The following is a 72,089-nucleotide window of genomic DNA, read 5'->3' as shown; positions in this document are numbered from 1 at the left end:
ATATGCATTACATGGCTCTGTGCACCTGAACTGCACGGACCGTGTTGGGTGAGCATTCAATTTATTCATCTCAGTGTTGACATGAAACAAAAGAGAAATGTAATTACATACAGGAATAACTAACAGTGAGACAGAGTCTAAAGCGATTACATGTTCATTAAGGGAGAGGCGTTCAGTGTGGATTTATTACAGAAATTGCTCACATCAGTATGCAGACTTCAGACAGAACTACAGATGTAAGCTGTATTCAGAAGTTACACAAGAGTTACAAATGCCAGGTGGAGTTTTAGTAGAAACAGCGCAGCACCAGCGTTTGATGTAACCCCAAAATGTCAAGCTAAAAGGAATGTTTTTTGCTGTAAATGCACTAAAATATAGCATCATCCCTATAATGTACATTTAATAGGTTTTTTTTTTTTTTTTACATAGACGAGACAAATCTTAAATCCAAGGTGCTGCTTATCTCAGTGACCAGAATTTCTTCTTATGAATTAACATAAAGTGAGCTGCAGGATGAGTGTGTGGCCACATTATCCTTCAGAGCATCATCACGTTTTTCTCTACATCCACGCAGGTGACATGTACAGCTGTACGTTGAAATTAAAGCTCTCTCAATTAAAGGTGCACTCACTGACACACACAAACAATACATTGTAAACGGAGGATACAAAAAGTAAGTATGAATAGATACAAATGCAGATGTAAACAGATATTGATATAAACAAATATAATGATGACGTAAACGGATATAATGCAGAGGAAAACAGATATAATGAAGATGTAAAAGGACGTAATGTAGATGTAAACAGATATAAAGAAGATGTTAACAGATATATTGACGATGTAAACAGATACTGATGTAAACACATATACTGAAGATGTAAACAGAAATAATGTAGATGGAAACAGATATAATGATGATATAAACATAATATAGATATAAACAGATGTAATGTAGCTGTAAACAAACATTGATGTAAACAGATATAATGTAAATGTAAACAGATATAATGCAGATGTAAGCAGATATAATGTAGATGTAAACAGATACTGATGTAAACACATATACTGAAGATGTAAACAGGTATAATGATGATGTAAACATATAATATAGATATAAACAGATGTAATGTAAGCAGATATAATGTAGATGTAAGCAGAAATAATGAAGATGTAAACAGATATACTGAAGATGTAAACAGATATAATGTAGACATAAACAGATATAATGAAGATGTAAACAAATATAATGTAGAAGTAAACAGAAATACTGAAGATGTTAACAGATATGATGTAGATTTAAGCAGAAATAATGTAGATGTAAACAGATATAATGAAGATGAATACAGATATAATGTAGATGTAAACAGATATGAAATAGATGTAAAGAGATATAATATAAATGTAAACAGATATAATGAAGATGTAAACAGGTATAATGTAAATGTAAATAGATATAATGTAGATGTAAACAGAAATAATAAAGATGTAAACAAATATAATGTAGATGTAAACAGAAATAATGATGTTAACAGATATGATATAGATGTAAGCAGATATAATGTAGATGTAAACAGATGTAAAGTAGATGTAAACAAATATAATGTACATGTAAAGAGATATAATGTAGATGTAATCAGATATAATGTAGATGTAAACAGATATTGATGTAAACAGATATTGATGTAAACAGACATAAAGTAGATGTAAACATATGTAAAGTAGATGTGAACTGATATAAAGTGGATAGAAACAGATGTAAACGTATACAGTTATAAAATAGATGTTAATAGATGTAAAGTAGAGCTAAGCATATATAAAGTAGATGTTAACAGATATAATGCAGATGTAAAAATATATTGATATTGATATTGATATTGTAAAGATATTGTAAACAGATGTAGGTGATATAGAGGTAGAAGCAGATCTAAAACTGAAGACAAAGTAGATGTAAAGGGATATAAAGTAGATGTAAAGTAGACGTAAACAAATACAATGTAGATGTAAACAGATGTAATGTAGATCTAAATAGATATAATGAAGATGTAAACAGATATAATGGAAATGGAAATGGAAATGGAAATAATGATGATGTAAACAGATATAATGAGAGTGTAAACAAATATAATGTAGATGTAAACATATAATATAGATATAAACAGATGTAATGTAGATCTAAACAGACATTGATGTAAACAGATATACTGAATATGTAAAGATATAATGTATATATAAACAGAAATAATGAAGGTGCAAACAAATATAATGTAGATTTAAACAGATATTGATGCAAACAGTTAAACTGAAGATGTAAACAGATATAAGGTAGATGTAAACCAATCTAATAAAGATGTTAAAAGATATAATGTAGATGTAGGCAGATATAATAAAGATATGAAGTGCATGTCAGTGTGCAGGGTGAAGGGGAGGCTGAAGTCAGGATTTCAGAGCACCGGGTGGCTTGTGAGCACTGTCTTCAGCTGCTGGAAGGCCTGCTCGGTTTCTTCCGTCCAGAGCACTTGCTGCGGTTGGCCCTGTTTATGAGGTCTGACAGGGGAGAGGCTACAGCGGAGAAGTTAGGGACAAAACGTCTGTAATAACTCACCAAACCCAAAAAAGCACATACCTGCTTCTACCCCCACCCCCGTCCGCCTCGCTATTCTTCGTACCTGGGCGATACATGACAGTAAACTGGAACCTGGTAAAGAACAGTGCCCACCGGGCTTGCCGTGGTTTCAAACACTTAGCATTGCGAAGATATTCCAGATCGCAATGATCCGTCAGAACCAGGAACGGGTGTCATACTCCCTACAGCCAGTGTCTCCACTTAACGGATAGGAGCTCTCAGTTCCCCACATCATAGTTCACCTCTGCCGGGGTTAGTTTGCACAAGAAGCACGGGGTAGACCTTCCCTGGATTCCCATGGCGCTGTGACCACACAGCACTGATCCCGTAGCTGGAGGCTCCCTCTACCTCTACTTATGCATTAAACAGGAGATTGAATTTACTCACCTCACAGAGAGTATATTAAAACATAAATACACTTTACATATACTTTGTTTTACAGGAAATTTAATGTACCAGGAAATTTTGAGTACAAATCTGTAAAATCAGATACAAATTTCTGCAACCAAATTCTGAAAAAATAAAAATAAAAAATAAAAGTTAAGAAGCCCAGAGCATTATTTCGTCATCTCCTGTTCATTATGAGAGACAGAGCCTTGTTCTTTTAATGGTCTTAAACTACCTAAGCTTCCCATTTAGAACCTCATAAAAATGTTATGAATGTATAACAGTTTTTTCATCTAATATATAATCATTTTCATGATACCAGGTTGCCTTGTAAATACGTCTGTCTAATAAAGTGTTACCTTGAACCTCTATATATTATGTTGACCTCAGGTGCAATTAATATAATAGAAATTTTAATGTACTGGATCTGGAGGTGTCTAAAGTGTGTAAATGTTTTGTCATGGGAATTCCAGGAATTATAGTCAATGTCTGTAGCATGGGTGAAGTAGGAAATGTTTAAAAAAAATAATAATAATAATAAAAAATCCATGATCAAAAGTAAAAAAAGAATAAAAAAAAACTTGAGGAAAAAAAATGTAAACAAACAGGACAACTTATATTTATTAAAATGCATAATAGAAATTATACATAGACAAACTTATTAAGTGTCTAACAAAGTACACCAGTGATAACAAAGGGCTGCAATCACAAGCATCATGACCATAGGAAACAAAAGCATGTGACATGAGTCAAGCAGAGGTTAATTCTTGACAGGTTTTATTACCATTAACACTCTCACATTAACATCATATTATTTGTTCAGTTAGTATATATATCTAGTATTTATGTTAATGACCACTTTGAAAATGAAAATCAGTAACCTGTAAATAAGTGATACACCTTCGGCAGTAAAAGATGGACAAATTGATCTCTTCAGTTCAACATGACTGAAGTTTCATTGCATAAACACACAGGAAGAAGTGATTTCTCCTCCTCGACATGGAGGGAAATGAAAAATCCTGGTGCAGGAGATGAAAGGACTCCTGTTGTCCCAATGAGTTTGCACAGTGAGATATGGAGAAATGAAGAGAGAGATTATATTGACTCTGCTTGTGGCTGTGTAAAATACGTCAACAGTAAAACATAAACTAAGTCCCGCGAGTCTGTTCTCTTTGCAGTTACTTCGGATTATGAACTTCTTAATATATGCAGATGGAAAAATGGCTCAAACGGCACGCTAGTGGGAGTCTTCCGACTTGCTGGAATGTTTTTTAAGAAGTTTATAAGCCATTCTATACTGCTTTTTTTTTTTTTTTTTTTTTTTTTAAATGGTAACTTTGCCATTTTGACGCAAATAGATATCCTGAGTTTGAAGTGAATTTCCTAAGAGCACAGAAGGAGAGATAAATTCCCATGAGAGAGAGAGAGAGAGAGAGAGAGAAGTAAAGGGTAAATTATAAACTATAGACTTGTCTGGACGGTTGGTCAATACCCAGACCCAGAAGTCAGACTGGCTTTTAAAGTTCTCTCTGTTCTTTCACCGTCTGAAGAAATAGTCCCTGAATGATAACAAGAATTTTACTGTAAATTAAAACTCATTATTTATCACCCATAGAAACAAGAAACCATTGATTGTGTGTGTGTGTGTGTGTGTGTGTGTGTGTGTTTAAGAGTTTGTGAATTTGCTGTACTTTTATGATTTATATCTAAAGAAAAAATCATTTAGAAATATTTGCTACATTACATTTGGGTCGTTTTTAAGTAATGAGAAGATGCAAAATATTCTGCCACTAACGTAGATATCATGTCCAAAATGTCCTTATTTTTTGTTCAGAATCAATCCTTTGCTTGCACCACTATAGGTAAAAGCTTTTGTGATGCTTTCCCTTTATATATTAAAAGGTTCTTGACTCGCTAATGGGCTTCTGATTGAAAACCGCTCAAAGGGAAGCTTGTGTTTTAGGGTTGGATTTCACCAGATGGACAGATCGTGTTTAGGGCTCTAGAGTTAATCTGTTGAGAGTGTAGTAATCGGGGATGAGAGGATGTTTTTGATTAGAAGATTGTAAGCAAAACATCACTTAGAAAACCTCTGCTGAGTTTTCCATTTTTATACAAATGGTGAAAACAAGATGCTATAATAGTATCCCAATTCACCACTATTTAAGAAAATATGGGACATATTCAGAAATTTCCCACAGGTTCCATGAGGTTATATATATATATATATATATTTAGTTACAGGGTTTGTGGCTTTCTAAAATACTCTAAAAAAAACTCTCTGGTTGGTGGCCTGGACTGCTTGGACATTTCCCTGCCTGACCACTAGCAGGGCCTTTTTATGTCACTGTTGTGTTGTTGTGCCATGTTGTTTGTTTGTTGTGTGTTTGCCCTGCCCAATCCTCTGCCCTGTTTCCCTACCTTTGCACACCTGTTCCTCATGTTCCCCTATATATATCTGTTGTTTTGCAGTAGTCTTGGCTGAGTCTTTGTTAATTGGTAACCTTTTTGTGCTTGTGGCCACAGTATGGTTTGTATGTCCAGTTATGAGGTTCCGTGATTGGGTTTACCAAGTGTTCTCTGTATTTTCTGTTTAGTTTTTGCTCAATGTTTTTTCTGTGTTTGTTAGTTTTTTGTTATTTGCTTAATAAAACATTTAGTCTGGCTTTATATCCTGTATTTGGGTCTGGACTCTGTACCCTAGGAGAACTGTGAGTTTTTCCACCAGATACCAGGGTTCGAACCCTGCCTCTGGTGGTGTCAGGATAGTTGAACAGATGGGATGAAGGATTTTTTAGAGTTTTAAAAGTTCACTTTAAAAGTTCTAACGGATAGTGAACCGTTTGGACTGGAAGAAAACATTTCTGAAAACATTTGCTACCTGTAGGTTTTTTTTTATTTTTCAGTATGGATAGAAATAGTGAAAACATCTATTGGTTCTGTATGCAAACTCTTCCTCAAGGATTCTTGGGATAGTTTAAGCTTCTGCACAGAAATGGAACTTTTCAGATAAACAGACTAAGCTGTTTAGGGTTTGAGGTTTCACCTCGTTTTTTGAGTAGTGATACAGATGAAAACGTAGCCGTACCCTACATACTTTCAGCATTTAAGGGTTTTCTCAGGACATAAGTGCTAGAAACACTAGGCTTCATTTCTCCGTCTTTTAGTAAGTTTCATGGAAATGTTTGCGTAACGGAAACCGAAATGGAAAGTACTGTTACTCACAACTTTCCCAATAAACATATTCAATAACACAATATATTAATTATAAAAATCCACTTGTTTAAGGTTAACAGTTATATGCAGACTAACTGGCCCATCCTCCATACTTTTACTCTCTGACCTATTAAACTAGCATGAGGTTCTGTTTCGGAAGGTGCGTCCCAAATCGAACACTTCATACACAAGAGTACATTAGTATGTTGTATAAATAGTGTGAGTAGTGTGTTCACACTGAATATTACAAGAAAAAGTGCACTACAAGCACCTTGAAGCTTGTTTAAGTTGTCGAAGAGAGGCAGGGCTATCAGGCGTTCATGCTGGATTGCTCATGCTTTATTTTTCAAAATGTAAAAAATTCACTGTATCCTGTTAAAGCTAGCAAAACATTGTGTGTTTGCCATTATTTACCGGGACACGGCTTATACTTCTGGTTAGTAAGAAAAATACATTTAAAATTCAATTCCAGACCCTAGAGTACGTAGTGCATAGCGTACAGTATGTATTTGGGATGCAGCTATAGAGTCTCCATAGCACTTCGGGATGAGGGCATCTGCTAAATGCTGTAAATGTAATAAAAATCAGCTATTTCAAAATATAAAAGATATAAAAGTGAAGTAATCCATGCAAAGGATATGATTTTAAATCGAGTGAAATTGCAGGAGTTTGATAAGTACCAAATTTCTTGTCTAAACATCAAGTTTGTATCCAGAGGCACAAAAATGAGTAAACAAAAGAGTAAATTTAGAACACTAAGGAAGAAGCTAGAGGTAACCGTGGAAAGATACAAATCTGCAGTATTCAGGTAAGATGATCCACTGCAGCGAGGGGACGTCCGGGGTGTAAACTGTTTGGGGAATTGGGAATAAATGGTGTATCTACAGAGAGTGGTACCATTCACAGCAGCAGAAGGTGAATCACAAGCGTAGATGTAGAGTATCAGGATAAATCCGGCAGGTCCGGAGGGCTGGAGGAAGTACAGCGGTTTAAGTGTGTCAGAATCTGATATGTTCTTTATTTTTCTACCAGGGTTCAAGGGAGAACAGTTTTTCAGTTAAGACACAGAGATGATATATTTCGATTTGGCAGCAAGGTCTTTTTTCTTACTAGTACAAATAACCAGGAAGATGCTAATATGAATAAAAATCAAAGAAAATTTTGGGCTTAGCAAAAATGAATGTAGTCACTGAAGGAACCTGGTTGGAAAATGAACTTGTGGTACATTTAGTACCTCATATGATTCAGTACCTACTGCATATGATTAAATACCTGCTGCATTTGAGTCAGTACCAACTCCATGCAATTCAGTACTTACTGCATTTTTTTCAGTAGTTACTGCATTTTATCCAGTACCTACTGCATAAGATTCTATATCTGCTGCATATGATTCAGTACCTACTACACTTTATTTAGTAGTTGCCGTATTTTCCCAGTACCTACTGCTTTCGTTTCAGTACATACTGCATAAGATACTATACCTGCTGAATATGATTCAGAACTTACTGCATACAATTCAGTACTTGCTGCATTTTATTCAGTAGCTGTTGCATTTCATCCGGTATCTACTGCATTTGATTCAGTGCCTACTGCATAAGATTCTATGCATGCTGCATATGATTCGGTACTTGCTGCATTTTATTCAGTAGTTGCGGCATTTTATCCATTATCTATTCCATTTGATTCAGTACCTACTGCATAAGATTCTATGCCAGCTGCATATTATTCAGAAGCAACTGCATACAATTCAGTACGTGCTGCATTTTATTCAGTAGTTGTTGCATTTTATTCAGCACCTACTGCATAAGATTCTATGCCTGCTGCATATGATTCAGTACCAATTGCATACAATTCAGTACTTGCATTTTATTCAGTAGTTGCTGCATTTTATCCAGTATCTACTGCATTTGATTCAGTCCGTACTGCATAAGATTCTATGCCTACTGCATATGATTCAGTACCTGCAGCATTTTATTCATTAGTTGCTGCATTTAATTCAGTAGCAATTGCACTTCCCCCCCAAAATTAAAGGTTTAACATTTAATCTTATACGGTAAATACATGTGTTCACAAATGATTTTTTGTTGTTTTGTCTGCTTGCAGCTACACAGACATTACACTGAAATGTTTTTCAGAACAGATTGAAAATCTCTGGTCATGCTGATAAAAGCAACATGCTGGAAATAAACAAAGGGAAAGTTGGATGTTGAAAATGTTCGAATGGTTAGAAAATCAGATTGTGTAGTTAGTCAGAGGACAAAGAGTTTGCCAAGCTGAGGAGAGACACTCTTGACATAAGAGGGCTCTAAAGAGTCGTCTATGGGCAGAAGAGAAAGAGAGAGAGAGAGAGAGAGAGAGAGAGAGAAAGAGAGAGAGGGGAGAGGGAGCACTGAGGTCGAACTGGTGTGAGAAGCCAGTGGAATGATAAGAGGGCAAGGGGCTTCACTACACCCAAAGAGACAAAGAGGAAACACAGGCATGCTGAACAGCTGAACAGAAACCACAGTCTGGGGAAGTACTGACAGCATGAGCACTGCTCAGGGCATGGAGGGAGAGAGAGAGAGAGAGAGAGAGAGAGAGAGAGAGAGAGAGAGAGAGAGAGAGAGAGAGAGAGAGAGAGAGAGAGAGAGAGAGAGAGAGAGAGAGAGAGAGAAGACCTTATGCTTGTAGCCTATGCACCGGTCTGGAACGTGATACGCCTTCCTGGCAGGAGGAGGAAAACAAGAAAACGAAACAAGAGGAAGAGAAAAACTGGAGCTAGGAGCAGGCAGCACCAGTTTTACTTATTCATTTCTAGGGCAGACTTTGATCCGACACTCTTTAATGAATGCATGAGAAAGACATTTCTTATTTCTTTTCCACCATAGCACACAGTGTGAGTCTCTCGATTCACTTCGAACAATCTTCCTATTTCTTCTCCTGCTGAGTTGCACACATGACATGCAGGCTTTTCAGTGTGTCACCCAGGGATGACAGAGCAGGGAAACCCAGAAGAGTATGGTGGGGGGAAAAAATGCTCCTAAAACCCATTTTCCTTTATTTTTTTTTTAGCTTTATGTAACAACAAAAACATCTGAAAGAATCAATTCATCACTCAAAGAATACTTTCATCACTCAGTTATCATTCATTTTTAAATACACATTAGAAATGAATTATAGATACACATATACAGCTAGATTATGCTCTTGAAAGCAAATTAAGAGGAAGAAATTTTAGAACAGAATCGTGTTTGTACTTTCGTAACTTGCAAAACTCATGACTCGAAAATTAGAAAAAGTTATAAAGGTTTAAAATTGTATGTATTTATTTCAGTTCAATTAAAAATAAAAATCTAACCACAGTGTTGGGAATTGTGAATGAGGAAGTTGAGGATGAAAGTGAGGATTAATAAAAAATTTCAAATAAAAAGAGTTATTTTGAGATTTTTTTATTATTATTATTATTATTATTATTTGTGGTCATCCAAGCAGCTTCTTCAGTCTGAGGGAAGTTGTCAGGATTTGATGAATTTGTATCCTCCATGGTCAAGGATCCTCCCCTTCCTGGATAACCTCGTTAAGGGAACAAAGGGATGGTGAGAGTAAGGGGGAGGTGTTTGGATTAAGGGGCGTCGTTAGGATGTAACGACCCCTGAGAAGAAGAGTAAAAAAAGAGTGTATAGATGTATTAGCGGTAACGATCAGAGAATGTGAGAGTGGATGGTGGAGTCCTTAGTGGTGCCTTTCCTGGTGGACATGTGAAGGGGTCTTGATCTTCTTGGGGATAGATGAAAGAGCTACATGAAAAATAGAAGACAGGTTGTGCCTAACACCTCCACCTCTGTTGAGAGAAAGATTTTCCACCTGCACATAGATGGCCTCCTTCAGTTCTCTCTCAAACCATCTGTCTCTCTTAACTCCCCTCGCTCCTAACACCTCCCCCATTCTCACCTTCCCCTTGTTCCCTTAACGAGGCTATTCAGGGATGGGAGGATCCTTGACCCTGGAGGATACAACTTTGTGACATTCTGCCAACTTCCCTTATGCCGAGTTACTGTAACACTGCACGATTTTGAAAGTCATCGGATCACTGTTGCTTTCACACTAGGCAATCTAGGGTAGCATTCAGTCTCTGCTGTGTTCACATTGCATGATGGATCGGTGACAGGAGCTTCCACACTGCATGACTTCACAATAGGAGGAATCGCCCACAACTCTGTCTGGTCCACAAACTGTGTTTCACAACCAAACGTACCTGAGAAATAATAAGGAAATAACACAAGATCACAAATGAGATCAGAGTTCTCATGCCAGAGTGGAAATGGTACCACACAAAAAGTTTGCGATCCAAATGGTCTGTGCAGGGAACAAGGATTGTGCGTTCTGTATAACTGAACAAATGAATAATTCTGCAATGTGCTGCTGCTGCTGATGCGGCTGGTCAAGCAAATATTTCTGCTTTATTTCTGTTTGATGCTATTGTACAGCTTATTTATTCTGTTATAAGTATATTTAAGACATTTTCTTCTGATAAAAACAAACTCTATTAAACTATAATACTGTGCTCCAGCTGAAGCCATGCTTGCTGATATTGTGGTCTATAACTCCTCCCAGACCTGCCCACTGCCCTGTATCTCGCTCTCTCATTGGCTGTAGGTCATCGCCAAGGCAATGACTTTGAGTTGCCGACAGGTCCAGATATTTAGCATGCCAAATATTTCACAGGAGTTGGTGATAGATAGATAGATAGATAGATAGATAGATAGATAGATAGATAGATAGATAGATAGATAGATAGATAGATAGATAGATAGATCCTGTGAAAATCAACCAAAAAACTTTAATCCTAGATTTAATTCTATACATGTAGGCGAAAACAATAAAATAAAACACTGTTTTATCAGTAAATTCATGCATTTACTAATTATTTTCCCATTGTTTTGTCTGCAGGCAGCTACACAGACATTATACAGAAAATATTTACAGAACAGATTTAAAAAATCTCTGGTTGCGCTGATAAAAGCAACACACATTCGAAGTAAACAAAGGGAACATCGGATGTGGAAAATGTTCAGATGGTTGGAAAATCAGATTGGGTAGTTACTCAGAGGACAAAGAGGAGTCTATTCTGCACTAGACTGTACTATGACCTGTAGGGGACGTCGTATATTACGTCACTCATAAGCTATATGAAACATGCACAAATGGAGAAAAAGCACCTGAAAATAATGGGATGTGTTTAAAATAGTGCACTATAGTGTATATTATAGACACAACCCCACAAGGTCCTTTTACTCCAGCTACATTTATACAATTCAGAAGTAGCAACATTTCTGATTTCTAATATTTTCCAAGATGGAGGAAAGTTAGACCCTGAATTTGCTATAGGTGTCTATTATTACACAGTATGTGGTAACATGTCTTCATCAGTGTTCACAGAAACATTTATTTTTGGTTTGGAAAGTCTAAGATACTGTATATAATCTGCAAAGCACTCCTTATTCATCTTGGAGACATTTTCAGTAGAAGTCCTCATACAGTTTATGTTCATCTCCTATAGCTTCAGAAGTGACGAAGAACACCCTAAATACTTTGTCTTCCTTGAATCTTTGTGTATTTCTGTGTAATTTAATAACCTTTATATATATTCCTGATGTAAAGTGCTGTATTTTTCTGGATTTTATTTTCATTACCTTATTATACCAGGTGTCCTGGAGGTAATGGTGTGCAATCAAAGATTTCATATTTAACCAGGAAAGCGCTGAACCAGTGGCTTTAAAATGAAACCTCATCTCATTTTATTGCTTATTGAAATTTCTCTTTTAAAAAAGGGTCTCTAAAAGTTTCCTTCAAGTTTCCTCACTGTCATGAGATGTGTCAAGTAACTGCTCTGACAGCTTATGCTCATTTTTTTCCACAGTATATTCTAAGTAGCATAAATGCTGTGACTTTATTTATGTTAAATGTCATACTGCATCATGACGACCGTCATTGTCTAAGAAACGGAACCTTACAAAGATCTTGTACGTATTTTGCTTCATCATGGCTAAAACAGCACTGTTGATTTCTTTAGCTAGTTTTCTCAAAGGTTGTTATCTCTTTGTCTATTCATTTTTTGTTTTCATTTTTCCTATTATGTCAAATTTTCTTCCTTGAAAAGAACTTTTAAACTAGAAAAGAAAAAATATATATTTTTTCTATTTATTCTAAGTCTTGTACTACACACAACGCCTCAGGAACCATTAAGCTAAGATATTAAGCTAATTTGCATAATATGCCAGGCTGTTTTCACTCCCATTTTCCACCTAAACCTTTGATTAAATCCTTATTGCCTCAAAACATTTTCAGACTTTGTGCTGCAGTGATTGTGCAGAGATAACGGATTCTCAAAATAGCCCACGACAGTCTGCCATAACTGAATGCTGCATAATTGTGACGACGGCAAACAGGAAGTGAGCTCTAATACACCTTCCATATGTGACAACTGTGTTAGAAATGTACAGTGTATGATTTTAGGTGAGGTAGCTTTTAGGTAGGTTTTGACACAAACATTTATACAGGGGGAACCCTAACCTTCGAATAGCTGTCGATCTCTGACCGTTTGTTTGTACACGTTGAAATTTTGCGAGTGCTATCCATCTGTTTCTCTGTAACTGACTTGGATTATTTAACGGACACCAACTGTTTACTTTCAACAATCAACTGAAATTGGATAGGTATCAGAAAGCCAGAATGGTATGTTCATCTACCATGTAACCTCGGTCTGATGATCGCTGCTTTTGGATATAATTGTACTTTTGTTATTGAAAGCAGTAGTGCAGATTTAAACTAAAACTTAAGCTAATTTTTATTTTGTCAAGTTAATATTCCAGCATGGTTACTCTAGTATAAAGGGCATTGGTTATTATATAGTTCCTCAGGAGCTCTTGGTTGCACAACTGCATGTAAATATAAACTGTTGAAGAAAGGACATTATCACCATTGACATTATTTACTGTCCAGTGTCACCCAAATGAGGATGAAGTTCCTTTCAAGGTTTCGCTTCTCATTCTTTTCACTGTCTGTACCGCTTATCCGATCTATACTCGGGTCACCTCTCAGGAGCCATCTAGGTAAGATACACCCTGGACGGAGTGCCAACCCATCGCAGTGCACACACACACTCATTCACACACTACAGGCAATTTAGAGACTCCAATCAGCCTAGAAGCATATCTTTTGGACTGTGGGAGGAAACCCACCAAGCACGGTGAGACATGCAAACTCCACACACACAGTGAGCGGGAGCATTCTGTTCTTTTATTCTATGTTTCTATACTTCTGTAAAGCTGCTTTGAGACAATGTCCATTGTTAAAAGCGCTCTACAAATAAATAGAATAAAAATACATTCAAAATGGTTAGACCTGGGATTAAATTTTCAGCCGAATCTACAGTACTATGGCACCTTAAGGTTTTATATCAATATGACCTTACATGGTTATTTTATACGTATTGCATTAGTGTTAGATTTAAACCTGAGGAGACAGAAGCAAGTGAGAATTAAAGACTGCAGAAGAAATGCGGTAAGTTCCCCAAGATTCTTGGAAGAACCTACCAGCCAATTTATAAGAGGAATTGAAGGGGTTTTAAAGGGAGGACATGATCTGATTACCTTTTTTATTGGTTGTTTGATTTTAAACTGATTCAAGTTTTATGTTTATATATTTTCAACTAGATTTCAATGATGATTAAAGGGATTTTGCTTTGCAGTGTTTCTTTCGACAATATGAGAAAATGGGAAGTTTGTGTTTCTTAGTTACAGTGAAATCTCTGTATAGGCATGCCCTTACGTATTTTGCCTTTAAGAATTTAAATTTTGCAAGAATTTTGCACCAGCATATGAAGCATTTTCTGCATACGAACAAACCGAACCCAACCAAACCCCGGCTAAGTTACATGTATGTCCGGAAGGCATTCAAAACTTGTTTGCGTCAATGGAAAGCCGAATGAAGCCAACCGAAGTGAGTTTATGAATCTTACGTTTTTTTTTTTAGTCAGTGAAAGCTGTTCCAAAAAAGTAAACCCACGATGCTAACGTTGCTGTCAGCATGCGTTAAAAAGCTAGGTGATTTTTCCAGCGTTTTTTTGTTGACAGACTGGTGGTGTGGGTGGTCTGTTCCATTTTTAGCTCAAGCTTGTCAGCATGACTTCCTGTGAAGACTCCTGACTTGGAATGCTTGGCTTGGGCGAGTTCTTTGTAAGCAGCCATACAGTTTACATCTTAAAGTAATATAGGTAATATTTTTGTATGGCTGGAATGGATTATCTGCACTGTATTTTGTTTCAGGTATACAGGAGCTCATTTTTTACTCATAACATCTGTCTATGATATAAATATCATGAAATGTATTTAACATGGTATAAGCCAGCATGAAATCAAACATTATGGCAACAATCATGGCATCATAGCATGATCTGCTTATATTACGGCGACTCATGTTGAGTTTGTAACTGCATTTCTCTACAGGTATTACTGTTTAACTCTGAAATCTGTGGCTCCTGAAAAGCTTTTGCCCTTTGTTCTGTCATTACGAGAGCATAAGGCCAGCTCTCCGTAAAGCATGGGTAGAAGCACAAAAAAGTACAAACACAACAAAGTGTAAGGTTTGTCTAGGAGGGAGAGATGATAGTCCTTATTAAAAGTAGCAAACAAAAATTAGCCAATCGTGATGTACATAATTTAGTAACAAAACTACATCAATTTTAACTGTGGCGATTAATAATAGGTCTACTAATTCATCCACATAGTACAAAGCAATTTTTGCATTGATTTATTACCTTATTATGTTAATGTATGTATAAAATTGAGATAAAAGTCAACATTCTAAATAAAGATGAGTGTGTGGCCACTTGCTTTCTCTCTCTGGATCAGACATGCCTCAGCTGTTGCAGTGAAAGCAATTTTCAGTCCGGCTGAACGCAAATAAGGAAGAGCAAGACAAAAGGGTATCTCACGACTGGACGGACAAAAAAAAAAAACAACAAAAAAAAAAAACATGTGGTACAAAAAAAACCAATTACCCTCGGCGCCCTGTGAAGCTAAGCAAATCATCTCCTAAAGCAGAAAGCGTCTGAGAGTTACTGCTTCTCCACAATGACTTTTACACTTTAGATGAATAACCTTCATGTCATAACACAAGTCTCCGTCTAAACATGTTCTAATAGAATTCACACCACGTCTAAATTGCTTAACTACTCTGGGAACGTCTGGCTAAGCTTTGTCCCCTACGTATTATGGACAGCCATAAAAGATTGATGGTGCTTGTTATGATACTAGATGCCCCTACAGGGCAAACCGACAACGTTGGCAAGGGGCTTTTACAAGCACATAATAGTAAACATGGCATGGTAGGCTTTAAGATGTATCACCGTTCTATCGTTTTCCTGTTCGTTGTGGCTGAGCGCACACAAACAGCTTAACAGAGCAAAACAAAGACTGTCAAATGCTGCTGCTGCTGCAGGGTATGAGAAATATATTGAGTACACATAGGAAAACGTCTTAAGGTGACTTCCTGTCTAAGCAGCACTTATTACAAGAAAAATGTTACATGCAACTAAATGATAGACTACGGCTAACTTCAGAACAGGGAAACGTTGCTGCATAATTATAACTTGTACTTCCAATTTGCATATTTGAGTACTGGACATTTCTTTATTTTATTTTATGTTAACTAGCTAGCTAGCTAAAACCAGTGATTTGCAAACATTAGCCATTGCTGATGAAATGACTTGTCAAGAGTGACAACAGACATGGATTCATTAAAATTTTGGATGATCAAAAGGTCAAATCCCTTGACTGGGAGCCAAGAGGTCAAAAAATGGCCACGCTCCCTGGGTGGAAGGTGTGGTGGCATTCAAGCTCTCCTCTGTCAACAGTGTTCTATCCCTGGCCATAGATTCCAGTATTTCTGATGGGATCCACAAACATTCCCAAGCCAACTGTGATGACATGTAGTCTTTTCAGTGGGTGCTGGGGTGTTTCCCCAGAGTCTCCGTCCAGTGGGATATGATTGATAGACTTCTACCAAGGTGCCATCTGGCAGACATCCTTGTTTGTTGCCAACAATATATTAAAATTGGCTCAAACAGTGGCCATAAAAAAGGTGTGGCCAAAGCTCTTCAAGCAAATCATGTAAAAAAATACAGAACAGTAAGTGCAGTTATACAAAAAGATAGTACACATGTTTTGGTTAATTGTGTTAGTTTATTAGGAAGCTAATAATGCTAATATTGCTAATCTACCACTGACTTCCCAGGGCCAAATACTTAGAACAGACCAGTATTTGCTTCTTACAAATAAGCCCATCATTATATATAGTCTTGTAATTAATGTAAAATTATGGGTCACATTAGTAGTACCATGTGATACAAGTTTCCCTTGCCCATTTCAATTCTCCCACCTTCTTCATCTTCCTTCTTTCTTCTGTCCCATCCCTCCCAGGAATTAATCATGTAGTCCTCTTAGCTGCCTCCTCCCCTTGCTCTTTTATCTCATATCTATTTCTGTGCCTAGGTTACACCATTGAGGACACTGGGATAACCTAAAGCTCATAAGTGTGCCAAATCAAATGTGCCCTGTAGTATTGTCATCTAAATCTCAGGATTAATTGCGACTATGCATCCTCAAGGCCTAATTACACACATTTTATGGACCATTACAGTTCTACAGGCTGGAGTATATGCTCATGATGAAACACATTTACGTTGTCAGTATTTTTCTGAGCCACGGTAGTTGTAGTTTGTTGACATGCAGTTGTGAAACCACAGCTTCTGAAGCCAGTCCTCAGGGATTCAGATCTACTCCAATATCTGCCACATCTAAGCCAACTGGCCATTTAGAGCATTTAATTACCTGGCACGGGTGTGTATGGAAATGGAATAGGAGAAAAAGCAGGACCAGTGCACAGTCCCCAAAGAGTAGATTGAGAAATTCTATTTAGACAAATCGTATGCTGCCAGCCGTCACTTGGGATTTGGAATCCAATTAAAGTGTAATTGGTTACATGGTGAGTTTTTCCATATTTTTAAGAGTGGATTTTAAGAAATCTTGGTACCCCAATGGGGATAAAATCTATATTTCACTAGAAGGGATTTATTCACATTAGACTCATTAGGATTTTTCTTTTTTACTCATCTGGCAGGCACATTTTTCCAAAATAAATGTCTGGCAGTGGATTCTGGCAGTTGCAGGGTTTGAACTTACAACCCTCTAGTAATGAGGGTAGAACCATGATCTTCGGCTGTTGATTTACCATTTTCATCGCTTACAAGCTAGATTTCTACACTGTTAAAAAAAGAGTTTCTTAAAGGCTTACTGGCTGGTCGATAGTATGGAAACAGGGAAATACTCTGCTGAAGCACTCTACTAAGAACCTTCTAGAAAAATCTAGAAGAAGAGGCCTTTACTTTGTTACATATGCATTACAGTCAAATTCTTTCTTCGCATATCCCAGCTTTGGAAGTTGGGGTCAGAGTGCAGGGTCAGCCATGATACAGCACCCCTGGAGCAGAGAGGGTTAAAGGCCTTGCTCAAGGGCCCAACAGTGGAAACTTGACAGTGCTGTGGCTTGAACCACAGCATTCCCATCAACAGCCCAGTGCCTTAACTACCACTAAATTATGTTATAATATTATAGAGCATTCCCAGCCTTGGTCCTGGAGAACCTGGTCCTGCATATTTTAGTGCCCTAAGACACGAATATCAGGGCTGTTATTTGGTTGATTAGTTGAATCAGGTGTGTTAAAGCAGAGAAAACACTAAAATCAGTAGGACAGGAGATCCTCCAGACCAGGGTTGGGAACCTATGCCTTAGACAGTGTGGTCATTTCCATTACTTTATTTGGCCAAAAAATCTTTTGCATGAAATAGCCATTTGACTGATATTCCAGTCAACTAACTATGGTTTAGAAATGAAATTATTGTAAATGAAATTATTATATAATTTTTGTACACATTTTAAGGGCTCTATTGATGAATTAGTTCATAGCTTACTACAGAGATTTGGGTTAGAAAACACTCCATTTTGTGGTTTTACCCCAGAGGTACAAACTAAAAAACCCTTGACTGTTTCAGATTTTAAAAATTCATTCCACTTTTTTTTTTTTTTTGGAAAGAGTACTCTGTAAAAGTCAGAGGTAGACTTGTCTTCCTGTCTTCAGGACAGATGAGTGCTTTGAGTTTGACTGCTGGGGAAACTCACAATAGTTAGTATAACAAAAGACAACAGGAAGTCTCTTACTTGCTGGACGTTACACAACAATAAATACAACTATAAAAAACATCTTTCTTTCTAATAAATTATACAATTCTTGTCATTGACAAATTCATATGGTATTGGAGAAAATACTTACTGTAGGGAAATATTGCTGACAGAAAATATGAAACCTTGGAATGGTAACAGTAACTCAGTGTCAAAAATTTGCAACAAAATTTTTGAAATTGTGTCAAAATTTGTACATGGAGCTGAATAATCAATGAGACTCTGACTGTAGTTGTGACAGTTGTAGCCTGTAAGTGTATGGTATTCAATTGAGACTACCCCCCGGTTAGCTTTCCACAATCCTCCAAAGCTCATGACACAAATCTGACCTCAGGCACCTAGTTTTGCCTCGACAGAGAATGGCAAAAAGTCAAATAACCACTTTTTAATTGCCACGTTTTAGTAAGATTAAACAAACATCTCCTAAAGGGCTTACACCATGGGGGTGCCTGAAGCACAGACTCTTTCAGCTCTTTTATAGAGGTAGAGATGGGACAAGCATTTGTGAAGGATGCTTGAGGATCACCACAGTACTAGGAGAGAAAGGAAGGATTAGATCTGTGAACTGTATCTTCACACATCTAACTGAGTCCCCAGAAAGCTGCTCTTTACTATTAATATAAAACTAATAGGGAATATGGAAAGACTTTACCTCGAGCACTGCAGCACAGCTCCTGTGAAACCACAGGCCAGATCTTGCATCAGCATACCTGGAGTCCTGCTTTTTTTAATAATAAAGCAGTGATAAAGCATGTGACAGTCCACCTGGAGTTAGAAATGCATTTTATTAAGCAACTGGAATTAAAGCTCATTAAAATTCATTGTGATAAAATAAAAGTTCATCTTCACAAAGCATTCATTTATCATTTCCCTTATGCTTTTCATGGTGAAGGTCACAAAGGCTGAAGGATATGAAGATCAGCCAAGGGTTTTTGCACTCACCTGCCACATATTTCAACTCCTCCTAGGGCAGATGTGTCCAGTCTTATCAAAAAAAGGGCCAGCAAGGGTGCAAGTTTTATTCCAACCAAGCAGAAGTTACACCTGAGTCTATCGAAAGCCAAGATCAACTGATTTAACAGGTGCAATCAGTTGTGTCTCCTGCTTGACTGGTATGAAAATCTGCACCCACACCGGCCCTTGGCAGATAAGATTGTTCTAGGGCAGGGGTAGGCAAGTTCGGTCATAGAGAGCCGCAGTCCTGCAGATTTCAGCTGCAGCCCTGAAAAAAAAACTCACCTGCCTGTAGCCTTAGTAATCCTGAAGATCTTGATTAGCTTGTTCACGTGTGTTTGATTAGGGTTGGAGCTGAAATCTGCAGGACTGCGGCTCTCTAGGACCGAACTTGCCTACCCCTCTTCTAGGGGAATGTCTCCAAGCCAAGGTTTGGGTCCTGCAGCAGTGGCTTTTTAGCATTCATGTGATTTGAACTCACACATTTCCTGTCATGGTTGTAGAATCTTGACGTTGGCTGTCGCTTTACCACTGACAAACTTTTGCAAGGCAAAAATGTTCTTCAATGGTTTGTTGGATATTTTTTTTACTTTTAAAGGAGTTTGATGTGGAACCTTGTTGCTCTAGCTTCCTTCTAAGAATCTCCAAAACTAACCTTCAGAGAGAAAACAGATATACAGAAATACAAGATGCAGCAGGAACTCTAATTGTAATAGGTGCATCCTGGTAAGTGGACAGTATCCATCAGGTAATCTGTGGGAAAGCACTTGAGAATCAGACTGCCTTAGCTTAGCTTTAAAACTATTTAGTTATTTCATTTTTAAAGTGGGATAATCTTTGTAGCAGATCCTGCATATGCCTAAGGGTCTCTTAGAACCTGACCAGGGGGATCCCTATAAGTTTCCCAAAATACCTCAGCTGATTTCTCTCAGTTGAGAAGAACAGTAGCAGTATTCCATGGCCTTCCTGGTTTGACGGTAACCTCACAAAGAATCAGCCGAGCAGTGATATATGGTAACCTCATTTCCGTCACCTGTATTCGAGACCTTATTCTCTCACTCACTATTGATACTTTGTGATAAAAGGTGGGGATAGGGATGTAGGTTGGAGTGTCCTCAGCCAAGCTTCTGGTGACCAGGTTACTCATGCAAATTAATTGGGCTGTCCTTGAAATAGCGATCTGGACCTATCTTGTGGGCTCGTCACTTGCAAGATGAAGGGTAGGGGTCATGTACCATGCTAGTCTTGCACCTTTGAAATAGAATTCGTTAAAAACCAGCCTTAAAGAAATCTGGCTGCAAATCTAGAGTTAAAATCAAGTGAGCCAAATTATGGTAACAAAAAAGAAAGTTCTTCTGTCCTTTCTTTTGTGGCAAATGTTAACTCAGCTAAGTGAAATTAAATTACCAGAGGGGAAAGTACCAGCACACACAGAATCTGTATTTTTGGACCTGAGAAAAATATAACAAATCACTCTTTCAAATGAATTGGTTGAATGGACAGAGGGATGAGTTTGGCCTCCTGGGAAGCATGGCACACCACTAAGAATAAATAAAGCTGCTTGGAATAGCAATCGTCCATGAAATTACATTATCCGGCATGACCTCAGTGTCCTTATGTCGTCTCTTGTAGCTTTTGCAGTTCTGGCTTACCCTCACACCACAAACCAAACAATTACACCACCCCCTCTTCAAAGCGACAACCAATTAGGATCAGACTCCTGCTGTGAATTAAACGTGACCATCTTAAATTCCCAGATGCTTTTAGAGTTCGAGTGTTTATATTTTTTCCACACACACACGTACTTCAAGACAATCCATTTCAAGTGCTGATGAGGGCCATAACTCCTGCGGCTTCAATTTATTTTTGCTTTTAGGTTTTTCTTTATCCTTGCACATGGAGTAATGATACCTGGGTAATGAAAGTCACTTGTGTTTCGAATTCCTTTAATGTTCATAACAGGCTGAACGGCTGTATTTGTGCCAATTCTCAAATCTGATTGGTCAGAAGGTGTTGATTAATTTTCTATAACAGCAGCTCTGACAGAAGTTCCAGCTGCAAATCACAGGTTTATTATTTTCTGATTTAGTCTTCATTAGACACCACAACCCTCTGACCCTGGAAGTAAACAAACAAACCGTAGGTAATATAGTAATTCATTCCCAAATCATCTTAATAGTCTTCTGCCTGAAGCAGCACTTAGTCTTTGCCCTCGCGCTCTACTGTGACTTGCTGTGTGTGGGTGGATGTCTCTCACACACTGTATCGCTCTCTCTCTCTCTCTGTCTCTCTCTCTCTCTCTCTTTCTCTCTCTCTCTGACAGATTTACAAGTAGCATGCAGGTCACGTACAGTATTTAGACCATGCCTAGCATACATTAACTCCTACATTAAACAGAAGGCCTGTCACAGGACTGTGATGCCGTTTGAAGCTTCCCCTCTCTCTCTGTTCCTGAGTGTGTGTCCTGCCCGAGCGTGTCGACCCTCTGCTGCCATCACCTGTCAATCAAACCAAGTCTGTCTGTATGGAGGAGAGGGAAGCAGGAGGTTGTAGTTAAATAAAATACACAAGAAAGCAGCTTGTGGCAAAGACCTCCCATGACAGCAGGAAGGGGGAAGACAGATAGCAGGTTTTGTTTGATTGGTATTATACTGGAATCTAGGGATCTTGAGGGTCATTTCCAGTAAATACAGCAAATAAATACAGTAATAAGATAGGAGATAGTTATTTACTCGTTTATATGTAGGTTGCTATGGACAGGTGTTTAAATTCTATTTCTAAATGAATATTATATAATGTAAGTTGAGGATTGGCAAGTCATTCATTCATCATTATACCTACTGTAAATATTATACAAGAGTGTTTACACAAGAAAACTAGGATCCAGTTTGTCTCTATGAGAGAGCTCAAGTTTGTGTATGTTTACTCACAGGAAGACTCAAATTATATGAACCTCGGATGATCGGCTTCATTTTGCATAATTAGCGACATTAATATCACATGTTTATATCAATCACACATGAATGTAATGAAGATGTGAAAAAATTAAAATCCATAAATTACAATAAATTAGCTGTTTTAATCAGGATATTAGTATTGGCCTGCTATAAAAGGGGGAAGACGTGTGTGAACATGTAGGACATGCCTCAATGAGGTGATGTGTCCTGACCATTTTTTTTTTGTCATTTTGTCCTGTTATAGAGTTTTTTGCATCGTTAAATGTATTTCAGCTATGAAAGACTTCATTTATGATAATTATACAGTAGCCATTCTGTAAATTCAGTACATTGTGTACATGGATTTCGTTCTCAAAATGTCAGTTGCTGTAATTAAATATGAATTTATCAATATTTTTACTCAATTAAAAAAGATCTAAAAAAAAACGTGTGAGCACATTAACACGAGAACAGAGTGCCTGTTTTACTAAAATTTCAATGCTGCTCTCTTCATAGTTGTCCCTAAAGAGAGTGTCTCAAGAGGACAGAAACAGATAAACCAATAAATAGCAGACACAGCGAAAATGGCCACAACTCATTTCCAACCTCCCTGAAGTTAGTTGTCTTCTCCCTGGTGGTCTAAACACATCCGCTTTTGTCCCGCGAGAGAATAGAGCAAGCGATAACAACCCCTGGCTCAGAGCAATTTGCAGCCATCAGCTCGAAGAAACACAACATTAGCTAGAAAATGATCTCCAATGGCTAGCCAATTCACAGGAATAAAATAGGAGATATTCCCAGGCTCAGACCGCTGATAACCCTTGCACCTCCTCTAAACAGTAGAAACTCATTCTACTGAGTTCAGCTGCTATCTGCTGGATTGCATGAGTTATTTAAAAAGGGAAGTAGTGAGAGAGGGTGGGGTAAAAAAAAAAAAAAGAGAGAAAAACTAGCTTAAGGATACTGAAAAGCTGTTAGGGATTAGAGATCAAGCTCAAAATATCAAATGACTTTGCAAAGCAGGCGAATTATCAGTACAGAAACTTCCCCAAAAGGAGATGATGGATCCGTCTGGATTCAAACTGATTTTGAAAACACACAGACAAAAAAAAAAAAAGACAAAATGAAAACAGATGGCTTTACGGTTCAAATAATCATTGTCATCGACGGCACGCTTTGAGGCAGACAGAATGGTGGTGCTTTTTCACGCTGAAAACTCCTGTCGTTTTTATCGCCGCCAGTAAAACCTAATTCATTGGCGGTGTCAGCTACTGGCAAACGACATCATTTTCCCCACTTCTAACTCACAAAACCCGGGAGCCAAGATGATCGCTATTAACTACTTCCAAACTCGCCTACAGAAAATTCATAAATGGTTGGCGTATATTGTTTTTTCAGGGAGTTATTTGTAACCTTTCTGAGAAACTAAGATAGAGAAAAAAACCCTGAAAAGTGGAACTCTCGCCTACGCCGCGAAACTCATTCATGCTCACTTTACTTTCCTCCTTCTGAGGGAAAAGGAGAAGACAAACAGCTAACTGAGCAGACGGATCAATCAGGATGAGCTTAAAATGGCCCAAAAATGTACCCGTGGGAAGCTCAGACCCTGCTGAGAGCAATTCATCAGTCGATGTATTGACCTCAGCTGCCATTAGGTATTGGTATGCTTGGCACGGCTTTTTAAAGATGCTTACTGTCTGCATTTTCAAGAACATCTGCACACCTGCTTGTTATATAATCAGACAATCATGTGGCAGCAGTGCAATGCATAAAATCATGAAAATACAGGTCAAGAGCTTCATTTAATCTCATTGAGTTTGACTGTGGTGCAGTTGTTGATGCCAGATGGGCTGGTTTGAGTATTTCAGAAGTTGTTGATCTCCAGTGATTTTCACCCACATCAGTCTCTAGAGTTTATACAGAGTTACAAGGTGTGAAAACCAAAAACTGCTGGAGGTAGAAACACCTTATTGAAAGGAAAATGACCAGACTGGTTCAAGCTGGCAAGAAGGGTATAGAAACTCAAATAAACACTTGTTACACTTGTGGTTAATTATATATACTTAAGAGGACATAAAATGAAGAGAAATGTGTATTGAGGGGCTTTCAGTAAAGGACTTGAATTTGGACCTCTGAAATTAGACTGTTTATTATTACGAGATTAAACTCATCAGACACAAAGAAAAAAAAATGTCCACTTTATCCTTCAAAGATCAATGATCTAAGTCATTTGGTGACCTATAACTCAACTGAGAGAACATTTGCTTTTCATCGGCCAATGCTATTTCTTTGTTTTGAGCAAACAGCATGTCAATGGACTACTCCTCTGCACTGGTGGACGGGGATGTGGTAGCTTAGTGGTTAAGGTGCTGGACTACTGATCAAGAGCAAGGTTTTGAGTTTAAATCCCAGGTCCACTAAGCTGCCACTGCTGGGCCTCTGTATAAATAATTAGATAAAATTGTAAGTCACCACCAAGCTGAAATCCCAGGTCCACCAAGCTGCCTCTACTGTTCCCCCTGTATATGAGATAAAAATGTAAGTCACCACCAAGCTTCCACCAAGCTGAAATCTCAGAGCCACCAAGCTGCCACTGCTGGGCCCCTGTATAAATAATGAGATAAAAATATAAGTTGCTTGGGATAAGGGCTTCTGCCAAATGCCATAAATGTAGAATGTAAATGGAGTGGACGTGGCTGGATGTCTCCAGTTAGCAGTGATTAAATATCTCCTTGGAGAAGAGCAATTCACCTTTTGGAGAAAAGCATTTTCACCACACAGGCTCCTTAACAAGAAGTAAATAATCGAATAAATACCACAAAGGATTGGTGTGTGCTGACATTGCACTGCAGCAGGTCAATCAATAAAATATACCTTTATTAATCTAATCTACATCTAACGAATCAGCATTTTAAAACAACCTTGCCCAGAGATTTCATATATTCATTTAATTCAATTAATTTAGGAATTCTGTCTCCTGTACATTGAGTAGCATGTTTTCCAAACAATGTCACTGGAGTATATATAAAACATACATCCTTCTGCAAACTGCGTTAGGACACAAATTTCACTGTATTTTCATTTCTTAGGTTGTAGCACATATTATTGATATTAAATATTCTAGCTTTTTTATATATAATATATGCATAAGTAATGATTTATTGCATACATTTGCATATATTAATCTTTCAGAATAAATTAAGAAATCTGAATTTAAGTTAAAGCTGTTTGTATATTATGTATTTATCTGCTGACCAAAACAATAAATATTGAAATAAAGATGTTCTTCTGACCTTCAGATGTCCAGCTTGGGTGAGTGCTCTCTGTAGCTTCAGAGTCCTGTTCTTGGCTGACCTGTCTCATGTGATCTTCAGCTTGTTTATCTCACCTGCTTCCATCTTTTATGCGTCTGAGATGCTTTTCTGCTCATCATGGTTGTAGAGTAGTTATTTAAGTTACTTTAGCCTTCCTGTCAATTCCAACCAGACAGGCCATGTCCTCTCTTCAGCCCTCTCTCATCACTGATGCAGACTGGATGGTTTATTTTTCTTGTTTTTCACACCATTCTGTGTAAACTGTAGATATTGTTGTGTGTGAAAATCCCAGGAGATCAGCAGTTTCTGAAATACTCAAAACAACCTGTCTGGCACAAAACACACAGAGAAAGTCTAAAAAAGCTCTTGATGTATATCTGCATGATCTGTGCTGCTGCCACGTGATTGGCCAAATGGTTTATTGCAAGAATGAGCACCTGTACAGGTTTTCCTAATAAAGAGTGTGTTAAAGATATATATTAATGTATATCGAATGTTGAACTAGAGGGCATGGTGGCTTCATTGCCAACTCTAAATTGTGTGTAGTTTGTGATTGGTTGGCACCCCACCCAGGGTATCTCCAGCCTTGTCCCCTGAGTTCCCAGAGATAGACTCCAGGCTCCCTGCAACCATGTTTAGGATAAATCCCTCACAAAATGGATGTAAAACATATAGATTAGAGGCCAAAAGAATTTTTTTCCTCATCTAATTGCTATGTGCTCTCATGCTGTATATGCATCTCAATGTATCGCGTCATATAGATTTTTTCATGTGTATATAACACAAAGTATTGATCATGTGTCCTTCGACAAGGGCAATGTTCCCGATCCATCTGCTGACATGATGGAGCAATGTTGTCTTCATTTCCCACAATCCAATTTAATCCTGGAGAAGAAGAAAAAAAAACACATTAAAATATTCAGGCAATACAGGAATAGAATTTGATGAGATTGTAGGACATGACATTATTTTACTCCAGAAGAAAACTTTCCAACCAGGAGACCTGACACATGCAGTATAGAGAACAGCGTATAGGCAGCAAAGTTCTTTGAAAGCTGAAAATTGATTCTTTTGATGTCGGAGGTATTGACACGCGTTCGTTCGAGAAGAAAGAACGACGATTCATTCCCGAGGCTGGAAAATAATTTGCCACAAAAACGCAAGCATGCACCAAAATAACGGACATTGAGCTCATTCTTTGTTTTATACTCTTGAGCAAAATATATATATTTCAAAAGATTTTAAATTTGCATTTAGATTGAAAGAAATTCTGCAGTCAGATTATTTGAGATGCAGGAGCTCCACTTGACTCCTGAGATCTGAGATTTTGAGATAAAGCAGTAAAGTAAGCAGACAAGGAGACTAATAAAGGGGGGAAAACTCATTAATTGATGTTATTATTGAAGAAGGTTAAACACTGTTACCTTAATTAATCAATTTTTCCACGATTGTGTTGTTTTCTGATGTGTTTGTCTTGGATTCCAACATGCAATGTTTCACGATAGATGTGTAATCTGTTTTTGAATAAAGTTCACCAGCTTTCCTCAGATATATTCAGTCAATTCATTTGTCAGTTTTCATCACTCACAATTATTGATTGTCTCTCTTCTAAAAGGCTCATAACATTTGCAGGATATGTTCAGCTATAAAGTTCTGCTCACACTCCATTTCACCTGCAGCATGTCGCAGTGACAGGAACACTCTCCAGCATCCCCATTCTCCCAGGAGAGATCCGGTCATTTCGTCATCCTCTTTTCCCCCTGCGGTCAGCACTGTCCGATATTTCTCCTGGTTCAGGATGAAGCTTCAATAGTGAAGTTTGCCTGTCTTATTTGTTGTGGTTGTTGTTCTTTCAGCTACTCCCCTTTCAGGGTGACCACAGCAGATCATATGATCTGCATATTTTGATATTGGCACAGTTGCCAATTACCCCAGATGCCCTTCCTGATGTGACCCTCCCATTTTATCCAGGCTTGGGACCGGCACTGAGAGTTAATGTGTTATGCACATTACAGCACAGTTCTTCACATATGCCAACTTTGGAAGTTGGGGTCAGAGTGCAGTGTCAGCCATGCCTTGGAACTTGCTCAAGGGCCTAACAGTGGCCCAACCCCAATCCTATTATGAACAACCCAGCCTTAATCACTTGAGCCATCACTGCCCCAAAGACATCCAGTGGCTGGGTTGGTTCCCTGTGTTGTACCCTTAAATCAGAGAAAATAGAGAAGAATGAAAAAACTGACATGCTGATATCACCACCACTCGTTTGTATTTAGTGAGGAAGAGTAGCGCTCTATCTCCCCCCTACTGAGCTTCAAGGCATAAGATATAGCTAGTAGATCAATGTACAATTAATTAACACAGGAGATAATCTGTACCACATATTGGCATTATACTATTTGTTTTACAGGCTGGACAATCTGAACAGTGACCAGTCCCAATGAACATTTGGAAAAAATAAAATAAATTACACACACAATGAAAACAGAATACAGCGATATCTGCAAGAGGAACAAAATTAGATGCATATTTCACACATTCTATCTGCCACACCTGCCTGGGAATCAAACCCAGGCTGCTATGGTGAGGGCATGGGATCCTTTCACTGGACCACCAAGGACATCACATGTCTGATTTTCAATATTCTGTCAACTTAACAGTTTAATTAACTGATATATGCATTCACACTCTCCGCTGTTGATAATAATTTATAATCACACTCTACGGTGTCACCCAGTTGAGGATGAGGTTCTCTTTAGAGTCTGGTTCCTCTCAAGGTTTCTTCCTCATAACATCTCAGGGAGTTTTCCTTGCTACAGTTGTCTCAGGCCTGCTTCTTAGGGTTAAATACAAATAAACTAAAATTAAGAAGTCTTAATTTTATGAATTTTATTATTAATTAATTAGTTTTTAAGGTTTATTTTAATTAATGAATTTTATTATTATTAATCTTTTGCTCAATATTACTTATGCTCTGTAAGGCTGCTTAGAGACAATGTCCATTGTTAAAAGTGCTATACAAATAAATGATTTGAATTCAATTGAATTGAACATTTGGTAATCCCAAAGACCACACCAGTAATCTGATACCAGGACAACAAAACAACAATTAACTCTCATTTTACTTAGTCAGGCCATGTCTACAATAGCAGTCAATTAACCATGCCATACATCCCCCAGATAACAAACACACTGTCATTAGACAACAAAACAGATAACTGACCACACCTCATTTATTAAATCACCAATACACCAAGCCACACCACCAATAACAATTCACTGTCAATAAACAGACATCTCACTACACTCTATAATAATTGAATCATCAAGACAGTAGGTCATTCCCTCTGCCAATAATACTATTGAGTCAACTAGACAGCAGGCCACACCCTTGACAATTATATTCAATCTATACAGCAGCATTCACAGTGACTGCCAATGAATCAACCATGTCGCAGGCCACACGGACTGAGTATTATGTTTTACATCATAATGCCATTTAAGGTCAACATGCTATGCCAATGATGGCAGTGGAATGCTGAATACACAACAGGACATACAGACAGTAGTGTACAACCTCTGGACACCAGTAGCATTGGATCATTTGGACAACATCCCATGCACCTGTCATTTAATCTGGTTATTGGATTGAGACAACAAACCATGTCCTCTGAGAATTATTCCAAGCTACTGTATAGATAACAAGTCATGTGACCTTGCAGTAAGCCTCCGGATCATCTAGACAGCAGGCCATGCCTCAGACAAGACCAACAGCAGTGGTAGCTCAAGCGGTTAAAGCTCTAAGTTGTTGATCAGGGTTCAAGCCCCAGCACTGTCAAGCTGCCAGTTGGGCCCCTGAGCAAGGCCCTTAACCCCCACTGCTCCAGGGGTTGTGCTCTGATATGCAAAGAAAGAATATGACAGCTTAGTGGTTAAGGCGTTGGAATACTACGAGGTTGTTAGCCTGAATCCCAGGTTCACCGAGTTGACACTGCTGGGCCTCTGGGCAAGGCCCCTCAATTGTATAAAATGAGATAAATTGTATCTCGATAAGGGTGTCTGCCAAATGCCAGAAATGTAAATTTCACTGTGCTGTAATGTATATGTGACAAATAAAGGTTTCTATTCTGTGACAACATTGGCCAGGGTTCATCCAGTATTACAGTAGACTAAGCTATGTAGTAAATATATTGTAGTTGAGGCATTGAACCTATAAAAATGGCTAGAGTTCATAAATTTTAGTTTTTTTAAACAAGAACAGACTCACAGATCATCTGTGCTTGGAAATCACATCTATTAACATAGCTACAGTACCTGGATCTTCACATAGGTTAGTTGAATGCCCCTGCCCGACCCTGGTCTAGACATTAAATATATTTGGTGACATGTATGGCAAAGTTAGTCCTTTTCTCTTGTTAGTATTTAGCTTTTTCATTGTGATCGGCTAGTCAGGTGCTTAAAATTCCCCTCAGAGAGCTTTCCTGACAGATATGCCAGTACTGCATTTTATGCTCATAATATATCTCCTCAACCTCTGTAGTGTTCCTTCTGTGAAGCTGAGACATCATCAGGGATTTAGAAGATGTTCTTGTTTCTTAGCCATCAGTGTTAGCAAGCATTCTCTGGTCCTAATAATAAATATGAAGCTATTGATGGAAGGCAACACATATGTGCTATGAGAAACATGGCAGTAAACTCATTGATAACTAGACATCTGTGAGACACAGGGAATTGGGCATGGAATAATGTGACCGCACAAATTTGTGGAGTTTGGAAGTCCTATGGTGTTTATGGCTCATTGGGAAGGAAATGACGATGAACGTTTGTGTTGTGGCTAGGCTGTGCAGATGCAGGTGCAGGAACAGCAGGGAAGGGACGGAGTACAGAAGAACGCTCAGCTAGCATGCGGAATCGAAGACCCATTTATCAAATCGGGTGTGTAGAACAAGGTCTAATGCTAGGTGTAGGAACACACAAGAATATTGGCATTTATCACATGCAGCATGTGTACACACAGCTGTACGCATGGGACATTGATAAATCTCTCACATTCAGAATTGTTTCATAGCTCAAACATGGGCACACTCATTTAAATAATGAACCTTCCCCAAATTACCATATATGGTAAGCAGCATCTTTTAAACAGCTTGTTGTTGGCAAATTGAGTATGAAATGTATGAAGTAGCAAAAATGGTTTATTTGGTACTTGAAATAAACAAGACATGTACGTGAACATCTTGCTGAAGCTGATGTCCCACTCCACTACACAGAAGAACTATGTGCTTCCTTTCACTTTAACTTTTTCAACAATTATTCACTTGGTTTATTCAATTAAATTCAGTTTTATTTGTATAGCACTTTTAACTTAAGAAATATAGTAGAAAAAGTTCAAGATTAATATTAGACAAAAAGTTCAAGATTAATATTAGACTTCTATTAAATTAAATTTATTTGTAGTAATCTCTAATCAGAAAGCCTGAGCTGACTGTGGTGAGGAAAAACTCCCTGAGATGGTAAGAGGAAGAAACCTTGAGAGGAACCAGACTCAAAAGAGAACCTCGTCCTCATTTGGGTGACACAGGAGAGTGTGATTATAAATTATTATAAACACCGGAGAGTGTGACTATAAATAATGTCCTTTCTACAGTCATATACAGTCAAGTGGAGTTGTGGAACCAGGAGCTCCTGAGCAACTCATAAATTAGATCAACGTCTGAGTTCATTATAGATTTAACACCAACTCCTCCATGCTCAAGCCTTCAAATGCTCAACGATGGAGATACAGCATATGAAGAATGTTATTTTGTGTGTTGATTAGGAGGTTGTTGTCCTCAAAGTCCACATGGGATTGGCATCTTTTCTTTAAATGTCCGAAATGTTCATGAAGCAGAATCCAACTGGAGCTGGAACATCTCTAGATGCCTAAGGATCCTCGCGGGGTCTTATTGAAGGTCCAAAATCTTCATGAAGTGGAATATAATCTCTAGATGCCTCAGGATGGGTGGAAAAAGAGAATATCAAAAATCATCATCAATATCAGAAATGGAAGGAAATTCACCGGGTTTCCGCCTTTCAATCAAATTAGCTTTTTGTTGTGAATGGCAGCAAAAGGGCACAATTACATACTATCAAACGGAGAACTCTGAAGAAACAGAGAGAAGTAATCTATCCATGTTAATGAGCGATCTTCCACAACACTTCTTCATTAGCTGGAGGTTCTGACACGGGACGGCTCAGGATGGGACGTGACTCGTCTCCTCCGAATGCTGATGACTGGAGCACGTTCGTTCTGTCAGCCATATTAAAACCCACGGAGGCTGCTTTCACAGGGAGGATCTGATGCAATTGTCTGGCTGTCAACGAGGGCTTTCAGGCAGATGAGTTAATGAGAGCTTCCTTTTCCTGTGTGTGTGTTTTTTTTTTAAGTCAGAGTTGACAGATAACAAATTACAAACTTGATACAAGTTTCACTTATTTTATTTACATACTGTTGTAAACTAGAAGATACACACAAAAAAAAAACGGCGAGAAGATACGTGTCTGTGATGCGATTAGATATGAGCCGTAACAAGTCGCTGATTTACGTATAACTCTTCTACTTCAACTCCTTGTTGAAAATTTGGAGCTATCACTTGACTTTGTCAGCATGGTGGCCTCGTTCTGGAAACACCGGTGTCTTTAAACGTGTTCTTTATTAATATATGAGCGGTTAAGGCCTATTGCAGTTGAGAGCAATGATATTTGATGTTTTGTTGCCACCAAAATGCCACTTCTTTCTGCACCTACTTTCATGTTATATGGATAGATAAGGTTTCTAGCAAAAAAAAAACTTATGCTACGAGACATATTTATGAGGCATTTATGAAAAGCTTGGAGAATGAAAACAGATAAGCAGTTGATGATGTGGGGAATAAAAAACACTCAAGGGTGTGCAATTATCATTGCCAGATTGCCACCCTGAGATTGATGATTTTCTAATATCAGCACTTCCTGTGGCTGTTTTATTCCTCTTCTACTGCAACAGCTTAACAGTGATTGCTATTTTTATTCATTAAAGGATGAGACAATGAGAAATGTACCTATTTCCTATGTTTACAGTTACTTTTAACGTTACAGGTTCCTGTTTTCATCAGCGTCTCCTCTTCTCTTTTATAGAAAATTAATCCAAACTCCTGACCAATCAGAATCAAGCACTGGGACCTATTGAATAGAATGAGTGCTAGCTCTGTATTGATTTGTTTGGAAGTGTTGCTCATTTTAACTTTGGTTAAAGTTTGCAAAAACCCAGCAAAAACAATGGACCTGAAGCTCAATGCTTAAAATCTCCGCTTGTCTAAGCTTTGGGAAACAATGCAATCCTCCAGCAAGAGAGCATAGCAGGTAGTGTTGGTCTGAAGTCTGCTGTTGTATTTGTATTCAGAAACCGACTACATAAGGGTCTCAACTTCAGCATGTCTGTAAATGTGACAGTGTTGCTCTAAAGTGTTGATGGCGAGAGAGAGCAGCGGTGTCCAGGGCCACTTCAAGAGAATGACACTGTTAAACTTGGGTAGGGGAGTTTCAGCTACAGTCCAGATGACAGGTGTGTAAGACTGTGGAGAAAGAAAGAGAGAGAGACTCTGCTATTACTTCAACTTGAACAGCAGGAGACTCACAGTTTCGCCGAGAATCCTGCAGAGATGCTGTCGAGGCTTCCGAGCGCGAACGGAGGCTTCAATTATGCTTTAAGCGATGGGGTGCCTATGGTAAAAAAATAGAGGAAGTGCTGCACAAATGACGGAAAGAAATTTAATTAATTTGATTATATTCTACCCGCGGAAACGGTGTGGAGGGAACGGATCTGCACCACTGCTCCCACTGACAGCTGACAGCGTTCGGTATGAGGAAACTCCACCTGAGTTGAGAAGGGAGGAGGGCTGGGAATGATGCTTACCGAAACTCGGGTTAGCCGAGATAGACCGATATGTCCACCCAGCTGTGTTTCTTAACAGCATGTCTTAGCTCAGCTATCCATCTTTATATTATATCATTTCACAGCATTTTCACAGCATTGTTGTTTCTTTCCTCTCTTACAGCACCCTCTTTTTCTAAGCACGCTCGAGTGAATTTACTTGTTAATACGATAATCCAATTTGGCCAATTATAAATGACCCAAATTGACGAAAACACCCAAATAAGTGTTGCTCTCTCGCTCGATCTCGACTTGAATTGTGGATAATTAGCATAACACACAAACAGTGCAGCTTATTATATTTACTTCATAACTATGTCAAATAATATGGTTGGAGTCATCATATTTAATGAACACTAGCTTCGCATTACTTTCATGTAATCCCATTTATTGGATGGGGACAAATAGGATTAACCAATCAGAATGATGCATTTTGCCAGTTTCTGTTAGAAACCCATCTCAGTACACTCTGATATCAGGGATCTCGAGGTGATAAGAGATAAAATACCTCAGGTTTTACTGCAGGAAGGGAAAAGGGGTTGTAGCTCTGATTTTATAAGATGCAATTTCCTTCTTATTACTAACACCTTATTTTAATCTTTTAAGTGAAACCATCATAAAGATATTTTAGGTAGGTACATTTTAATAATATAGCAAGATTCATAAAATGTTATTATCATTAATGTTATAGTTTCCTCACCAAGCCTTTCTTTGTTTCTCTTACATTAGGTTAATAAGACCAAAAAACTGGAAATGTCCTTCATCTTGAAGACCTGACAATGATATTTATAACTTCATGCCTGGCTGTTACAAAGCACATACACTGATGCTAAATAAACCTCTCCATAAAAACAACTTCACTATACTTACTTACTTACCTACTTAACTTTATTGTCCTTAAAGGCAATTCTTTATGTAGACAGCAGTACACATACATACATACATACAGCAACAACATTTATAATAAGTCATTTAAATCTCCAGCCAGAAGGAAGCAGTTCAGTGGATCTGAAAAGCGTAACTGGCCATTCTTAGTCACCTCATGTTCATAAATTTGTGTAATAGTCCTTAAATCAGCCCCGACTATCTTACTGCACATCTTAACTATACTGTTTAATGTACCCCTATTCCTTATGTCATCACCATGTCATCAATGACACCATGTCATCAATGACACCATTATATGTGATTACTTTTCTTGAAGCCAGAGCTACTTGTTATACAAAGAGTTGCTGTTATATAAAATGAATCAACATTTGCTGATCAATATTTCTTCTTGCCCAAGTAGTCTCACATTCTTCAATGAAGTATGCTCAGAGCTTTAAAATCTGCAGGCTTAGAATTTTCTTCGGATTTTAATTCATTTGTTGTGATTCACACAATATCCAGCAGGGTGTGCAGTGAACAACATACTGTAGCTAAACACACAGTAGCTACTGGCTTTCGGTTCTGCTGGTGGAATGGAAATTGACATTTTCGATCAGTATAAAGAAATGAATGATTTTCTGGCTGTGAGTCTGATATAAAGTGAGTCAGGGACTCTGTGAGACGTGCGTTTTCCCCTCTGTTGGATAACCTTACACAGAATTTTCCTGGTTGAAGATAAACACCTTCAAATTTGAGCAAATTGGAGCTTCTCAGAGAGCAGAAATGGGTTTGATATCAGCATTTACTTTGAAGATAGAAACACTTTTAATGAATATATCACCGCTAGTAGGCTATAAACAGAAATACTTATGAACCACTACAAAGTCTTAAAGTCCTGCGTGTATACTTTCATATGAGCTTCATATTAACCACCATTGTGGAGCGAGACATGATAAAGATGCTGAACATGGGTTAGGCTTATAGACTATTACATTATTTATTTAACAGAGAATTAACATTATTCTCTGAATGATCGATGCACATATAATGGCATGATTTCGATATTTAATAATATTAAGCAAGACATTGGAAAGTCCATTTATTTTCGATCAAATGAGTAAAATTCAATGCAAGGTTTATATTTTACTTAATTGTTATGAGATAAAATTTGCCAACCCTCAAAACAAACAATACCACTAGAGCTTATGCTGTTTAACAAGCTTAAGACATGCTTTTCACCACATAACCCTCCTTATAAATGAAAGAACCTTCTAGAAACGATCACAGCATTTGAGAAGCCATTTAAAGGTATTTGCAAATTACTGATTTTTCAGAAAAGGTGTGACACACTCAATGTTGCTAGGCAACTGGAAAGTACAGTATAAATGACAAGCATACGCTAGGTAATGACTTAAATGTTTAGCTAGCTAGCACTGCTGATTAGCTAGCCTTTAAGTCTTGAATTCAAGTACAGAAAAATCCAGGCATAGAGATAACAGAAACATATGGTATATAAAATTACCATTATTTGGTATAACAACAAACAAGTCCAGTGTTTTTCCACTTCTAAAAGCAAAAGCAAAAAATAATAAAATATGACCCTTGTAATTCTGGAAGCCAAATTTGACACATATTCAGTGTGCCAGAGCTGTACAGCAACCTAAAGCTGACATTCTGGAAATGGAACAAGTTTTCACTACATGGTTCATGAATATAATGACAGAATAACACATCCTGCATGTGGAACAGCTGTCAGGCACCAGACCATTCCCCCCCCAACAACAATATCTCAAGCATTACTACTACCTTCCTCATTACAGCTACATCGACCTTCAATACACCCCCATCCCATCTTCCTTGCTGACGTGCAGCAAATTGATTAAAAAAAATCTGTTCCTGTCTTTTATGGACAACGTCCAGCAGGGTTGTCTCTCTGGACCGATCGAACGCTTATCTCTAGGTGCGATTATGACACATGACGCCAGAGAAAAATGCACAGAGCGTCAATACGGACGTATTTGATTGGTGAGTCAAAGAATATATTTATCCATGAGCTCCATGGTTTTTAAAAAGGGAGATGTGATCTGCTGCCATTTAAATGGCTGGCCATCTTGCTAATACGTCCTTATTAGGTCTCTGGGGACTTTGATTGACCGTGTGACCGTGTGTTGGTGGATGTGTGGGCGTTCGTGAGACAGGAAAAGACAGCAAGAGAAAAGAAAGCAGCAGAGAAAAATGTAGCATGGATAAACAGAGAGAATGTGAGTAAAGAGAGAGAGAGAGAGACAGAGTATGTGTCTGAATTACTAATAGACGTTGAAAGACAATACCATGCAGTCTTCCATGCATCAGCGTTGTTCATGTTTATGTCGCATGAGCAGAAAGCTCATCTTCTCGCTCTAACCGCAACCCTTCTGCACTGAAAGCCAGAATTTCAATGAATATGCGACTGAAAGTCTTCCAACTCCTTGGTTTCTCTTTTTCTTCATCAGACTTCTTTTCTTTCTTTTCTTTCTTGACCTCTCCTGTTCATGTTTAAGCTTCTCTCTCTCTCTCTCTCTCTCTCTCTCTCTCTCTCTCTCTTGCCTTTTGCCGCAATCCCAAGAGACACCCTTCAGCACGAAAGCAAAAAGGGTGAAAAAAAAGAGCCCCAAATCTCTGGTACTGTTCTCAGCTTAGCACTGTGCACACCAAAGGAAGAGGCTTTAAACCCATTTACCGTAACAAGTAGGTTTCAAGAGCATAATGTGGCTTAAGGTGAAGGTTTGACACGAATACAGATGCAAAAGTATTTTCTGGCAGCAGACATTGGATTCTAGGTTTGTCTTAACGTAACAAAAAATTAGGTATGAGGTCACACCACCAGCGTGGAGGGCGTGGCAGGTGAAGGGGTGTGGTTAGGAAGGCTGCTGCAGTCTAATCAGCTTCACCTAGGGTCCAGAGGTTTTAATGTCATTTCGACCTTTTATATCTGATGCAATACACAGTGAAATGAAATACGGTTCCTTTAGGACCCTGGTGCTATATCAAGATACAGAGCTATACAAGACAACGCGGAACTAAGGGAAAAAAGTGAAAAAATTAACCTCACTCAAGTTGTATGTGTGTAACCTTGTACAAACACTGCAAGACAAAACTGAAAAACAGTTTGGGTAGTAAAAAAAAGTAAAAGTTTAGTAGTGCCTCACACCAGTGCCTAACTGGTTGAAGATTCAGTTCCCATCGTTTGGATTTTGCATGTTCTCTTTGCTTTTCCAGAGGTTTTTCTCTGGGTACTTGGGTTTCCTCCCCTGGTCCTTAGACACGCATCATAAGCTGCTTGAGATCCCATCCATGGTAACCCCTGTCTTGTGCCCCAAGTCTACCCTGGGGTAGATTTATGAACCCCCTTGCAGACCCTGTGTAGGATAAACAGTAAAAAAAATTGGATGGATGGACGGACGGACGGATGGATAAGTTACACCAGCATTGGACATTACACCTCCCTGGTGTAATGTCTCCCTTCATTGATTTCTAACTTCCACTTCCTGAAAGGAAAACTCATTACCATTTAGGAAATTCTATGTAATTAGTAAATTAATTGGTGTTATTAAACTGTCATAACTATTTTGAGTGTTATCTAATGAGATACCTATAAGAAAAATTAATTTCTTTAATATAAAATAAGCAACTGATACTTGATCCAGATACAAGCAAGGGTTAAAGTCAGCAGGAAAGTTCCAGAAATGTGTCTTCAGTAACTGGACAGAGTAACTGGTCCAGTCAGGTTTCTTAGAGAAAATATGTACGAAATAATCATATTTGAAATAATCATTAATTCAAATCTTTTTCAGTTGTAAGGTGCAAATATTGAAAGGTAACTATGTAAATGCTAAAAATTACTTTAGATCATAGTTGGTTTAAAGGCTGGCAAGTTAACCCATGACATGCAAACCTTTAATTAGGAGCTTAGCATGTCCAGATTGGTTTCAGATTACATATACATGTAGCTAGCTTGGTAGCTTGGTTGTCTATCTTAAGTAGTAATCTGAGGAGGACAAGAACTGTAACACACTTCATCCCATTAACGTGAATTGGCATGTGCCATGTTATGCTAAGCTAGCGATATACAGTAGAATCTTAGTAACTTCTTCTAAGGTCAAGGCATGCGTTACCTGACAACCAGACTAACCGGTCTTACACTGAACAAAAGTGACATTACACCACTTCTTGTGACCATTTCTTGTTTATACACTAAGATTCTTAACTGTCAAAGATGTCCTTTTTCACGTCAGATGTTCGACTTTGTTCCACTGACATTCCACTGCACAGCAACTCGAATAAGATGTGAGGTATAAGACATAAGAGGTATCGTGTGTACGTTGCAATGCTGCTGTTTTGGTCCCTGTACAGTGCATGGCTGTCATTCAGAAGGCATAATAATTCCAACAAGCGAGCGCTAATGAGCACATTTTTGTTTAATCTCTTACAAAAGCAGTCATATGTAAAGCGTTGCATGCTAACCCCTTCATCCTAGTCTTACTCATTCATAACTTTTGTAAAGAAGTCGACGTGTCGCACGAGGAAGAAATAGTGATAGCGTGGCGGTGTATCTCGTTTACTGTTTGGCAGAGCGCAAAGATGCCAATTATCGCTGATACACATGGCACCTCAGAGTGAGTCATGCATGAATATGTACGTGTGTTTGTGTGTGTGTGTGTGTGTGAGCACTGCCTTCGCATTTCCTTTTTCAATACAGCCAGCTCATCACTGTAGCAGCCTGCATCTCAGCAGAGGCTGACGTTATTGATTGGACCTGTGGCTGATTTCTTTGTGTGACCTGGGTCCGGCTTTACGGATCATCTACAGAGTCAGACGGTGTACGTGGGAGAGAGGGGGCATTATATTTCTGCACCCTGTTGCGTTCTACACTGTTCACCTGCATCTTTATTTCCCTCATCATTTCTTATTCTATCAATAGCTGCGTCTTAAACAACATTCTATCTTGTACAGACGATACGTACTTGAATATATTGTGTCTGATCTAGAACTCTAAAGGGTTCTGCAGTCTGGGTCTCCAGGGGAACCCTTGAACATTCTATGTAGATTCCTACAATACTGTGTGCTAGTCAGATGTTCTCAATTAGCATCATGTTAGGAAAACTTTTGATTCTAAATTGTGTATCAATCCTTGCACTCAGATGCCAATCAAGTTAGAAATTAAACCACACCGCCCCCTGGTGGCTCCGCCCATCTGCTACATAGAGAAGTGAGTGCAAAAGGTGGTCAAACTTTTCACACATTATTTTCTTCTAGTTTTAATACATTAGGTTGGTATTAATTAAGCACTAATTAAAGCTTTGTGCATGTAAAAAAGAAGAAAAAAAACAGGTAAAGCTTTATAACACGGGTTACCCAGAGGATCTTTTATATTGCCAAAATACAAGGGATTTTTATCCACGGTTCTGGAAAAGTCTTTATTAAATATGTCAAGCACATACACTTACATACATAGTTTATAAGCTTCAATTTCCAGGTGATTGCATCACCCTGGCCCGACTGCATCTGCAACCCAGCACTACACCTCTCCGATCCGATCGGATTTAGAGATTGCGTGTAGCAGAGATGACAGAAAATTCAGGAATTTCACCTATAAATCAATGGCTGTCCCTCTGGGAGTCAGTGAAGATCTAAAAGTTTGAAAGTACAAACTGTTTAAAAATTTTCAGGGTAGGAAAAATATGCAGCGTCGCTTCCACGAGTGAACCTTAAACAATATCTGCATTTGGAATAGAAATAAATGATCTGTGTAGCACATTAATCATACACGGCGTTAACGATAAAGCCAAATGTCAGCATGATCCACAGTTTCTTCGACACACTGTGTCTTGTTCATCTCGTCATAGCCGAGAAGTCGTTCGTATACACTGTTTTATAAACCTGCAAATTTAATAAGCAGTGCTGGCAGGCGATCACCACGAACAATCACTCATCTTCCTGTGAAATATTATGAAAGGAAGTCCAAATCATTTGACTGAAACCTTTTCACCGACGGCAGTGAAGGAGCCGAGATGCTATCGGCACTCGCTCTTATTATTATCATAAGTAAGCCTAAAGACTCAGCAGCTCTTCCGAAAGCACTTCAGCGTCAATACAGAAACACCCTCAGCACTTTATGGGAGTGTGTGTGTGTGTGTGTGTGTGTGTGCTCTCTTTTGCTGTGCTGTCACCTGCTGTAGTGATCGATGACCCTTATGGCTCAAGGTTACATGTATTACTCTATTATTACAGCTATTATCTTTTATTACTATTATTATGACAGATAATATAGTCATTATCCCTAAATAGACCTCGATCAGGACTTGGACATGGAGCAGAATCAAGGAAAGCATTATCTTATCAGTGAACTTTAGATGGGATTGGGTTTGTAACTAGCTAGCGATATACAGAACCGGATAAAAAAAGTTGATGCTAGCAGACTAGCTGAATGATAACCTGAGGTATCAGGAGAGTGAGGGTGGGGGATGGGGGGTGTCTGTGAGGACCATATATACAGTAGAGTCATAATAATTTTAATCTTTTTACCTCAGTTCTCTTAAAAAAAATATAAAAAAAACATTGACTGCACTGTAGGTTCATGCTAGCAAGCAACGATTTTAAAGTTACTTTTTTATCGATTTTCCACTCACAACTGTAGCTCCTGAACTGCAAAGAAAAACTTATATCTTCATAATATTTTTTATGAAGAAAAATAAAGCTCAGAAAGATATCAGCAACTTGACTAACCATCAGCCATGGTATGTCACATGACCCTGTACCTCACAGGTACTAATCACCCTCAACTGTGTCCCGCTTCACCCTGATGAACACTCCTGTATAAATGATTGTGTTTGATTGTTATTTTTGATAATTGTTTGTCACTTTGCCCTCCGCAGTCTTGCTCTTACTCTTTATGTTTTGCTATTCCGGTTTGGTTTTGTAGTTTCATTTGCACCTATTTTATATAAAATTAAAACGTATGCTTGCATCAGCTTCTTGACACAGTGATCATTGAATGTATGTAGCAAGCACAGCTAACTTGCTTAGCTAATCTGCCAGCAACGCTAACATGGACAGGAAATTTAAATACATTTAAACAAATCCGTAATGTGCGATATCGATAAATCACAGGCTGTGCATTTTACCTACTACTGTCTCTCATCATAGCTAAAAATAAATAAATGCTGGCTGTTGATTTAGATAGAGAGCTACATTTGTCCACAGACTAGATTTGGCCGATGATGAAATCTGGCTTCAGATGATGTATCACATTTGATAGCAAGAGCAGTTAATACAGCATCTGCTATTTTCTCATATCTTTATGTGTGTCATTTTGTTTGTACAACTATCTTTTTTTGGCTCAGGGTTTAGAAACTTTAATGGAGGACTTGTATAAGTGTTTTTCTTGGATTACAGTATGTTCTGCTTCACTATTGAGTCCCTTTGGATATCACTAAATAAATAGATGTAACAAAAACACAACTATAAAACACATCTTTTTATCCAACTGGATGTAGTTTTAAACCCTGAAGGAATGCTTGGAGGAAGAGAGAGAGAGAGAGAGAGAGAGAGAGAGAGAGAGAGAAACAAGATGTCTGTGGAATGCCTCTTTTTTTTTCCTTTCCATGCTCATAAATCTGCAGCCAAATATATAAATCTAGCTGTAGGTATGACGCCATTTTTGCTTTGGATCATATGTCATGAAGCATTGCCCAGCAAACCGTCTCACTAAAGCTTCTTAATTTACATTTAACTAAAGCACGTTTGTTCCACATTACATACTGTACGTTTCATGTGAACTCGGATCCCTAAGTAATTATTCGAGACATTTCACACCCTAAATAAATAAATGGCCGAGCTTCCAGTGGTTCCAGATTTATAACGTTACAAAATAACCGCAAGACAAAACAAAATCTGACTGACAACATAATGGGAAATGGACACTTTTGCACTATTAAAAAGTAGTAACATTATTATAGCAGTTATTAATGAATTATTAAATAATTAAGTAAATTGGCTTTCACTCTGTATTACACTGTAATGTTTAGAAAATATTAAGAAAACGTTCCCATTGTTTATTACTTTTTAATCTGTTTACAAAGCATTAGAAAGCTATTGGAAAGTAAATAGTAATCCATATTTTTATTTATTTTTATAGTAACCTACATTAAGAAATATGGAGTTTTTTTTTTACTAAGCAGTTGTTTATTTAACATTTAAGGAAGGAGTCTCCTTTCTTTCTTTCTTTCTTTCTTTCTTTCTTTCTTTCTTTTTTGTGGATTGTTTTTTTGGTAGATTTTTTTGCATTTTTTTGTGTTTCTTTTCTGCGATTTTAATTCATTTGTAGTTCATTTATTTATTAACTTCGAAAAGAGAGGCATGTAAAGCATGTTTGTTTACCAATTATTGAAAAAGTCTTCACTTTGTATCAGAAAGAAGACCTACTACCAGAGCTGCTTTTATGGGAAATTAATCACCACCGTTTGACCAATCAGAGTCAAGAATTCAAAGATATTTTGAGGTTATGTTATTATTAAGCTCCATTCATTTATGTTTATTTCTATTGCTGAAGCTGCCTGAGGAAGAGAATATATTCATATAAATACATTTAGCAAAGGTTCAGCTAACAACTGTACACACTGCTGAGCAGTTAAAGGTCAAAGGTCATGCTCAAGGGTCCAGCAGGGGGCCATCTGATAATCCTGGGATTTGATCTTACGAGGCACAAGTGCAGGACCTTAACACTGAGTTAGCATTGCCCTCATTATAGACAGGGAATGCCCCAATAACTACCTAACTAACTAACTAACTAACACACACACACACACTATAAAAACAAGATCAAAGGACAATCAACACAAGATGAAAATGAACATGATTACTCTAAATAATCATAATTTACACACTAATTAGTTTCCCATTTCCTGCCTGAGCGGCTAAACACAGAAACAAGTAGCGCATTAAATCACTTTTATATTCCTACTCTCATATTCTTTCATATTTTGCTATGACTTTAAAGTTCAGTGATTGATGCTGAACCATAGAGCAACACTTTTATAGCTCGCTGCCATAAATGAAAAATGCCTGGTTTTATTCTGATAAATAAAACACAGAGTGTAGACAGCGTTTGGGGGCCAGTGGAGCTAAATATGTGACATGGGGTGGAAATTCTGTGGTCAGTGTAGCCTGGAACCAGATGTGGTCTTTTGGTTTTATACAAGGTTCTGAGATGCTTATCCGTTCAACACAGGTGTAAAGAGTGGTTATGACTTTGGTGTTTGTGTGCATGAGCTACAGCTGAATCACTGGCCGCCTTCATACCAACACTAAATGCACATGTCTTCACTAAACACGCCAGCATTTAACCAAACACAATATTTTGACTTTATTTCTCACACTAACTCTTCTTTAACACTGTTTTTGCTTTATGGGCTTTGCTTTGCTTGCTATTTGCCTTGCTTAGTGAGAGGATATTTTTCGGTAGCGACTACAGAGCTCTTACGTAAGGCCCTCTGCAGGAGGTAATCCACCATATGTTGTAAATGTAAATGAAAACCAGAGAAGAATTCATTTTACTGAACAGTTGATAGGTGGTAAGTAAAGAATAAAACACTTTAAAGGCATCCCTGCAAGGTCAACACACAGTTCCACTTTAAGTTGATTACTTTCCTGTTCTAGTACATTCTAAAGAGTTTTATTCCGCAGTAACTTCACAAAATTTACAATTAACATAATCAAACATCTATTAAACTAAAGAATGTATGCAGTTAGTCACTTCATGTTAATCACTCTCACTTATAGCAGATATAAACAGTCATTCCTTCACCGACTCTCTTTTTTTCCTAGCTCTGGAAGTCAGTAAGGCAAGAAACTCAGCTTGTCATGTTAACCGCACAGCGCTCTGACTCCAACATTTTGCCCTGGTGGAAAAACCTCTTTTGCTCATTCCATGAATGTTAAATAAATGTCTCATAGAAAACTTCACCATATCAAGAACAGTTAGAGATTTTTTTTAGTTATACACATTTTTAATCTATTTATTATTACACCTTCATTGTGTGGAAAGTTTTATTAGGATGGGTGCATTAACATAACATTTGAATTACGGCTGGATCTACTGTCAGAACTGCTGTTATGGAAGATTCACCTTCTGACCAATCAAATATGAGAACTCAGCCGTGTTGTTTTTACTATTACACGTCTTTACATGTTTTGTGGAAACTATGGAGGGCATGGTGGCTAAGAGGTTAGCACTTTTGCCTCATACTGGCAGGGTTGAGTGTTTGAACCCCATTTCTACCCTGTGTACATGACGTTTGCATGTTATTCCCCTGCATTTGGTGATTTCTCTGGATACTGGGGTGGTGGTAGCTCAAGTAGTTAAGGCTGTGGGTCGTTATCTGGAAGATTGGGGCTCAAGCCCCAATTCCAGCAAGCTGCCACCTTTGGACCCTTGAGCAAGGCCCCCAACCCACCCTGCTCCAGGGGTGCTGTAACATGGCTGACGCTGTGACCCAACCTTCCAAGGATGGGATATGTGAAGGAAGAATTTCACTGTGCAGTAATGTATATGTGACAAATAAACCCAACTTGCGATTAGATCTAGCACCCTGTCCAGGGTCTCAGGATAGGCTCTTTATATTAAAGACCTTCAGCAGATGGCCAGAGCAAATGACATTTATCTAATTCCTACACTTGAGCAGTTGAGGGTTGAAGGCGTTGCTCAGGGGTTCAACGGTGGCTTGGCGTTTGAGCTCATAACCTTCAGGTCATACCATACCTTCAGGTATTACCATAAACCTCATGACTCTCTGGAGAACTATGCTTTTTATTTTTAATTAGTTTCAGCTAGGTGAAAGTCTACTTTCTAGAACTTCAAATTGAACCCTCACAATGCTGTCCTCTCTATGAATTTAAAACTGGAAGCACATGCTATGATTTATAGAAGACAAGGTCATACGGTTACGGTTATGCCATAAGTTTATCATACCGTGAATCTATCATATTTTTCAGTTTGAATGTATGACACATGTACTGTAGCATGACTCATCACTCTGCTGGAAGTAAAAATGTGGCCTTGATTTGTGGCGCTTCTAGCCATGAGTCCTTTGCGAATATCTGTTTTTCTCCCCAAGAATAATGGACTTCGTTTCACGTCTCATCGGCAATATTTAAGACGCGAACAAAATCTTCACGGAAAATGGCTGAAATTTAAGCATCGCCTGCCGTTCAAGAGTTTGATCTCGGATTGTGTGATCCCATGGATGCTGTGAGCATCGTGCGAAAATGATAGGTTGCTTGGTTAGCTTGCTTAGATGTGAAGAATAACACTGCACCGACGGCGCCGTTTAGACCCAATGTGTGTGTCGAGATAAAACTAGATTGATGCAGAAACACAGCTAAGGCATTTTTTAACTTCTAGAGGTCAACGCATGCCGGATCCAATGAACGCTCTGAGGTATTACGCTAGCTTTATGGCTTAATATAAATTATTAAATATCGTTATGTTTTCCTTGTTATTTTTACTGTGTTTTTTTTTTATAATGCTGTTCGTTTGGAGAAAATGAAGTGCACCTTGCAGTGCAGTACATCATCGAGCTCTGTGCCGGAGTGTGTTCGTTACACCAGCATAGATTATTCGTCCTTCCTCCAGTATTAAATAGCTCTTTTGTGTCCCCGTTTGTTTGTTGGATTATTTACCCTACAAACACCCTACTGGGACCAGGACACGACCTCTTGTTACTAGGATACCATGTGGAGGTGCAGTGTACCACAGCAAGGATCCATAACTCGCTCAGAGATAATGGAGAAATGCATTAACGAATTGTACACTTTATATCACTTCTCTCAAGACGCTAATGATCCTAGAGGGATTTGTAATAAAAAATATAAATAAATACGAAAATAATTTTAAAAAAAAAACATAAAGATACCTGCTTCAAGACTTATGAAGTTGGTATTCATTTGAAGCATTTTCTACTTTTTTTCTAATTTAGTACTTTATAAGTCATATAGTATATATAAAGAAATCATTTTTTACATCAAAACTTATAAAAATATAATGAGTGTCAATATTCACTGTCTGGACTACGCGTTCTCAGACAAAGCATTCGTTCCGTGGTCTTAAATCCAGAAAAATTGTCATTGCTCTCAGGATGGGAGGGGCATACTATCTCTCTCAGCTGTCAATCATCAGGCTGTTTCACTCTGCACTGAACCCTCGGTTATCGTCGTTCTGAAATCCAGCTATTAACCCTGGGAAGAGGAACATTTCACACTTGTGGAGGTAGTACATTTTTTTACCCGGGGTTATTAAACCCTGCTTTGAAGCAGGATCAGCACAGCTTTTTTAGGGTTACTCCATGTTGCGGTGCCAAATGTGTACAGTTCAACGTGTAGCAATAGAAACCCAATCAGAAACTGAAATCATGCCTCATATATGAAAACATAGCAACATAAAATACTGCATGGTAGATGTAGCAAGGGAGAAACACACAACACTGAAAAATTAGCAGAATTTGGAAATCAACAAATGCCTGGTTAACCACATGACAAACCTAAAAAGATAACAAAGCTGTGAAAGATAACAATATCTGCTCGGGTGCAGAACGCAGACCTGAACTTTTTCATCAAAAAGGCTAGAATGAACATACCTTCATTACCATGTGCTCAAATTCCCAGACTTGGTTAAAGGGTAAAAATATCACCACATTTAATAAAAATAACATTAAATTCATAAGTTAAGATGAAAATAAATAGATAAGTGATAAATAATTTAAAGATGAAATAAGATTATTCACATAAATCTGTAGGTACAGACAATTTTGTGTGGATTCTTTGCATATTTAGCAATATAATTTCTATACCGGTTAAACATATGCAGCGTATTTAATACATACATGTGGTAAACAGTTCCAAAACATAATCTAAGAATTGAAAAGAGGTAAGCTGGCAGAGAAATATCCAAACACTGTGTCCAACCAGTAAACGAATCCAAATCAAGCAAGAGAAAAACAGCAACAAGAAAACACAAACAATGGTCAGAACACTAGACAAGCAGACAGTAGCGAAATCGAATGGCTTGGTATGTCTCAATGGAGCAATACTTCGCACAGAGTGTAGCCATTTAAATAATATGAAAAACAGGGAAGTAACCTGGAAGTGGTTCAATATTCATGGGAGGGCTCCCTCTGGTGTTTGGGAGGAGGCGTAGTTGGCCTGGATGTTACACCAGGATTCTGTTTACCCAGAGTTTCCAATCACACAGGGAAACATTTCAAACGGGAAAAGCCCTAGAGTGACCAGTGTCATGTATGCAAAATAGGGCAGATAGAGATAAAGCCTCCTTCTAAGTGTGTTACTAAGTGTAGTAATCTTACCTCTACCTGGTTGCCAGGTGACAAAACTGGGAAAAAAATATAAGCAAAAAATGATATGACTCAGTGTTTTATTCCTTATATATCCAGAGCTTTTTTTTTTAATCGCTGTACTTCCCCTTTTCTTGCCATGACACAAAATAATATATTTGTACCAGCTGTATTCCTCACTCAGGAGCAGCTTCCTTTAATCCGTAGAACAAGCTGGCCTTCATCCACCCTCGCATGCTAGACATAAGCGGATATTTGTCAGGACATGAAGAAGCATGAAGAGAAAAGCTAACTGAGAATTTTCCCACTGACCCATGCTAAGCCTCTTCTGAACGTTCCCTCATGAATGAAATGACTCTTCACCTGTGAGGCATTATGGGACGGCGCTCTCTGATCCTGCCGTGACTGTTCATGAACAGAGCGAATTCTCGCCGATTCCTCTCGCCCGTCATCGCTCGCCGGGTGAGAAATGGATCCAGTTTATTTCGGAGCTTGTAATATCTTCAGGGGTAAGTGCTCCCTGGAGGGGGAAGAATGCTATATTAAAACTGTCCATCGTCAGGATGGTCACGTCTACAGCGCCTTCATACCGCCTCCAGGCAAAGAAACTGTGGAAGAGAGAGAGAGAGAGAGAGAGAGAGGTGTCTATATGATAGTCAGATGGATCCATCATCATCAGTATGGAAAATGAACCAGACAAGATAAACACAATAAAAGGAATCAAGCAGAATAACTGGCACAAGCGTCACATCTCACGTTTGATTTAAAGCAAAACATTTCCCCACTCTAACAGGAAGACAACAAAAAAAAAGGAAGTGAAATAAACTGAATGAAAATAGGTGTAGGTATTAATACAACCATTCGAATGACCATTTATATCCTTATTTTTTAAAAATTCTGCTTATTTCTTGGCATTAACCTCTTAAGAATTGTGCAGTGAGCTAGGAAGAGACTGCACATGGTGAAATCTCGACATTTTCACAAAGTTGTGAAAGCAACACAACTGCACTTTCACATGTATGTCAAGCAGAAGCAAAGTTCTAGCATTTTAAGAGAGGTTTCTGACTGTTTTGTGTTTTTTTTTATCCACATGATCTTTACAGGAAGTCACCCAAGCAAGGTCAGAACAGTCAAAATAAAAATAAAACAAATTCTGCTTTATTTTATTTACGCTTTCTTGTCAAGGTGTATTGTTAGAAGAAAAACCTTTGTTTTGTCTGATTTCTCATCCTTTCAGGCTGTTTATGACACAGAGGCTTTGAAGGTGGGCTTATAATAGACACAACAAAAAATGATTGTTTTACAGAATGTAAACGAAGCAACGATTAAAGAATAATATACAATAAAAGTGAGAAATTCCCAATTCTCCAGATTTCGACAAATTCCTAAAGCCGTACATTTCCCTATTAGCGATCAGCAGCTAGCAGGAAGCTTTGCATGTATGCTACAGAATCTTCCAGAGCACTTTAGCAAGGCAGTGCTAACATTACAAGCTTTTGCAGCATGTTATTGTTTTGGGCAATTTTCCAATTGAGCAAGGCACTAGATGCGATTCTCATCCATTACTCCTGCAGCTGCCCCAAAAATGTCATCCCAGCGCTATCGTCTTTCCCCAGGGCAAGCCTTCCTCCATTCTATTCTCTCGCCTCAACTTTATTTCTTTTTTACTGCTCTGTACTTCACCCGCATTCTGTGTGGATTCTTGGTCTTCAGTAGGACCGACGATGCTACGTTCAATCACTATGTCAGCCTTTTTTCCCTGGATTATTAATCATATATAAGTATTTCATGTCGTGTTTACATTGTGCATATCAAACCATGCTATCTCTGGGGATTTACCATGGTTCAACTACTGTGGGCTACGTAAATTAGGTGCTATGCTACACTGTTTTAACCAGTTTTTCATGTTGTGATTACACGCCACATGCCTCCATGAGCAGCGTGCTTGAAATGATCAGCGATAAATCATGTGGGGACGCAAAGGCTGATGACATTTACTAAGAACAGTGACGAGAAGCAGTAAATGAGAGCGTGAGAGGAAACTGTCTATCAGCCTACAATGCATGTCTTTGGAGTGGCTGAGGAAACCAGAGTACCCAGAGAAAACCCTCGAGTATAACGTGTTAACCACCCAGCCACCGTGTCTCACCATGTACAAAAATAAAAGTTTAGCTTTCAATTAAATAAACTCCACATGAATATATCACACAGTTAAACTTGAACAACAAAAACAGAACACTTGTCTAGTTTCGACAAGAAAGTATGTATGAACTGTATATGTGCTGTATAAGTACTGTATATATATATATATATATATATATATATATATATATATATATATATATATATATATATATATATATATATATATATATGTGTGTGTGTGTGTGTATGTGTGTGTGTGTGTTAGCGAATGTGCTGTCAAGCATCAGCTGCTGAAATATTGATTACACGGCACTTCTTGGTAGTTTGTGTTTTTCCCCTGCACACTCGGTCTTTACAGAGTGACATTCTGCAAGAATTTAATACTGCTCAGGATTGCCAAGATGTAAGCCTCTGCTCGTTCTCATTATTCAACTCAAACTGGCCTCCCCGTGTTACTCTTACACACACTTTCTCGAACTCTTTCTCCTTTCATTAACTGCCCCAGCCTCACATCTCGTGGCTGTCAGTAGGGCCACATTTGCACGCTGTGTAATTCCTGTGGGTTGTGCAACCCGGGGAGCGAGAGGAGGCAGGAGCTTTCCTCCAGCTCTGCTGCTAATCAGGTTTCCGTGCCTTAAACTCCGCAGGATTCAGACCAATTTGTCTTGCACTGCTTGAGATCATTGTTTCGATCCACTCGCTGGGGAATGAATCAGCCTTGCCTGAGGTTTCCTCCTTATATTTTTTTGTCTTCCATTTAAAAGGTCCAAATACCAGCTAGTTACAGTGTTTTGCAGTAGCGTTTGTGTTGCATTCAACTCACTGCAATTGTTATAATGAGCAAGGATGACTGGCTTGTCTTCGTATATTGCTGAGACACCAATTTGTAAGGAGCTTTTTTTTCTGCAGTGCTTGTGTGTGTGTGTGTGTGTGTGTGTGTGTGTGTATGCTGCGCATGCAACCGTGACCTCATCACATGCAGCGTCCGCAGGCTGCCCTCCTAAGTCAGTCGAAACCCTCAGTCTGCGCGAACGTATGTCAATCCTGCGTCTATAAGAATGAAGTGAGTGGATATGCTTTCCCTCATTTATTCGCAATTACTCTGCATTAGCTATGCTACATGTATCATAATCAGAAAACTGTCACAATAATGGTTCTTGAGCGCGTATCTTTGATAACATTAATTGGCCATCTGTTGAATATAGAGTTCAGATTATGACTAAGATGGGAAGACAAATACCCCCATAAATCATAATAATGACACTCTTGATGTGTAATCAATAGTAATAGCTTGTGATCATGTGATAGCCAGGAGAGTGGAGCTGTAGCGTTTACCTTCGTTGTAATGATGTAATGTAACCCCTCCATTTTGTCTTCTAATAGATGATTATTGTTAGAATTGACTAAGGAGTCCATTGTTCAGGTGTGTCTACTTCTATAATATGTAATAACGCAGCATGTTCTCAAAATATATTGAAATCTATCCTTACACTTAGCACTGTTATATTCTCTGTTCTAATTGGTCAGAAGGTGTTTTCTGGTAGCGGTTCTTCTATCTATGAATGTAGGTACTTCTGTTACAGGAGCTAACTTGTTTGGTGAACATTAAAAGCAACTATAATTGGATAATAATCAACCTCAGCATGAGAACAGTAACCCCAACTTATTGTTAATTAACCTCCTATTACAGTAAGTGTTTCTCAATTTGATTCAGTCATGAAAAGCTTCCTAAAGCTTCTTTTTTGGTCCATATTTACACCTCAAGAACCAGGGTTCATACTACATTTGGATTATTTGTTGTTGTCCTTTGGCTGTGCCCCTTTCTGGGTAGATGCAGCACAGTTTCTTATATGCGGATGTGAAAGTTTAGTGGTTAAGGTGTTGGATTACTGATTGAACGGTTGTCAGTTCAAATCCCAGGTCTACCAAGCTGCCACTGCTGGGCCCTTGTGCAAGGCTTTCAACCCTCATTTGCTCCGTTGTATAAAAATGAGGGTCCTCTTCATAAGGGCTGCCAAATACTGTAAACCTAAATGGATCATCTGATCTGCAATTTTTTCTTTTTTTTTGACACAGGTTTTATACCCTCCCATTTATTGCTAACTTGGGACTGGCACTGATAGTGAACCCCTCAGAGGCTGGGTTGGTTCTGTGCCAAAAGCCAAAGTCAGTCTACCTCAAAGAACCTAATCATACCTGAATCACTTCATCAGATCCTCCAGCACTGCTCAATTGACCCCACCATCTCTCAGGGTATGAGGAAGACCTGCATCAAGACTCATCTCTGTTCTGGTACCTGGGTGGTGGTCACTGGTTTTCAAATGACGTCGAAAGACCTACCTCTTCCCAAAGTACTTAAGGCTTTTAGACTGGTGGTATTCCTAGTCCTTGACTAAATGATCCAGTGTCAGGTTTCAGACTTCAGAGCAGTTCTGGATAAGAGCGTCTACCAAATGCCATAAACGTAAATGTAGAATATCTAGTACTTGTACATGCTGTGTCAAGAAGAAGCCTTTATTATTATCACCACACATACATTACAGCACAGTGGAATTCTTTTCTTCACATATCCCAGCTTAAGAAGTTGGGGTCAGAGCGTTGGGGCAGCTATGATACAGCACCCCTGGAGCAGAGAGGGTTAAGGGCCTTGTTCAATTGACCAACAGATCAATAACCCAGACCCTTAACAACCTGAGCCACCACTGCCCCAAACATGTTGATCACATGATCTGCTAACAAAACCTATAAAGAAATGACTGGAAGATGAGATAACAAATGAAACTACAAAAAGCAACTGCTTTTTGTTTCTGCTGTTATCGTATCACCTTTATCCGCACTCTAACAATCAGTAGGATTTCTAAACAATCTCGCAACGATTACATATTGTCCACCGAGGGCAATGGATCAATCGATTAGGAGGCCCTTTGTCATTGCCTGGGACACATTGGAATACTTTTGTGTTTACACAACAAGTGTTATATGGTCATATCTGTGTCCCAGACCACCTCTGAAGGTGATTGGAGTGATCAGGTCCACATCCACATGGACATCGGGGCTAAGTCATAGAGTAAGATGGTTCTCACACTGGGCTCGATTGCAGTCCGGATCTCAGTGCAGTTGTTCCTGACACCCCTGCAGCCTTGATCTTGTTTCAGACTCGCTTGATACTCTGTGTTGTTTTATGTAGCTCTATGTTGTTTTATGTAGCACCATGGTCCTAGAGAAATGTTGTTTCATCTCATTATGTACTGCATCAGCTATATATGGTTGAATGATGACTTGACTTAAACCCCAATTAAACCATACAGACTAATTATTATTATTATTATTATTATTATTATTATTATTATTATTATGTTGCAGTTATACACAGTAAGGCATCTCTCCGCTTCTGTGTCCTATAACGTACCTTTGCCACTCATGCTACATGTGTGTTGTAAAAGTAATTGACATGGTCATTGGCTTAAAACATGTGTGAAGGTTACTTCCTGAACAAATGCAGTCCTGAGTACAAGTTGTGTTGGCGTTCACAGGAATTGCAGCACAGTTCTAGTGCAACCCGTCACACCACCACCTACAGGTCTTCTCAGGTTTGGTTCTGCAGTGTGTTTCCTGGTCCACATGCCAGCTTTTATATTATCAATTTTTATCTCTCAGTTTCAGACTAAAGTAGCAATGTGAAAGCCCAGGACTTTATATATTATGGAATGTCATGCTTTCTACATGGCTTCCAGGATCTGCTTTTGTAGATCTTGCTTTGAGAATCATGCTTTAACAACACCAGTGACTACAGTGTCTTTATTCCTCAACTGAAGTGTAATCTTATCAGTCATCAGAAAATAATTGGCTCCAACTGATTTCTCACTGACATTTAAAAATACAATCATTTCCACCAACAATGGAATGCATAGCCACCATGTCACTATAACATTCTCCATGGCTTCATTTGAGGATAAACAATTACATAAACAATACTCGTAGTGATCTCTTACTTGAAATATTTCTATACCTCTGTGCTGGCTTTGCCCTTTTGCTAGCAATTATCCATTTTTCTTTTTCCCCCTCAGGGTCTGGGAGCATTTATGGGTATAAAGTCATATGTCATGGGTGTCATTTCCACACAGATTTCCAAAGCTAACCAGATGAACCTTTCTAGCGTGGTGTTAATTCCCCGTTTTATCTTGACATATTGTCCATACTGATAGCCATTGATTCAAGTTCAAATAATCCTCCCTCAATTAGCTTCCTATAGCCTTTCAGCGCTACCCAGGCATTTAGGAAATCAGCCCGTGGTTAATTCCTAACGTTCACCATTAATGAATTAAATCCAGTTAATGGACCTTCACATAATGTACAATAAGGCTCAGAGAAAGTGTGATAAGGGACGTGGGCGAGTCCCCTCCCTCATTATCTTCAATCCAAAGTGTAAAACCTCATCTATAACGTAGTAAAGATTTTATCGCTCGCATATCAATCTGACAGCGTTTAGCTCTGCCCCGTGTGCCTCGTCTGACAAATTTACTCATCTGCAATAAGACGTGTATTAGAAGCATATTTGAGTTTATCGGGATAAAAATCGGTGACGGAAAAATGAAATCAGAGCGTATGAAAGTATTTTAATCCTTTGAATCAGCGTGTTATGTGGGGGGAAAAATATCAGTTTGTGAGTCTCGGCTTCCTCTGAGACAAAATTACACCCGGATAATTCCATGACCCTATAGCAAAGAAGAGAAAAAGAAGAAGATTGCAGAAGGCCAAAGCGGACCAGAGGACAGAAATTCAGTAAGAATGTGACACTTTTCACACACAGGTGTCAGACGTCATATTCATTACTGTGCCGAGAAAAATAACACACTTTCATACTTGTATTGCTGTTCTGCTGAAGACCAAACATTCTCCAGAGCACAAGGCCTGGAGTTTAAAGACCATTCATATCCAAACATTTCTGAAAATGGAGCATTAAGTAAGACATAAGACTTGGTGTCATACTGTTGTAAGAAAATAATCAATGACAGGGGGTGTGATGAACCTAAGTCACTGTTACTATCTCAGAGTTGATCATACTTATCCTCTTATACTTCAGCAATTGACAAGGATTATGATTTCTATATACTTTTTATGTGATTATAGTTACATTTTATGTTGTACATCAATTTTGGTCCTGTTATAACAGCAATAAATGGTCACTCATTTCGCAACCTCTCTTCCCCTGCGTCTTTAGATAGATAGATAGATAGATAGATAGATAGATAGATAGATAGATAGATAGATAGATAGATAGATAGATAGATAGATAGATAGATAGATAGATGATGTTCAAGTTTTATATACAGCATATAATGTGCAAAGAAAAATATAATTATATATCTGTGCAAGATAATACAGTGTATATACAAATAGTATACACACATACATATTTATATTTATTTCTTGTTGCTATGGAAACAAGAAATGTGATTTCACCTTACATCTGAAACCACTGTCAGAGCTGCTGTTATAGAAAATGGATCCAAATCTGCGGTACGGAAATCTGCGGTAACCAATCAGAATCCAGAATTTAACATTCTGTAACTGAAAATGTTATACCTTACATATAGTCAAAAATCTATACATTATTTGGAAATGTGATAATGAATATCATGATAAAGTGACATGGCGCCCAGTGGAGAGAGTAGACAGTTACCGGTAGCTAGGTGTTCACATCACGCAGGACCTGTGACGTCCACACCCTGGTGAAGAAGGCCTGGCAGCGTCTTTACCATCTTCATGCAGACCATTCGGGCCCTCAACCAGAACACCTAGAACTTGGACTTTCTGGACTTTTTTTTTTCTCTGGACTTTCTCACACATGACATTCTACCTCAGCTGATTGTCGCATACACAATAACTACACTACTCTGCACAGGTCACACTCACTGAACATATTGTATTTTTCATTTTGGTTTATCATTGTATATATATATACACTACCAGTCAAAAGTTTGGACACACCTTCTAATTCCATGGTCTTTCCTGATGTTTATTTTTCTCTACATTGTAAAACAATGCTGAAGGCGGCCGAAATCCACAGTAATGTCGTTTGAACAGTTGATATTGAGATATGTCTGCTACTGATGCTCTGTAAAGCCTTCATAACGCCTCTAATCTGAGGTGCTGTTAATTGGTGATTTCTGAGGCTGGTAACTCTAAATGAACTTCTCCTCTGCAGCAGAGGTCAGTTTTGGTCTTGCTTTACTGGGATGGTCTTCATGTGAGCCAGTTTCATCATGGTGCTTGATGGGTTTTGCAAATGCACTTGACAATACTGTTCTTGCAAGAACTATTCCAGAACACCTGACCTTCGTGTCTTAAAATAACAACTGACTGTTGTTTGTTGTCGTTACATATGGATTACTTATGTGTGTTATTTCATAGTTTTGAAATCTCCAGTATTGTTCTAGAATGTAGAAAATAAATCCCTAAACAAAAAACACTGAATTAAAAGGTGTGTCCAAACTTTTGACTGGTATATATATTTGTATATGCATATCCAATATCTTATTGGATTTTCATAATTGATCATATTTTTAATATTTCTACTATGTTAGTTTTTTATATTCCTATTTTCTTTTATATTTCTATTTTCTCTAAATATTTTATCTATATCCCTACATTTTTATATCTATAGATTTGCTATATCTGTAGATTTACTCTATTCTTCTTTCTCCGAAACAAAGGACAGTCATAAAAAAGCATTTCCATACATGTCGTACTGTGTATGATTTTATATGTGATAAATAAAATTTGAATTTGAATAATTTGGCAGCTGAATTCAAATGTTTGGGATTCATTTTATCCACAGGATTTAATTATTTTTTAAAAGATGTACCATTAAGTAGTGAATGTAGCAGAAGAAGACAAAAGATGCAGCTCAAAGGTGAATACAGTATGTGTTATATGCTATAACTGAACATCGTGAGGTCAGAACTTTTCCTGTTTGCTGAGTTTAGAGGGTAAAAACATTATAACTGGATCCCAATGGTATAAAAATCAGAATCGGGTGAAGCTTCTTCCATATAAAAGGTACCTATAAAAAATTAACACACACACACAGACACACACCTAATCACACACTGCCTTACGGGCTTAAGTCAAACCAGTTTCAGTCCCTGTCACAACCCATTCAGATAAGGGGTCACATGACTTGTTTAAGACCTTGGAGTGTGTTTATACAGCGTGTGTGTGTGTGTGTGTGTGTGTGTGTGTGTGTGTGTGTGTGTGAGAGAGAGTTGTTACAATCAAAATGTAGACAAACCTAAAAAATATTACGGGTACCCTGTCTTGCCAGGACCCGCTAGATAGACCTGACAACATAAATTGCTTTTTATAAAAAGCAATGTGTTTCTTTTCTCAAAACAAAAACATCTTTGGAGTTTCTGAAGTTAAGATCAGGGTTAGATTTAGGGTAAGGTACTGAAACTTTTTTAGTTAGATACATACAATATGTATGTTGCATATATATGTGCAATGTAAAAGTCCCCAGAAGACACAAAAACAAACATTTCTCTGGTCCCCACTATTTCAGCTTTCATTAAAAAAGATTTATTTTAGGTTACTGAGTGTAAGGTTTGATTTAGGTGTATCATATCATTAATATGCTGCAATAATAATTATGTCCTCAAAAGAAAGGTCCTCATAAGGTGATTGTGTGTGTGTGTGTGTGTGGACCTAACTATTGCAGCTTTTAAACAAAAAAACTAAAAGTGTCTAAAGATTTATTTTTGGTTGCTGAGGTTAAGGTTAGGGTTCAATAGCAGTGAGGCACACCATTAATTAGCTGCAATAATAATTATGTCCTCAAAAAGAAGCTCCTGATAAGGTCAATCAAACCTGTGTGTGTGTCTGATCTCCAGACTACTGCAGTTTTAAACAATTAAATGTATCTAAAGGTTTATTTTTTTTGTTGCTGTGGTTAAGGTTATGGTTTGATGGAGCTATAGCAGCAGACCATTAATTAGCTGCATTAATTATTAAGTCCTTAAAAAGCAGGTCCTCATAAGAAAAGACAAACCTCTTTGTGTGTGTGTGTGTGTGTGTGTGTGTGTGGTCTTTACTATTGCAGCTTTAAAATAAAAAAAAACTGAAGTTAGGGTTTGATGGAGTTATAGCAGCACACCATTAATTAGCTGCATTAAATAAATCCTAAAAAGTCCTCAAAAAGTGGGTCCTCATAATGTAAGGCAAACTTGTCTGTGTGTGTACGTGTGTTTCATCTCTCCCTCTATGGCACTTTCTCGCTTTAGTCGCACACTTGTTCAACTAAAGCCGTGCCACAGCATGGCTCTACCCTCTCCTCACTAGCGCACAGCGAGATGAGTGGAGCTAATGCATCCAAAACAATAGCGGATCATTTTCTCCAATTTCAAGCTGATCCCGCAGCTGTAGTATATCTCTTCTAAGCTGCGCTATTCCCCCGGTCTGATCCACAACATACTTTAAACAGGGACACTTATGGAATTTGAGAGCGGCGCTTAGTGAGAGAACCTATCGAATTGAAACGTGTAAAAACACTCTTCAAAAGCAGGATTCGATGCTAAATTTCTCACACTCGTGTTAATATCGTGTGCTAAGAGCTGGTTTGGGTTGGAGATAAGTCTCACCAGATTGGTGATTGGACATTATCCTAACAGTTTGCTGTGAAATGTTTACAAAAAGTCTTTCAGATCATCGGAAAACGTTACACACGCCACATAGACGAGGGTCTGGAGGGTCACCCAGTGGGATGGTTCGGTTTTTTTGATAATTACTAGGCGGAAAGTGGTGGTCTATGCTGGGTCTCTTACACGTAGACAACGAAGATGCTGAAGAGTTCAAGAACAAAACCTCCATGTATAATGAGGTGCAAATAATATAATCTTCCTTTTTGTCTACTATGTCTACCTTTTTCTTTTCACATAACCTAAGAACCACAATTACACCACGTAAATACTCAATTCTTACTCTGATCTCATTTTCTTTAATAGTATAATACTGACAGTAATTGCCCCTACACAGCAAAACACAGGCGTTAATAATTTATGCAGCAATACTGTTTCTATAGCAACAGCTCCTTCGCATGAATTTGAATAGCGGCCGCTCCATACGATCTTAGCCTGATGATAATAATAAGATAAAAAACATTATTTAATAAGTACCAAAGAAGTAGTCATCATTAATATGAAGTTTCCATCTCTAAGGACATTTAAGGACGGAGTCTCCAGTTTAACAAACTTTGCACAGAAGAGTTTACGTCGTCACGGCAACATGACCTACCAAGAAAAAAAATGAAGCATTAAAGGGAACAGTAAGCCGTGAAAAAGCACAACATGATGTTTTCTAATTATTAAAAATGTACGTTGGTCAGTTATATGTAGGATAAAGGTAGCAACAGTAACTCTGTTACATTATGTTGATTAATTTTTTCGTATCCACACATATACTATACTCTATACCAGGGGTCTCCAACTTTTTTTTTTCCTCTGGGAGCTACTTTGACAAAATTCATTCATTAATTAATTAGTTAATTGATTTAATATGAGTTTGCTGACTAGATTTATCATTTATTGTCAGATTTTGTTCATTCACATGGATTCTGTTATTTATCTGCAAATGTTTACTGACAGTCCCCTGGCACATGCCCTGATGTCCTCAGCAACACTGACAAAGACTTAAAAAAGGGAACACCTTTAATATTGAAGGTGATGTTCATTTTGAAAACAGAGACCTGAAATTGTATTGGACTTTATCTGATTAAATAATAGTATTTTTATGACATTCATATGGAAATATTAAACAGTACTTTACTCTTAAACACCAGCTGCACTAATAAGAAATGTCTACAGCTCACTCATCCTGCATCTTCCTGCATCAGGATGGATTCATTCATCGGTTTTAATTTGGCAGCATTGTAGCTTTATTCCTAACGCTAACGAATCTCCAACAGCTTCCAGGTTGAATGGATCTGCCATGTGTTTTCTTTATGCTTTATCCAAAGTAGTTCAATTTGTCCTTATAGATTTACGTTTAAGTAACGCTTCCATGGACAGTCTTGGTGTTAGCTGTGTGTGAAATCGATTGATGAACAGCTGGATTACACTGTGTGATGCACATGCACACGTAGAGGAGTATGATTTGTCGCTGGAGTCAGATTTAAGTACTATTCCGGAAAGGGGCGGGACGTCTGTGAGTTTGATTGGAATGATATTTAAACAGGTTTACTGAGTTAATTTGATTTTATCATTTTTGTATGTATTCTGTGAAACTTTAGAGGAGCTACTCAGATGTGAGGAACGTGTTAAAGACCCCTGGTGTATACCATACTCTATACTATATGCAGAAGAGAACCACATTCATGGCCTAAAACTGCAAAAAATTTTACATCCATTTAGCCATTCATTTATTACAGATTTTTAAACCTCCATGAATATTTAAATGCAGCAAATAAAAATAATGAGAATTTTTATTTTTATACCATTTTCTCACTCTTGCATCAGCCCAAACATCCACTTGAAACCACTTGTTTTTAAAAAAAAAAAAAAAAAAAACCATGATCATTTTCAGATATTCATCCTGTGCAACAGTGTGTCTCGGAGTTGAATTAGAGGTTATATCGGTATAGTCAATTTTCTGCTTCACGTCAGCGTCTGTTGTGCCGCCCTGCAGCTCCTGCAGCCTATTCATGATGGATGAGGGGGAGCGAATGAAGCTACTGGAGATTGCTTTGAATCCCAGTGAGGATCAAACCATTTGAACTAACGGTGCTATAGTGCTGAATGTTAGCGCTCGTGGAAATGTCAAAGGTGATGCAGCTAGGGGCAGAAATGAAACAAACCTCAATCTCTCTAACAGCATTACACTCGTAATCATCTCTGCACTCGTGTCAGTTCCCAAAGAAGCTACTGAGAATGAAGACGCTGCAGTCGGTTATACGAGGTTATACGTCTCGGTTGGATATGCTTTATGTATAGAATTTTAAAAAAAAGAAAGAAAGAAAATTTAATACTCTGGATAGGGCTGTGTGATATTATTGCATCTGATGTTAAGGTATACCTTAGCTAGTTTATATTATACTGCTATGAGTTCACTCAACTGCACTCAAAACAACAAGAATGAATACATAAGTCAGTATTTTATCCCCTATACACTACACCTACTGCATGTAACTGATAACGAATTGAGAATAGTGAACTGAGAAATTGTCTAACGATCATACACTGATCAGCCACAACATTATGAGCACCTGCCTAATATTGTGTTCATCCCCCTTTTGCTGCCAAAACAGCCCTGACCCATCGAGGCATGGACTTCACTAGATCTGCGAAGGTGTGCTGTGGTATCTGGCACCAAGATGTTAGCAGCAGATCCTGCTAGTTGTGAGGTGGGGCCTCCATCCTGGTATGCAGCCCCATATGCAATAAACTGCGATGCACTGTGTATTCTGACCCCTTTCTATCAGAACCTGCATTAACTTCTACAGCAGTTTGATCAACAGTAGCTCGTCTGTTGGATCGGATCACACGGTCCAGCCTTCTCTCCCCACGTGCATCAGTGAGCCTTGACCGTCCATGACCCTGTCGCCGGTTCACCACTGTTCCTTCCTTGGACCACTTTTGATAGATACTGACCACTGCAGACCGGGAACACCCCACAAGAGCTGCAGTTTTGGAGATGCTCTGATCCAGTGGTCTAGCCATCACAATTTGGCGCTTCATCAAACTCGCTCAAATCCTTACGCTTGTCCATTTTTCCTGCTTCTAACATCAACTTTGAGGACAAAATGTTCACTTGCTGTCTAATATATCCCACCCACTAACAGGTGCCATGATGAGGGGATACTCAGTCCATATATATATATATATATACAACAGTGTATTACATATTATACACTTTTACAGAAAACGTATACAGGAAGCTAAAAAAGCATTTGTGATCCTGCCAGTGGCTATGTTCCTCGCATCGCAGGAGAATATAAACCAAGCAAGCATGAGCGCCGATCACGATGGAGCGAATCCAGAATAAAGCCCAGAGCCAGATAATGATGGATTTATGTCCATTTATTTATTTATTTACTTACTTTGGAGGCTTATTTCCTGAAAGGTTCCACTCATGAAACATTTAAGAGCTGCCTGATGGAAATGAAAGCCTGGCACAGCGTCAACGATTGAAAGTTTATATTTTATGTCTATCAGAGTGAGTAAAGGTTTCTGTGTTAAAGCTAAAAGCGAATGTTTCTATATTGTTCTCTGGAGAGAAGCGAAGCTATGACTAACTAGAGATCTCGAGGGTGACGTCTAATGACGGGAAAAAGAAAAAAAGAGACAATATTTGCATCTGCTGAAGTACTAAACACTGTAATGCTTCATTTTGCAAATTGTATTAATTTTAATACTGTTTTTATTTTTATTTATTACAATGTGATGTGTACGCTGTGCATTTTGGATGTGTCGAGTCTTATATAGAATCAATCAACTCGAATCTTATGTGTTTGTGAGACGGGTTAGAATTTTTAAAAATCCACAAACTTACTTTTCAAGCTTTTTTTAATTCTTGGCTCATCCTCTCAGCATCGACGTGCTGTCCTGTGCATTATGCTAATTTCCTGCAGTCATGGCAGCCTCCCTGATCCCCATCGATGACGAGACGCAATGATTCGTACACCAGGCTCTAAGTTTTTGATTAATCGTGGCGGTTTAGGGCTCGTGCCAACCGAATCGCAGCATGGATGCTTGTAGTGTAATAACTAGCAGCGGCTCTGATCTAAAGGTTAAACACCAATTTAGAAATAATACAGGGCCAAGCAGGGAAGGATAAGAGAAGTGGGGAGAGCGAGGGAGTACAGTGTGTAATGGGGCATGGGGTGTTATTTAGGACGATATACCGACAGCACTAACGCAAAAAAAAACTAAAAAAGATTAAAACACATATATAAAAAACACGTCAGAGCCACAGTCTGGAGGAAATAAACTTCTTTTAAATCTTTGATTCAATTCCTTTCATTTGCAAATTACTTAAAGGAAATAACTGACCAGAAATTTGATTGAATCTGATTGGTCAGAAACTCTGACTGTAGTGTTGCTACAAATCACAGGTGTGGCACAGGTTGTTAACAGTATGTTGTTTCTATAGTAACAACCTATTGCAAAGTAACATGAGAGATATGGTGCAAAATCTATTCCAGACTCACAGCCTGAACATCATTCATTTCTTTATACTGACTAAAAACAAGTCAATTACGCCAGTGGAAAAAGTGAATTAATATGTATATATATATATATATATATATATATATATATACATATTAATTCACTTTTTCCACTGGCTCTTTTCCAGAGTTTTTCCACTGGCACTTTTTTCACCACTTACAGAAAACCATGTCATTACCATGCCAACAATTATACAGTGTTTATATATATATATATATATATATAGATATATATATATATATATATATATATATATATATATATATATATATATATAGATATATATATATATATATATATATATATATATATAAACACTGTATAATTGTTGGCATGGTAATGACATGGTTTTCTGTAAGGCGTTGATTTAGCATTTATAGAGTCTCCAGTGTCAGCGCTATGTGACAGAAATGTGAATAAAATGGATTAAAAAAAATAAATGGTGTTATTTACTATTAAAAAAGACCAGTTATAATTAGTTGTATGACACATGAGGAATAAAACCCTTTAGGATGTACAGATTTCTTTCCTTTCACAGAGAGACAATGATTTTGGAAGCCACCGGGGTGCCAATACTTATGGTGAAAGCAAACTTTGATGTTAAAAATACAATAAACCACAATAAACTCAAAATGCACGTTAGTGTCCATGTAGCATCCATCAGCGGCATTGCATCATACCCTGTGTAGTGAACAAGTCACCTCTGAGTGTTCTTTATCTTTTTATTTTTTTTTATTCCTGTTTGTTCCACATGCTCTGACTCCAAACTGCTGCTCTACGTCATCATCAGTTTTTCACCTTTTTGTCTCTCTTAACTTTTGCCCATCCTTGCGTGAGACACGGCCTCCATCCTGAGCTCCATCTTTTCATCTTTCTCATCTCCTCCTCCCTGTAGCGCTGCGAAGTCGAGGGCATGAAGGACATGGACACAGATGGGCAGAGGAGCCCCAGGAGACGTGACTCAGATCTTGAGAAGCTGCACAGGAATGTGTACGGATCCCTGCAGCGCTGCATGAGTGTGTGTGTGTGGGTGTGGGTGTGTGTGTGGTGTTTGTGAATGAGCTGATACATGCCTATCAAGGCCACCGAAGGGTTTCCCAGCTATTGAATTATGAATGAGTTTCCTTTTCTGTTACCCTGTCCATCCTGTGCTCTGCTTTTTCTTTTTTCTTTCTTTTCTTTTTTTTCTTTTTTTTTGTCTTACGGGGATTCAGATTTATCCGTATACAAAAGTCAGACTCTAGCCCCGGCTGGGAAAACAGTGGAGTTGGGGATTGTTTTAAGTTAGTCTCTCACAGGGAAGCAGAAATGGCTGTTTAATGCCTGGTTTATGCTTCGTCAAAGTGCTTCTGCTGAAAGCCCGGAGCGTTTATGGAAGGATGTTAGCTGTCCATCAAACAAAGAGATGGAGAAAGTGAAATGCAAGAACAGGTAACAGGTAAAGCAGAATTTGGTGTTCAAATAAAAAGCTGTCATTTTGACTAAGATGAAGATCCCCACAGCTTTAACTGAGGAAGATGAACTGTAGTAGTGTCTCATCCGCGGATTAAACACGCCCCCCCCGGACACACACTCCCAGCAACCACCTGAACTTCCTCGTTTCCAGTCGTTTCCAGGTTCTTTGTTTCAGTTTGTTCTCTGTGTTGCATGTAGTTCCCACGTGTCCATGACGTTACCAACCCTGCATTTTGATCTACTTATCTGGGGTTTTTTTGTTTGTATATTGATCCGTTTGACTCTGTATTGCCCCTGTGTTTGGATTATTCCTAAATTTTTGTTATTTAATATTTTATTATTATTAAAATTTAATATTTTTTTAAGTCTTCTCTGACTCGTCTCTAATTCTTCTCAGACTCTTCTTCGACTCACCCCTGACTCGTGTCGGACTCGTCTCTAACGCTCCTCTGACTCTTCTCTGACTCAACGCTGTATACTGCAGAATGAATAATCTTATCTTCTTACTACTTTAATTCACTTTATATAAAAACACAGCAAAAGTCATTCAGGGACAGAAATTATTTATTTATTTTTTAATTTATTTTAATTCTTTTTTCAGGGGCAATATTTCCCATGCGGTGTCAATTTTTCCGAGACATTTTTTGTTTTCATGGGGGATTTTTTTTTCTAGCCAATCAATTCAAATGAGATTTTATTTGTACAGCGCATTTAATAATTGGCAAAGCAGCTTTACAGGAATTTATATAGATTCAGGATATAAATGATTCATTTTGTATTTGAAATGAGCAACAAGACACTGAGACAGTGTTCCATGCATTTATATTGAAACCTTTGGGTTTTTAATGATATTCATTTTCATCCTAAAATTATTAGCTTAAAGAAACATATCCATTACACACACACACGAGCTGTTAGTATTTTTTTTTTCTTTTAGAGAAGATCGCTATTCGCATGCTTTTCTGTATCGAGCCGGTCCATTTTCCACGAATCGACAGCAGATATTTTCTCAGTCGATTTGGCTCTCTCCAGTTTTTATGTAGTTGGAGTGTTTTGCTGGAAAGCCCCAGTTTGCATAGCCGATTTTATTCTTTTTAATCAAAAAACGCTCCGTCTTTGCCGCACACTAACAACACTGGCGTCACTGCAGGAGTCACAGCATGCAGTCGGACATGCAGAAATTTCCCCGTGACGGAGCATTTAATAGCAGTGAGATTTGTAACTCCGCAATGGGAAACTGTGGCTCCTGTCCACATCTCTCTCTCATCAACAGCCCTGAAAATGATGCAACAGCGAGAAAGCTCCGTGGGTTTTCTGGTGGATATGCTGGCATTCAAAACAACACCCTGGGACTGCTGGACTGAAAAAAAAACACACACACACACACACTCCAAGCTGGTAAATAAAATCTGGAACAATACACATTTGGCTGTGAAACGCAAGCTTCCCTTTAAATTCATTCAACCAGCCGAAATGAGCTTTATCAATGTGTAATTGGGAATAAAACACAATACGATACAATAAAGCGCCATTCATTTGCTTAAATGACGATTTACAGAAGCATCGTAACCTTTCGTTGAGCCCCAGAGCACACTCAAAACAACGGAATTAGCGGAAATCGTGATGGCCGGCATGATATTTTCAAAGGTCATGGCGTGTTTTGTTCGCCCCGCTTGTTTTCATGGCTTCATCGATAAAAAGGTTGCGCTTGTCAGCGATAACAAATCAGCAGACGGATCAGCAGGCGGTGTGCCATTTGGCTTTCACTCAATCACCAACGGCGGGATGAAGTTCTGGTCAACGCACTGCCTGATCCACACTGCAAATTATCCTCCGCGCCAACCAGACAACATGGACTAACAAAGTCGGGCTGTCAATCACGTCCGGTGTATAAAAATCATTCCAGAAAGTTCTGAGTGGAAAGGGAGAATGGACTGGGGCTTAATTGGTCGATTATTAAAATTGAAATTCAGAGTTGCAAATTGCTTGTCACTTCCACATGGAAGGCAGAGAATAACTAATTTAGCCTTTCAGAGCAATCCATTCATCCACTTCACTGTGTTCTGTTGTCTCTCGCTGTGTCAACTGTGACACAAATGGCAACGTGTGATTCTACGTTCAGGCATACAGCGAATCGCAGCGTATGTGGGCGTGTCTATTAGTGGGACAAATTTGAGAAAAGTTTATGCAAATTAGAAGTGACCGGGTGCACCAATCAGAGTGTAGACTGTACAGTAGAGTGCACATGATCCTTCACAAAGACATTGCTTCTCCTTCATCTCATATCATACGATGAATATATACACTGCTGAATTTTGTACATGAAAGATAAATCTTCCTCCAGATTGTTTTATTTTAGCAGCTGATAAGGAATGCTAGCTGTACCACACACTGATAAAGGTTATTACCATGGCGACCGGTAGTAGGAACACCTACTGACAATTGTAGCATTGTATGATAAACAGACACACACTCGACCAGGTAAGAGATTCAGATTTGTAAGTGAAAAAGGCTTTCTGTTTTTTTCTCTCTTTCTCTTTCTCTCTCTTACTCTCTCCCTCTCTCTCTCTCTCTCTCTCTCTCTCTATCTTGCGCTATCTCTCTCTGTCTCTTTCTTACTCTCTCGCTTTCTCTCTTTTTCTGTCTCTCTTTGTTTCTCTCTCTCTCTCTCTCTATCTTGCGCTATCTCTCTCTGTCTCTTTCTTACTCTCTTGCTTTCTCTCTTTTTCTGTCTCTCTTTGTTTCTCTCTCTCTCTCTCTCTCCTACTGGTGAGTTATGGTCATGAGCAGTTCTGACCCCATATGGTGCAGACCTTCAGCACCGCATTTCATCCATTAAAGAGATTGATGTGGCATGTGGTGCATGTTGAGCATGTTTGCAAATGCAGTTGACATTTAAATATGCGTCAATAAGGCCATCAATGTTTTGTATTGTATTGTACAGTCCATCAAAGCCGTTCTTCCACCTTTTGCACTAGCAAAGCATTTTTTTAAGAGCTAATCAGTCATACATATTCTTTATATTGAACTAACAGTCTCGTATCATTTTCCGGTCTGTTTCCTAATTTCTTAGTGACACTTGATCTCTGACGGACAGCAATAACCATGACAATGTGACCTGTTAATTTGATGTGTTTTAGTAACTTGGGAGTGTCTCATACATGTGTTGGGGATGTGGTAGCTTAGTGGTTGAGGTGTTGGAAACCGGAAGGTTTTGAGTTTGAATCACCAAGATGCCTCTGCTAAGCCCTTGAGCAAGGCCCTTAACCCTCAAAAGCTCAGTTACAAAAATTAAATGAGATACATTATAAAGTCTCTCTAGATAAGGGTGTCTACCAAATGCCAGAAATGTAAATTTGTGGACTGTGGAAGAAGCCATGAGACTAAAACCTGTAACATCAAAGTGTTTGATAATTCCATACACATGTAAGGTCATTTGGATAATTAGTGATGGAATATTGCTGCGGATAAAACTTTCCTGACAATAGTGTTATGAATTAAATTGAAATTGAAAATTGAATTGTTATGATCATATGGTTCTAAATGGCCAGACTGATTCAAGCTGACAGGAAGGCTACAGTAACTCAAACAACCGTGCTGAGAAGAAAAGCATCTCAGAACACACAAAAGGACAAAGCTTGAGGCAGATGAGCTACAACAGATAAACACATTGATTTCCGGTTGTACTGGTGACACAATTCATCACAATATCATCATCAACATATCTAAAGCTGAATATTCTATAATATTAACATATTAAGAAGTGTAGGGCACTCTCGGTGGGGGAACATGGAAGACACAGCACAGAGACAAGGGAGGGTGAAGAGAACCAATATATACAAGTTTAATGGGAACTTCCAAAGTGTTCAGCAAAACACTTGCAAAGCAATAAGGTCTGGTCTTGGAGAGAAAACTGTGGAGATCTCCAGGCCCTAAAGGCATGTCGGCATCTGAAGCGACGCTGGAGGTGCAGGAGCGGTCCCCTAGGCGCGTGGTGATGGCTCAGCTGGCAGAGGAAGCGTCAAAATAGAGGCAGAGGGAGAATAGCATGTTAGTCCCAGCCAAAGGTTTACCTTCCTGTAGCTCTGAGCGTGGCTTTCCACTGTGCTGAGGGTTTCAGTGGCACTCCTGATTGGCCCACAAAGTTTTGGTGGGCATTTGGCCTTGCACTCGGTTCCAGCAGAGCTGACCGTGGTGCTGATCAGCCTTGGCTTCACGTCAGTGGCTTTGGCCATAGTGCTGCAATCTCTCTGTGTCGGGACTTTTAGGGTGTGAGGAGCATTTTTTCCCTGTTATTACACAGCAGTTCATGTGCCACCATCACACAAGTCTTTTATTTTTTTATTTTTTAAAGCAATATTTTAATGCAGTTCAGCAGCATGTAAAATACAAATTCAATTTGTATTGGTCACAATCATATACATGTAGTAAAATGTTTTTTTTTTTTCATGACTGACCATGTTATAAAATAGAATCAAATAGAATAAGGTCAAAAATGGAGATTAAAAAAGTAAAATGAAATGAAATAAATTGGACTGAGCTGTGCATTTGACCGAAGGAAAAATCAATGACAAAATCTAGGAATAAATGCAGTATATGAAAGCAATACAATGGCTGATGATATACTACGATATGAATATGAATAAAAGATGGGTGTTTTGAATAAAGGGTGCATAAAAATGCAATGTGTGCTGTGCAAAATGAGTATTATAGTAATAATGAGATATTATAATAAAGACAATGAATCAAACCACTGCAATAATAATTATACTTTGTACTGTAAGAAAAGCCTGTGTTTGATGGTAGATAAATATCTTAACAAATTTGTGTGTTAAATCAGCATTCCTGCTGCTCTCTGATATCCACCTGAAATGCACAAACGTCATAGTTTACACCAGTTGTAGGTTACAGATAAAAAAAACAATCATCACAACAAATGACCTGCTTCTGAATTGTTTTTTAGACGTGAGTGCGACTTACATCAAGCACAGCAGTGCACATTCTGTATATACAACCGTCCTTCGTATGGCTGTGCTGCAGTCTCAGTTTGCAGTTTTCTTTTGGGGGAGAAGACATTGTCCTGCGCTGAAATACCCCCAAAAACGATTCCAATTCGCTCTCCTCGACTGCAGATGTTGGTTTTCTGGACACTGTACACAAGCAGCCAGGAGAAACACACACGTCTCTGTCTCTGTCTTACAATACGGGAATCTGACTCGGCTTCTCTGGCCTGTCAATTAGTGTGAGTGAAAGTGTGTGTGTGTGTGTGAGAGAGAGAGAGAGAGAGAGAGAGAGAGCAGGCATTAACTACATGGCAGATAGAAAACAAGCATTCTGGAGTCTAAATCCGGCAAATTTGCAATCCAGAAAGCAGCTTGCAGAACACCAGGATCTTCACATCCACACAGTAACAGTAATCATTATTTTACACACAATATTAAAATAAACTGAAGCATTTTTAAAGAAAAAATCTGGGCTAAATAAATTTTTTAAACATTTTTCCTCCCTTCAACCAATGCAGTCAATTTGATAAAACATATTTCTTATTTTTAGTAGGCTGAAGTCTCACAGTCTCGACCAAAATCCATATCCAGTTCGTTGTTGGCATCAACAGTGATGTACTTCCTGTTTTAAAATCTGCAGCATTCCCAGCATTCTCATTACTCATTGCATTCTGCTTTAAAAACCTTTCCACATTTTTTTTTACTGCTAAGAATTTTAAATGCTCTGCTTAATATTCTCCGTTTATCTGCTCCTGCATTTTTCTTTCCCTTTTTTCCACATTTAAGTTTAAGAAATAGAACAATTCATTTTACAGACAGCAAACTGAGACTATTCTGCTCCAAATCTTCCACCAGAAGCTTACAAGAAATGTAGGTACAATTAATATTTTAGCCACATCAACATCATGTCCTCACAACTCATTATGGATTTGTGTAATTGCTCTTGTGGCTGTTTTCTGCCTAATGTTAAAAGCATCATACATATAACATTCAATGGACTCATTGTCACCTAAAACATGAACAAAACTTGACTATGTTCTTGCCTGACAAACAGTTTTATTTTATTTATTTATTTATTTTTTTAGGATTAAAGTTTATTTGTACCAGAAAAGCTGAGCAGTTTGCAGAAAATATTTTTTTTTTGTATTTTTCTGTAATTTTTTTTTTATTTAATTTTTTTAAACACAATTTCTGTTCATAGTATATGTTCACTTCGAAGGATAGAACATGAAAGAATTCACAATTCAACATTTTTATTTGTCACATACACAATTATATACTGTATACAACTTGCAGTGAAATGAAGACGCAGCCTGTTCCTTCTCAACATCTACATACACAACAATTAAGAATGAACATTTTAATAAATTAATAGAAATAAAAAGAATTTTTATTCATTTTTAAAAAGAAAAAAAATTACAATTTTATTTGTCACATACATAGTTCTATAAAGTATACAACATCCAGTGAAGTGAAAACCCGGCCTGTTCCTCCTCAGCATATAAATACACAAAATTTAAGAATTAAGTTTTTTAGAAATGTATAGAAATAAGAAGAATTAAAAAGAAATTAAAAAATAATAGAAATAAGAAGAAATAAGAACAGGTAATAAAATGTAAAATGCAAATTATTTTACACATAGTAACAGTAAAGAATTTGCAAATTATAAAATAGAAATTTAAATATTTAACATGCTACATAGTTACATATTATTTAGAAATATAAATAAATAAATAAATAAATAAATAAATAAATAAATAAATAAATAAATAAAATGCAGATTTTGTTTTTTCAAATATTTCTATAAATTGTAAATTGAATTACAAAACTGATTCATAATTTAAATAACACCAAAAAAGACTCATATTCAGTAAATGCCAGCACGCTCATTTAGACAACACCGAGAACAAATAAAGGCACATGCGTTTTAATAGACTAAAAGCTTTCATCACTCGCCGATTATCGATCCTGAGAAGGCCAATTGGGTGCAAACATCTTCAGCATGAGCGCTGAGGGACGTAAAGTGATAATGCAGGTCACTAACCTCTGGTCAACACCAATCTTCTCCACAACACAGCACAGCACCACAGAGAGAGGAGAAGAAGAAAAACAAGGCAGACATTTATCGCTCATTAATTATTGATATTACGAGTTCCTACTCAAATGTCAGCTGCGTGGACAAACACGTTCTGCGTTAATGGATGGCTGGACCGTGAGTTTCTTTTAAGTTTCACTTTACAGCTTTATATATGAAATGTCAAATCCAGATTTGTGATGTAACAAAGTCCCTTGCTAACAGCATTACATAAATAAAACAAAAATTGGAATTGAATTGAATGTATATGAGGCAT

This window comes from Hemibagrus wyckioides, linkage group LG22 (assembly GCF_019097595.1).
Source record: "Hemibagrus wyckioides isolate EC202008001 linkage group LG22, SWU_Hwy_1.0, whole genome shotgun sequence".
NCBI classification, from domain to species: Eukaryota; Metazoa; Chordata; class Actinopteri; order Siluriformes; family Bagridae; genus Hemibagrus; species Hemibagrus wyckioides.
The sequence above is the reverse complement of the archived record's forward strand: the minus strand, read 5'-3'. Positions refer to the sequence as shown.